The sequence below is a fragment of the Hemicordylus capensis genome, chromosome 14 (genome assembly GCF_027244095.1).
Source record: "Hemicordylus capensis ecotype Gifberg chromosome 14, rHemCap1.1.pri, whole genome shotgun sequence".
Lineage (NCBI taxonomy): Eukaryota > Metazoa > Chordata > Lepidosauria > Squamata > Cordylidae > Hemicordylus > Hemicordylus capensis.
In genome coordinates, this window is record NC_069670.1 from 16,409,174 (window position 1) to 16,468,910 (window position 59,737).

Below are 59,737 nucleotides of genomic sequence, written 5' to 3' on the forward strand. Positions count from 1 at the left end.
CCAAGAAGTGCATTAACAGCAGTCCCATGGCCACCGCCACCGTTCCGCTTCCTCCCTGCGAGCCACGACAAGAACAACAAGGCACAGGCGGGGAGAGGGCTGTGTCCGCCTGTCCATCCCTCCAGCTTCTCCCTTCCAGGCAGACCGAGCTTGCAGAAGCCACACGACTCCGCTGCAAGGAGGGCGGAAGGAAGGGCCGCCCTTTCAGGAGGCAAGGGGAGGCGGCCGCCTCAGGTGGCGGGTTAGGGGGCCAGCAGGCCGGTTTGTGGCCCCCTGGGCAAAGTTTGACTTGGGTCCCCCCACCCCCGGCCTAGAAGGGTGTGGCCCCAGCTTCGACTCCAGCCACGAAAGCTGCCTATCCGCCCGGCTGGTTGACCAGCAAACAACTAGACCACGCTGGTTTGGAAAGAGAGTGGGAGAGCGAAAGAGGTGAAGAGCTCAGAGTAGAGGAGTGAAGACCTGGGGTGTGGCGGAACAGTCCGGCGGGGGAAGGGGGGAAAGTTTGTTTTTTCTCCAGTTTTTTTTCTAGCTCGGAGCCCGCCCCAAACCCACCCTCCCTCAATTGCCGCTGCCTCCCTGCCCGCAGCCGAGTAGGCCCTGTGACCCTCAGGGGCCAACCAAGCTCTTGGTCTCCCTGAGAGGCAGCAGCTTTTACCCCTGTAAAGCAGAGCAAAGAGGCGCCTTTTAAAAGTGGTGGTTCTCTTTGTTTAGCAGGGGGAGAGCAACTGGCCCTCTCCATCCCCAGCACCGGCATCCCTCCAGTGGCTGTTGCTGGTGTCTATCTTATGTTTCTTTTCTTTTTTTTAGATTGTGAGCCCTTTGGGAACAGGGAGCCAGTAAAGTAAAGAGAAAGTAAACATAAAGTAAAAGCGAAAGCGAAAGCGAAGGCGGAAGTGAAAGTGAAAGTATAGTCTATGTCTATGTCTTGTTTGGGAACTTTTGTTGAAAAGCGGTATATAAATATTTGTCACATTTAACAGCATTGCAAGAAGCGTCCCTCCACAACTAACTAGGCCCGAGCACAGCCAGGCCAACTGTGGCATGCAGCACCTCCTTCCCATTTGGGGTCTGGGCGCTCGGGAAGCCAGGATGGAGGTGCCCACCAGAGCAGCCGTAACAGAGAGGAAGGAGGCAGGGAGGGGTGGGGAACAGAGTGTGCTGAGAGGTGAGGAGGAGGGAAGCAGGCCAGGGTCGATTGAGGAGGTGGGCCTTGGCCACTCTGCTTCCACCCAGGGTGCGGCCATGCCTCTCAAGAATTGGTCCCCTTGGCCAGAGGCTCCCAATCTGTGATACTCCAGAGGCTGCCCAACTACAACTCCCATCATCCCCAGCCTGGGGATGATGGGAGTTGTAGTTCAGGGCCAGGTTGGGAGGCCTAGGTTTGCTTAGTGGACTGCCCTGGCGGCAAAATGTCCACCCCACCATCGCCATGGGAACAGCTCTTTGGGTCCAAGAGGACTCCCAGAAACTTTGCAACGAGAGCGCCTCTCCTCATACTCCTGACAAGAAGCATGAGGAGAGGAGAGGAGAGGAGGTCACTGGCAACCTTCCTTCCTCCCTGCCCCTCAAAACTTGCAAAGGATAGTTTTGAAAGGGGGCTGCCCCCACCCTGGGAGTTGGGACAAGGCAGCATTTGGCCGGAAGGCATCGTGGGAAAGGAAAACAGCGGTCTGAGTGATGCCCGAGTGGAAAGCCCTCTGAAATGGAAACAGCCGTGATCTCCTCGGGCCCGCCTGCCCCCTTCTGGAATGTCTATTGACTCCTCTGACATAACAATCAATAATGTTCCCCCACCCGTCGTATTGGGAGGCATTAATAATTTCATCCCTCGGCCTCCACACTGAGCCCATTAGCCTTGTCCGCAGGGCACGGCCAGGGGGTGGGGAGCGGACGAGAGAGCAGCCACAGATATGGGACATAGGCAGGGGGATTAACCGTTGCAAGGGGGAGGGACAGTCAGACATCCATCCCACAGAAAGGGTAGGAAGGCCAGGCCGGATGCAAGGAGGGGTCACCCGATACGGGGTTACGGTTCTGCGGGGCTACGATTCGTCCCAAATTCATGCACACACTCAACCTTCAAGGGATAGGTAGGCCCTCAGGATGCAAAAGTAGCAAGTTTTCCAATTGGGTCGGATTTCTCTCACGCGATGTGGTTGCGTTGGTTTTTAGAGGCAGATGAATGCAGAGGCTGTGAATCTGGGAATGGCCCAACATCCTGGCCATTTGCAAATGGGCAAACCTTTTATCAGGAGGCGAGCTGGTCTTGTGGTCGCAAGCAGGACTTGCCCCTTTAGCTAAGCAGGGTCCACCCTGGTTGCATATGAAAGGGAGACTAGAAGTGTGAGCACTGCAAGAGATTCCCCTCGGGGGATGGAGCCGCTCTGGGAAGAGCATCTAGGTCCCAAGTCCCCTCCCTGGCAGCATCTCCAAGATAGGGCTGAGAGAGATTCAGGTGCTGCGATGCTCTGCGTGTGGGACCCCAAAGCATAGCCAAGAAATGGTTATTTCAGGGCCGGGCTGCACAACGTCAGCCCTCCAGCTGTCATTGGACTACAATTCCCATCATCCAAAGCCACAGTGGCCAGCACTCGGGAATGATGGGGCGTGTAGACTAGCAAAACAGCAGGAAGGCTGAAGTTTCGCAACCCTGTTGTAGGGGAACAAAGACCAGAGGACAGGCCATAATTCTGTTCCTCAGGTACCCCCTACTACACAGGACTGCAATGATGGAGAGACCTGAAGCAGTCGGCACTGGGCCGAAGGCAGGTAGAGCATTTCTCTCGCCAGCACCGGGGCGAATCCCCGAGATCTCCCCATCACAGCCTCCTTTCAGCCAATGGCGAAGAACCCACCTCTTTGGGCCGAAAAAGCCTTTCCCTAGCTGAGAGAGAGAGAGAGAGAGAATTGGCCACTGTCTCCATTAATAAAAGCACCTAATCAAAGCAGGTACTTCTTCGAAGTAAGCAAGGCTGTTTCCATCGGGGTGGGGGCTGCCCGAACATATTAAAGGCGCCTCTGAAGTAGGAATGTTTATGGCCGGGATGAATATTGCATGAATTGCAAACAAGGCCTTTATTTATGACTCGACGGCTGCCAGGAGGAGATGGGGAGGAGAGCCATTCCTCCTCGATTATGCTCAGCACTCCTAGAAGCTCTTCGGTCTGGAATGGGGGCAGGGTGGGGGGGGCAATGCCAACTCTGATTGCTAAGAGAGATCGAGAGATGGGGACATTGGGTTTAATTTAAAGAAGAGAGATGGAAGGATTGCCCTCCTGCTCACTTAGAACACAGGACTGGGTTGGCCCGATTCCTGACACCAGCGTAGTTGTGGAAGAACCGACAATCGACGGGGGGCAAAGGAGTCAGGGTGGGGTTGGGAAAGGGTGCACTTTTGGGCAGGGCTGCCAGCGCAATTACTTTGAGAAGGAAAAGGAAGAGCGGCCACGTCTCAGCATGCGTTACCCCCGGAGATGCTGGCTTTCGAAGAAAGAGGAGATATTCCGTATCCAGACAGATTAGCATAGGGAGCTGCTTTATATGGAGTCCATCGGACTCAGCCTTGTTTACACCGACTGGCAGTGGCTTCTCCGAGGCTACAGGCAGCCCGCTGAGGGGATGGGGCCACTTTGGGAAGAGTCCCTGCCTGCTTGCGTGCAGAAGGCCCCAAGTTCCCTCCCTGGTGGCATCTCCCAGAGAGGGCTGAGAAAGATTCCTGCCTGCAGCCTTGGAGAAGCCGCTGCCAGTCTGTGTCGGCAATACTGAGCGAGATAGACCAAGGGTCTGACTCAGTATATGACCAAGTTTGACTTGGGTCTCATCCCGTTCCGTATGACCGGCAAAAGTCTTTCTTTGTGGGCCCAAATTGCTAGCCACGTCCATTTCTTTCCAGGGGTGTGCCAGGCTGGACTTGTGTCTCGCAACGTGAAGGCCTGGGCATGCTAAAACTCCTCTGCGGCCTTCTCATCCTTCTCCCTAGCTCCGTGGGGCTCATAGGCCACAGCGGCTGCTGGCCACGATGGCCATGCTCCTGCCATAGCAGTCCCCGAGATGAGCATGGCTGCAGAACATGAATTGTTAACCAGCCGAGTCCCACTTAGAGCCGGGATGACAGAGGGCGAAATGGTGTCAGAAAGGAACTCCCACTGTTCAGTAAAAAAGACCCCCCTCCCTCGTCCGCTCGGGGATGGCTCAACTTAATGGCCTACCCGAGGTTTTGCTTGCAAAGAGGACTGGGATAGATGGGAAAACAGGAGGGGGCAGCAACCAGAAGAGAAGCAGCCTCTTTTTCAAGACTGCCTAGACCCTTCAACCCGCCCACCAGCCTATCCCATGGATCCCAGAGCAGCCTTAGCCGACCGATTGACCGACCCACCGACCCACCCATGTCCCAATGGCAGCCAGCCTCTCCGCAAGAACCTTTTTGTACTATTGTACTTGATCTCCACTGTCGCCCCTTTTATTCCTGCCAGGAAGTTTTTCACATCCGGCTTCTACGTCGTCCACATCTCCTCCGGATCGGAGGGGTTGCGTTCACAGATCGGCCAAATTTACCCCAAAGTCCCTGCGAGCTCTCGGGGAGCACTTCACACACAATTTGGGTTTTTCATTGTGTGTTAATTGTGTAGCCCAGTTTGTATCCAGGGTTAAAAACAATCCACTTTTTGCATCGGGTTTTTGGGGGGACAACTTTGAACTCGCAGTCGAGTCACTCAGTACACGCAGTAAAGCTTGCTGTCTGGGAAAGCGCCTGGGCTTTTAAAAATATGCACCCAGACACAAAAAGTACTTCTTTTTTAAGTGCCGTTCTAAAGGAACAGTTACGCCGTTCAGAAATTCAAGTCATTGCCAAAGTTGTCTTATGTGGACGTAAAAAGTGACCAGGAATGATAAGAAAAGGAAAGTGAATAGTCTAGGTTCCTCTAGAAGCCCCACCATGATCAAAATCCCTGTTTCTCTTCCCACCGCTGCTTTCCAGATTAACGCTTACCACTGTGTCACTATGGACCTACAAGGTGTCTTTCTGTATTGCCTATGTATCAACACTGCAGTCTCTGAGCTGTCAGCAAGGTGCCGTACACATTTCCGATGCCTTCTTTCGGGTTTCATTGCTCCATTACAGTCCTACAACGTTGTAAAAAAAAAAAAAAAAAAGCTGTATTTTTCCATTTTAGGGAGTTTCGGGCAAACTAGGAAAGACTGCTCCCCCTGCTGGTGGATTTGCTCAATGCCCTTTATTTACGTTGTCAATTCGATCCCGCCAAGCCGAAGCATTTTACAGTGGTTGTAGCTGTAATCTGGAAAGCGCCCCGACAAAGATGTTTCCCGCAAACTCCACTGCTACTCCCCGCAGAGTCTTCACCGAGGCAAAAACACTCTTCTGCGATTGTGCGGCCAAGTTTCTAGCCCTGAGAATTTGCTCCCATTCTGTGTAGGTTTTTGAATGTCATGAAATGTGACTCTAGGCAGCAAAGGATGTGTGCACAGACAAGAAATGTGTCCAAGAGGATGGAGAAAGCTTTCTAAAGAGCTATATCTGCATTTCTAAAGAGAGTACCCTTCTTATCATGCTAATGATTCTATAGTCATGCCTTTCCCTCTTTGCTCTGGCGTTTTCAGAAAAAGTAGCTTAAAAACCATCATTTTAAAAACCCGGAAATACACCAAGATAAGCTAGGATTTGTTATGGGTCATTGACCATAATAAAGATCTATTCATTCATTCATTCATTCAGGCTAGGATTTGCAAGACAAAGCCCAACTCGTGTGTGGAGTGGGCCCAAGGATCTCGAAGGGACTTCAGGGTAAATCTGGCTGGTGTGTGAACGCACACACTCTCTTCCGGAGGAGATTCGGGGTAACAGCCCTGTCTGTAAAGCCTCCAGCACTACAAGGACGTTCAAGAGGCATGACCCTTCCTGTTCCTGACACGGGTTCAGTTCTGATGTTTCAGTGAGCAGTGTGCTTCTCCCATGTTTCCTAGGGCTATTCGATTCATTGCTAGCCCTTGGCTCAAGAATCTGTAGCCCTGGAGGCCACTCGGAAGTAATACACAGCTGTTAAACAAGCAGCTTTGCTCCACCCCAGAGGCGGCTGCCCCACACTGGCCAGTGAAAGGCTTTCCTCCCACCTGCAGTGCACAGCCCTCCCTTGAGACCGGTGATCTAGTGGGAGACAGTTACTCTGAGCATGATGGTTCTTGCTGGCTCAGGGTGGGGTGGGAAGGCCTTGGCGCTGAGCCCAAATCGCTGAGCCGAAGCCCGATGGTACCGCACCGCTTCCGAATCTATACGCCGAGGCCATACCGATTCGGCTGCCGTGTGCCAGCCTCCCGTTTCTACTCGGAGTGCTTGCAAATGTCCTTTCCGATCAATATCCACAAATTGTGGCATTGCCTTCCCCAACCCCGCCCCTGTCCTTCGATATCAGCTGCTCTTATGTCTGAAGGAATGCGGGGGTTTGGGCGGGGGTGTCTAATTTTTATTTCCATTTGATCCCTTTTGGCAGGATCAGGCGTATCCTCTGCTACCCCATCCGCCCCTGAGGTTTTCGGGTCATCTATCAATATCACGGCCGTGAAGGGAGGCTCTTGGAAACCGAAACGCACCCCCAGCCTCACTCTCTTGCCTGTTTTCCACATAAATTATGGGATGGGGGGGGCCAGGGAGGGAGTCATAGAGAAAAGATTAATTTCGGTTCTGCCTGCCTGTGGTGGAGAAGTTGGAGAGCCGAAGACGCGGCGTGTTCCCCAGAGGTGAATCAAGTTTCATGGATATTTCAGTCTGCCGGCTGTATATGCTCGTGTCAGGAAAAGCGGCAGCAGCATCTTAGCAGGAGGGGCGAAGCAAAAGTCTCCTCTCCTATGGACACACACACACACACACAAGATTCCACGGGTTTTTGTGGGGAACACACAGGGACCGAGGAAGCAGCCGTGGCCCTATCCCTAAAATGGAAGAATGGGTACAGGGATGATGATAATGATGATTTACATTTTATATCCTGCTCTTCCTCCAAGGAGCTCAGAGTGGTGTACGACATACTTCTGTTTCTCCTCACAACAACCCTGTGAGGTAGGCTAGGTGAGAGAAAAGTGACTGGCCCAGAGTCACCCAGCAAGTCTCATGGCTGAAGGGGGATTTGAACTCGGGTCTCCTCGGTCCTAGTCCAGCACTCTAACCACTACACCACGCTGGCTCCCTATAAAGCTGTTAGCCCAGGGCTGCTCAACCTTGGCCCTCCTGCAGATGTTGGCCTACAATTCCCATACTCCCTGGCTATTGGCCACCTGCTGGGGAGTGTGGGGGTTGTAGTTCAAAAACAGCTGGGGGGCTACGTCGAGTAGGCCTGAGTTAGACCATTGGTCCATCTAGCTCGGTATTGTCCACCCTACACTGACTGGCAGCGGCTCTCCAGGATTTCAGGCTGGGGTCTTTCCCAGCTCTAGCCGGAGATGCTGCCAGAGGGATTAAAGCTGGACATCCACATTGGTCCACGTCAGGTTGCCCGCAGGGCCAGCTCTCCTGGGAAATTCTCACGCGGCCAAAAGGTGCCCGTTTGGGGTCAACACTAATCAGTAGCAGCATTGAAACTCAAAATGGCAGGCAGAGCCAAGCAGTGAAGCAGGTCTCCCCGCACGGTCTTTCCTTCTCTACCCCCCAGTCGATGATCAATCTGCCCACTCAGAATTTGTCGTCGGGATGAAATGGCTGCCAGTCAGGGATTTGGGAAATGAATTATGCAGCTCAGGAGTGAAGGATAAAGTGAAGGCCCACCACACGTGGCCATAGATCACCTTCCTCCTTTTCATCCGGCCCAGAAGAGTTAGGTAAAAAGGAATGGGGCCATTGACTTTGGGGTACAGCAGCATCTAAATGGTATTATATAGTGTCAAATGGCGCAGCGGGGAAATGACTTCACTAGCAAGCCAGAGGTTGCCGGTTCGAATCCCTGCTGGTATGTTTCCCAGACTATGGGAAACGCCTCTATCGGGCAGCAGCGATACAGGAAGATGCTGAGAGGCATCATCTCAGACTGTGCGGGAGGAGGCAATGGTAAACCCCTCCTGTTGAGCTCAGACGGATCAGGTCCGAGACAGAGGCCCAGGCTGGCCTTCCTCTCCTCTCCTCTCCTCTCCTCTCGAGTAAGCCCATTAAAAGGGAGTCTTCAAGCAGTCAAGCAAGCACTTTGCCTCCGGTGCTGGAATTTCAGCCCTAGTTTGGCGTCACCTCTGCTCCTAGGGCCCTAAGGGCAATCAAGGGGGTTCTGGGGGGTGGGACAGGATCCCTGCTGTGGGGCCTTGAATCCGATGTCATGTGCCAGCAAAAATCAAGGCAGGAGGTCAGGGAAGTGACCACGTGCTTGCCACAATCTGGGTAGGTCAGCAGCAACCAACCGACATTGTTTACCCAGCATCGTATCAAGGATGGTAGGGAAGCATGCCTCGTGTCGCCCGACCCGATCCGCGGCTAGCCCACGATCACTTCCCCCATCCTCCTTCCTTGGTATTTGCTGACACAACGCTGGTTCTCAAAAGTGTGTACAGGACCGGGATGCTGGCCGGATGCCCCTCCGAGCGCGCTTTTAATCGTGTCAGTAGGCTCCCCGTCTCTGCCAGTGGAAGTGGGGAACAGGAGGGATGCCTGGCTTTTCTCCGAGACCAAAGGCCGTCATCCACCCCAGGCTCTCCTGCATTTTGTCCCCTCACGTTATCTTTGGGCGCTGGCAGCAACCGGACCACGACTCCTTCATTACCCCGATGAAATCAATTCTGCTCCATTACAGCCCAGGCCAGGGCCTGACATTAGCCAAGCCCTGTGATAGCGTCCCGTCCCCCCCCCCCCCAATTACCCTGCAGATGTGATTACGGGGGATTCGATAAGCCTTTTGATTAGATGAAGGTGCGTGAGTGGCTTTTTCTTTTCTCTTTTTAATGCTTTCTGTGCCTCTCGGGATCGGCTGTTGATCACTCGTCCCTGTCATCCTGGATGAGCTCTTACCGGCGAAGATGAGAGCCCGTGTTCTGATGGGGCTTTGAAATGCAGTTGAAGGGCTCGGGCAAAGTGATGATGATGCGCCTCCGAACTGTTTGCGCAAGGAGGTTGCGAGTAATGCTATTAAGGGGCCGTGAGGCAAAAGAGCTTTTATTGAAACTGATGGGATGCCATCTAGCCCGGAACGAGGCCCGATGGAGACGCCCAAATGATCCGGCGTGCACAGAGAACCTTGGGAAGGCCTAGAGAAGGCCCTACTTCAAAAGCGGAGTCTCATTACACGTATTTTGGCCCCATGCTCCAGAGCCCTCCCCTCACCGTCCAATGGGCTGCATGATGGGCGGCCCTTTCATGAGGCAAGCTTAAGCCTTCGCCTCGGGTGGCAGATTCTTGGAGCACCGCCTGGGTGGCAAAATCTCTCCCGCAGCCAGCATTGGAGTCGTTCTTCAGAACGGATTTGACCCATGCAAGCACACCTCTCCACATACTCCTTGCAAAGCTTGTGGGGTGGGAGGGGAGGGGAGAGGGGTCTGCTAGCGACTTTTCCTCCCCCCTCCCCCCCATGCCATTTTCGGAGCTTGCAAAGGTTGATTCTGAAAGGGAACTGGCCCCCACAGAGGTTGTAGGGCATGGCAGCATTGGGCATTTCACCTCAGGCTGCCCCAATGAATGCCACATCATTGCCAAGGGCATCTCTTGTGTTGGCCCCCCCCCCACCGGTGCTATAATGAGTGATGAGCAATTCAGCTTCCCCGCTCTAGGCCTCTGCAATACCGGGAATTTATTTTTCTATTTAATCACATTGTGTGTGTTCGGGTTCACTTCTCATGCCGTGTGTGTGTGATTTTTGTTTGTTTGTTTTAAAGAGCTGGGCAGTAGAGAGACTCCCTTGCAGTACTGCGGACCTGTTGTACTTTGGACATTACATTCTCCCGCAACTGTGAGCTTTGGTCTCGGCATACTCCGATCCCAGGGTCTGTTTGAACCAGCCATCAGACCGCCCACTCACAGCAACATGTGAGGCCTTGAAATAGCACCCTATTCGAACCGGATGTGTCATGCTTTTGATTGTTAGCAGGGGCCACACAGCACCCAGTGTTAATGGGGGTCTCCCATCCAAGTACTAACCAGGCCCGACCCTGCTTAACTACTGAGATCAGTTGGGATCGGGTGCTTTCAGGGTGCTGTGGCTATTGGCGATGGCAGGGGTCTCAATGGGTCACCTCTCCTTCTGCTTGCAACATGCCCACAGAGTGACACATCCAAACAGTAGCCCATGGTGTTTAGAAAGCTTGAAGGACCTGCCCTCCACAAATCAGTCCAAAATCTTCTGGCTAGAAAAGAAAAAGATCGTCTGTTTTGCATAGAGATGCTCCCAGGTGACTCCTTGGCAGCATCTCCAGGTAAGGCTGGGAGAGACTCCTACCTAAAACCTTGAGGAGCTGCTGCCAGTCTGTGCCGACAATACTGAGCTAGATGGGCTAAGGGTGTGACTCAGTACAAAGCAGCTTCCTGTGTCTCCTGCTGCAGAACAAGTGTCGGGAGAAGAGAGGAGAGCTGGTCTTGGGGTAGCAAGCCTGACTTGTCTCTTTAGCTAAGCAGGGTCTGCCCTGGATGCATATGAAAGGGAGACTGGAAGTGTGAGCACTATAAGATATTCTCCTTCTTAGGGGATGGGGCTGCTCTGGGAAGAGCAGAAAGTTTCAAGTTCCCTCCCTGGCTTCTCCGAGATATGGCGGAGAGAGATTCCTGCCTGCAATCCATCTGCTGCCAGTCTGTGTAGATGGTTCTAAGCGAGATGGACCAATGGTCTGACTCAGTATATTGCAGCTTCCTATGTTCCTATGCAAGAGGAGATGTTCGGCTGGGTGGGGCTTTTGCATAACAACTGCTGAAACAGCCGATGGTGGGTAACTCCGTTTCTACTCTCTTGACTACAGCATAGAACTAGGATTTGGGTTTGACTTCATGATCGGATGAGCCGGTCATGCAAGGAGGTGACTTGGCTTTCCTGGAGAAGGCAACTGGCCAACAGAGGATGCGAGCGAGTTAAAATAATTAAACACTGCCAACCCTGCAGATACATCCGTCTCCACCGATCCAAAGCGAATCTGACAGCCGAGTTTGTTTTATTATTGAGCACGGTCTCTTTTCAGCACTGGCATCCAAAGGGCAGACAGACAGTTTTCTGCTGCCAGGAGTTCCAGCGTGGGCACACGCCTCGCCCAGAGCTTCGCATTTCTCCTGACAGATGGGTTTACATGGCACAAATTGGGGAAGGCTCTGAACCGGGAGCCCACACACTCACGCGCTTGCACACAGCGTCTAATATAATCTCGACACAAACCCAGTAAGTGCTTAGACACGAAAGGTGAACAGTATATCATCAACCCCCCGAGAGGCCCCAGATCCAAAGTTTTGGCTTGCGGCCGGAGTCCCGAAGCAAACATCGCCTCCTCCGAGTCCAGATTCCCGCCTAAGGCGTTGGAAGATAAACTGATCCAAAAATGTTTGGTGGGGTGAATGATTGTCTTGGCATTTCGCATCAGGGATGGGAGGCGGCAGCCTCAGCGTTTTCCACACCCGTCTTTTCATTCGCATCTCCTCCGGAATGGAGGGGGTGCGTTCACATATTGGCCAAATTTACCCCGAAGTCCCTGCGAGCGATCAGGAGGCACTTCACACACAACTTCGAGTTTTTCATCCCGCGTTAGCCTGATTTATATCCGGAGTTTAAAAATCCACTTTTGGCATCGGGTTTTGGGGCCAACTTCGAACTCACAGGAAAGCCTCGCAGAAAACCGACGGTAAAGCCTGATTTCTGGCAAAGCTCCCGGTGCTAGGGGCCTTGCTCACACTACTCTGTCGGGATGAGGCCTTGTGTCACTCAGGGCAGCTTTTCCAGTAGGAAATCAGCTCCCCAGAGGCTGGTGGGTGGGCATCTGGAATGACAGGGCTACTACAGCACTCCCCTGCCTTGAGCAGGGGTTGGACCAGAAGAGCTTAAGGGTCCCTTCTAACTCTAACCTTCCGTGGTTCCACCGTCAGCAGAGTGACTCCCTGTGAGAGGGAAGTCCTGCCTCAGGGTCTCTGAGTCAACAGAGACAAAACAACTGACCCTGCTCCTGCTGTCCTGAAAACTCTTTGTATGGTTCTGGGGCGGTCTCTCCATGAGGCGAGGTGAGGCGGGCACTTGGAGCAGCAGGTTATTTGGGGTGCAAGCAAGGCAGCAAGATGCCCTCCTGCCCCACCTCCCCCACTTTTTAAGACAGGGAAAGAGGAAGAGGAGAGCAAGTGCGAGGGGGAAGCAACATTTGACCCCCCTGCCTCAGTCACACAGAGATGCTGAGCCACCACTGGTTCAAGGGCCTTAAGCTCTTTCTTTCAGCTCCGCTTGAGGCCTGCGTCTCGCAGGATCCCTGCCTCTGAGGCAGAAAGGGGAGATGGGGCTCTTCTCTGGACCAGGATGGTGGTTCTCCCTTTGAGGTGACTTCTCCTGGCTTCAGCCTACATTAAACACACTTCCGGATTAATTAGGAAGCGACATTTATCCAGAAGGACTCAAGGAGAGCTTCGGCTTTGGTCAGACCAGTCCATCTTTCTCAGTACCTGGGAAGCCAGCCCTATTCTCTAGAGCTTTCTCAACACACACCTTTCCCTAGCCCAACCTCAGCTTTCGACTGGAAAGACACACCACGGCGTGAAAGCCTGCTGAACCCCACGGCTCAGCTTCGGCACACGCCGGGAAGAAGCAATTGGTACAATAATGAAAGATTTACAGTGTAGAACAATAAATAATTATTTCTCAGCAGCAGCACGGCATTCCCTCCCCCCCACCCCACAACCTCACCCCACAACCCCACCCCACCCACAGTGACAGGAATCTTTTCCCCCCCAGCGTGTAAACCGTCCCCTTCACCTCCCAAAGCAGCAAGACAGAGAGGAGCTGTGGCTCGGAGGACAGCAAGTGGCCATTCTGCCGGGAAGCGAAAGACGCCTTTCATGCGCCGTTTCCACACCTCAGTCCATCTCCCAGGGCAAAAGGGAGCGAAATGGAGACAGCTCACCAGCTTCCCTTTCTTCTGCACGTGTGTCAGGGTCGCTTCAGGCAGACGGAGCTTTTTTTTCTTGGACAAGACCGAGGAGGTGCCATCTTTCCCCACTGCCCAGATTCAAACCAGGGGGGAAGGTTGCGTGGAGGGGCACCAGCTTTGTCCTTACCCCAGTAGGATCGCTGGTGTTCACAGAACAGGGAGAGTGTTTTCGGACTGGGGAGGCAGATCCTGGCTGGATGGAGAAGCCGGCCGGCCTCTCGCTCTCTTCCTCCTGCTTTAGCTGAGGATATCCAGGTAGACAGGAGGAGCTTTGACCAGGGTCTGCAGCCTGCTGTGGATGCCCTTCATGTTCTGCCTCTGCTGGGGCTCTCTCTGCCAGCAGCTCTGCATGATGTCGTAGACCTCAGACGGGCAGGTCCGGGGCCTCTCCAGCTCTCGGCCCTGGGTGATGCACTCAATCGCCTGCAGGGAGGGAGAGACAGAAGCAGGAGGCAGTTCAAGCCCCTTTAAGGCCTCCAATCTCTAGGCAGGGAAGGGTAGCTGGAGCTCATGGTCAGGGTATTTAAGAGAGCGCCTTCTTCTTCACAAACCCCACCACCTATTAAGATCACCAGGGCGGGTGTGTGTGTGTGTGTGTGTGTTCATGTTGCAGTGAGTACCAGCTCGTTTGGTGGCGACCCAAAGCTGAGCCTTCTCTAGGGTTGCCGTGGGGCTCTGGAATGAGCCCCCTAATGAAATCAGAGCCTCCCCATCTCGGGCTGTTTTAAAGCAGCTCTTGAAAATGCATCTGTATTGTCAGACTTGTTAGCTTATATTCGTTGGCACAGTCATTCTAATTTGTTTCCTACCAATTTAAGGTTTTCATTGTCATTGCGTTTTAATGTTGGAATAGGCTCCCTGTTGTAATAAGAGCACCCCCTTCTCTGCTTGTTTCCAGGAAAATCCTCAAGACGTACCGGCCTTCTCAGGCTTTTAGCTGAAGGTTTTTTTTACATTTAATATGTTTTTATCTGAGATCTTGTTTTCTAAGTTTTGTGAATTTTAACTGTTTTAGACTGTTTTAATATTTGTGGTGTTTTTAATCTGCACACTACCTAGAGATGTCTATAGAGAGACATGGAAATTAGATACATAGATAGATAGATAGATAGATAGATAGATAGATAGATAGATAGATAGACAGATAGATAGACAGATGATAACTAGGTTAACCTGTACAGAGCATCTGCATCTCCCCTCACCCCCTGCCACAGCCCCCCTCTGAGAGATCGCAGAGATCTCTCCACCCTCACCTGAGCCGCACTCCTGCTACTCCTCCTCCATCCGGTTGCTTCCATCCCCCTCACCCCTCTTGGTCACTCCTCCATCCCTTTACTCCATCACCCCTCTTGGCCACGGCTGCAATGTTGCTGGCACCTCTAGGTCAAGCTGCAGCCCCCTATCCCCAGAGACCTCCCCTCAGGCCGCTGACAGGCTCAGGCCCGTCCTTCTTTCTCTCTTCCTCTCCCTCCTTTTTCTCTCTCCTCCACTCGCTCTACCCCTCTGTCTGTCTTCTCCAATCATCTTCCGACCAGTAACCATTGCATTCCAACTGACCTTAACCATCACAGGCTCCTCCTCCCTATCTGCATGTGGAATCCCCAGTGCCCAATCACCACAGTGCCACAGGCTCCTCCTCCTTATCAGCATATGGAATCCCCACTGCCCAATCATCACGGTGCTTTTATTCTCACAGGCTCCTCCTCCCTATCTGCATATGGAATCCCACTTCCCGATCAGGTGCTTCTGCTCACAAACTCTTGCAAGAGCTGCCACACACGGGATTAGCCACGGGTATGCCTTAGAGAATTATATATATAGATGATGATGACAACAACAACAACAGCAGCTCAGTCTCGCGCCTACTGCAGTGGGAGGAAAGTGTCCTACAGAGCTGTCCATGGTACTGAAATGGCCTTGCCTTCTTTCAGAGCACATGGGCTCTTGTTTCCAGGATGGGATGGGAAAGGGGTCAGGGAAGAAGTGGAATTTGGCTCAAGGACAAGGCTTTGCCTGGGCTGGAATGCTGATGACCATAAGAATCCAGACTGCGGAATTAAGGCAGAGGCACCACTCGGCTTGAGTCAAAGAAAAGCCAGCGGGCTCAGATGCTGGCACTCTTCTGCCATAGGAAGGCCCCGTTGATGAAGCCTTAGTAGAAAGCAAGCTGATCTAGCTCACCGTTGCTGTTTCTTGTTTTCTTAGCGTAGCACCCAGCCTAAGTGAGTCATGACTGTGAACCTTTGAAACCAATGAGACAAGTTACCAGTAACTTTTAGACCTGTGCATCTCAATGGGGCTTAGTCATGACTTATTTAGTCTAGATGCTACCCTAAAACACCTGCTTTCCTAATGAAATATAATATCACCGGGTGGATCTAAAACCAGCTGTACATTTATTTGTTTGTTTGTTTGTTTGTTTGCATTTCTATCCCGCTTTTCCTCCAAGGAGCCCAGAGGGGTGTCCATGGTTTCTGTTTATCTTCGCAACAACCCTGCAAGGTAGGTTTAAGGCTGAGGGATAAGTGGCTGGCCCAGAGTCACCCAGTGAGTTTCATGGCTGAGCGGGGATTTGAACTCAGGTCTCCTCGGTCCTAGTCCAACACGCTAACCACTACACCATGGCCCAAGGTTTCTAGTACTACCCCTTGCTTGGACTTCCCCAAGGCTGAAAGGGAATGGCTTGGGGAAGTCCAAGCTCTGAGAACAGGCCCTGCCCATGAGACCCGGGTCTCCTCGACGCCACCCCATACCTCCGTGTTGGAGAGCTGGTACCAGGGCTGCTTGCCATAGGTGAAAATCTCCCAGAGCACCACTCCGAAGCTCCAGATGTCGCTCTCCGTGGTGAACTTCCGGTAGAGGATGCTCTCTGGGGGCATCCAGCGGATGGGGAGCATGGTCCGACCCCCAACCTGCAGGGAGAGGGGAAGACAGTGAGGGGTGAGCAGGGGGTGGTGGAAGGAGGCCATTTCTGTCCGGATAGCACCCGTGACAACAATCCATTGGCAGCCACACACCATTCATGTTTCGAAAAACCCACCACATCACTCCTACTATGCCGTACGTAGGAACGTAGGAAGCTGCCATATACTGAGTCAGACCATCGGTCTCTCTAACTCAGGATTGTCTTCACAGACTGGCAAGAAAGAAGAAAGAAACTGGAAGACTGGAAAGAAAGGAGAGGGATGAAATGGAGTTGAAAGGAGTCTTCATAAATCTCCCAGTTAAGCCACCTGATGGCACAGCGGGGAAAGGACGACTAGCAAGCCAGAGGTTCCCGGTTCAAATCTCCGCTGGTATGTTCCCCAGACTATGGGGAACAGCTATATCGGGCAGCAGCGATATAGGAAGATGCCAAAAGGCATCATCTCATACTGTGCGGGAGGAGGCCATGGTCAACCCCTCCTGTATTCTACTCAAGACAACCCCAGGGCTCTGTGCTCGCCACGAGTCGACCCCGACTTGACGGCACACTTGACCTTTAAACCTTCATAAGGTTCATTGTGTTTACAAGGGAAGCAGATATAAGACAATCTGCTTTGCATGCAGAAGGTTACAGCTTCAGTCCCTCCCCGGCAGCGTCTCCGGGTAGGGCTGGGAAAGACCCCCTGCCCGAAACCTCGGCGTGCTGCTGCCAGTCAGTGTAGACACTACTGAGCTAGATGGACCAAGGGTCTGACTCAGTATATGGCGGCTTCCTCTGCTGCTCAGCAGCAGCCTTACTCAGAGATCCCCTTCTGGGTTGGAAATGGGCTCCTGTGCTTAGAAACTGCAGCGGCCGCTCTGGACGGCACCACTATGCTTCCCGGTGACCGAAGAAGCAGTGGACGCCTCTCTTTGAGCCAGGCATTCGGAATGGGCATCTTTGGGAGTCCCCCGGTCCACTAGCCAGCCCTCATCCTGACTTCAGGAGAGTTACTGTAAGTGCACTTAAGAGAAAGAGACAGCACGTCCGTACTCCAGACTGCTCTTTGTTGGGAAAGGGGGAACTTTCCAGCCTCCTTCTCCAACTTCCCTACTGCTCTCTCTCTCTCTCGCTCTCAATCTCCCCCTTTTAATTAACCATTTAATGGCAGCTCCCCAGCCTGCCTGCCTGCCTCCCGGCCGCCCGTCCTCCTGTGTTTCCACTGACTAAGTGCTTGTAGGTTTTTCCACCGCAGGCCCCGTTAAATATGCATGAGAGGCCAGGGCAGGAGCTAAAAGGGAAAAAGATCATCAGGAGTGGCCCCCTTGGACTCCCTGCCTGTCAGGGAGGTGAATCCCTTCAGAGCCCCCGAGGGAGAAGAGGGCGCGCTCGGGTCGGAAGCATCGGGGGGGCCGAGGAGCGGCCGAGGGTGGCCGTCGTTGCCCGCTCGTGCAGCCCCACGGGGGCACCCCGGTTCCAGCCCCTTCGCAACCGGAGGCGGCAACCAGAGCTCTTGGGTGAGGGTCGCGTGGCGCCCAGAAAGAGGCACCGGAAGACCAGGAAAGAGCTTTGCTGCAGGCGCGGCCCTCTCACGAGGCGAGGCGAAGCAGGTCGCTTCAGGTGGCAGGTCATTGGGGAACCAGCAGGGCGGAAGACGCCTGCACACCCACCCACCCCTGACCTCTTCGGACGGCTCTTGGGGACCGATCTGACCCGATGCAGCTTTGAAAGGGGGCTGGCCCCACCAGGGATGTGGGGCAAGGCAGCATTGGGAGAGGAGAGCTGGCCGGGTGAGCCAGCATGAATTGGCCCCCTCTGCTAAGCAGGGTCTGCCTTGGTTTGCATTTGAATGGGAGACTACATGTGTGAGCAGCACTGGAAGATCTTCCCCTTAGGGGATGGGGCCGCTCTGGGAAGAGCTCGCATGCAGAAGGTTCCAGGTTCCTTCCCCGGCATCTCCAGATAGGGCGGAGAGAAACCCCTGCCTGCCACCTTGGAGAAGCCGCTGCCAGTCAGAGTAGACAACACTGAGCTAGATGGACCAAGGATCTGACTCAGCGGACGGCAGTTTCCTATGTTCTCCCTTTAGTAACATCTTGGGCCACCCCAGTGAGCAGCTGAAGCTCTCTCCACCACAACTCCTTTTCTGTAGGTCAGGCTGCTTGGAAAGCTACAAGAGGACAGCCCCGGAGGGTGGGGGAGAGATGGCTGCTTTCCCCGGAGCCAGTTCCTAAAACGCCAAGTGATGCGGCTGAAGCACTGACTGGCTGGAAGCCCTTCCCTGGTCCCCAGAGGCAGGCTGCAGGGGGGGAAATGCACTTTGTACATGCTCAGGGGCCCTCTTCCTCGTTTGATATGTCTCAAGCCGGAGTAGACGCCGACGTCTGAAGCTGAGACGCAGAGCTGGGGAAGCGGGTCCCAATCAAGACCTGCACTGACCAAGTTCTGGAAACAGGACAGAGCTACTCTAAGCATCTGTGCTAACGTATTTCCACAGAGCCCAAATGTGGCTCCATATTGCAGATGGGGATATCGGAGGCAGATCAGCTAGAGCAAGGGTGGCCCGCCCAAGACTCTCCACCAGCTGTGGTGGGACTACAACTCCCATCCTCGCCAGCCACCATGGATGATGGGAGTTGTAGTCCAACATCTCTGGGGACCCAGCCTTCAGAACCCCTGAACTACAGAACACACACATCGGTTCCAGGGCAGGTCCTCCAGTTTCCTTACCCGGTAGTAATCCGTGCTGTAGATGTCCCGGGACATCCCGAAGTCCCCGATCTTCACCACCAGGTTGTGCCCCACGAGGCAGTTCCGGGTGGCCAGGTCCCGGTGGACGAAGTGCAGGGAGGCGAGGTAGACCATCCCGGAGGCGATCTGCGTGGCAATCTGCAGCATTTGGCTGAGGGTCAGCTGGCCAAAGGACTGCCCGTTCCTGTTATCCAGGATCTTGGCGTCTGGTCCGTGGGACCTGTAGGGAGACATCGAATCAGTCTCAATTGGGTCGAAGAGCAACCTGGAGTGGGGAGGAGCCAGAAACAATGCCCACAGTTCCTCACTCTGGCCTAAGTCGGTTTCTCTCTTCTGGACCCCTTTGGGGCACCCTTCCCCGGTCTCATCAAAGCCCCCCTAGCGTGGAATCTCCATGCTTCCCCGCCACCCAATTCCCATTTGTTTCATTAGCAGCCAAGCTGGTCCTAAACCCTGGGCAGAAAGCAAGGGTCCCTCTGTCACCCAATCCACAGAGAGAGAGAGAATTTTATTCGGTCATTAAAATCCAGTGTGTTTAATAGTGCCCTGGCCATCCCGTACAGGTGTGGCACAGTTTTCAAAGAAAGCACGAGCATCTACACCTGTACTGTTGTTATCGATCACAATAATATTCGGTCCTTATTTATTTTATATTTATATTTTATTTTTACATTTCTATCCTGCCCTTCCTCCAAGGAACAGAGCGGCATAAATGCTTATCTTTATCCTCCACACCCTGTGAGGTAGATTAGTCTGAGAGAGACATAATTGGCCCAGAGTCACCCAGTGAGTTTCATGGTTTGATGGGGAGTCGAACTCGGGTCTTCCCGGTCCTAGTCCAACACTCTAACCACTACGCTAGGGCCTAGGTTCAGTCCCTGGCAGCATCTCCAGGTAGGGCCAGGAGAGACGCCTGCCTGGAACCTTGGAGAAGCCGCTGCCAGTCAGTGTTGGGCAATCTTGAGCTAGACAGACCAACGGTCTGGTTCAACACAAGGCCACTTTCTTTGGTCCCCAAAGGAGTTTGCTCCCAGGCTTCCTCATAGGGACATAGGAATCTGCCACATATACTGAGTCAGACCATTGGTCCATCTAGCTCAGTATTGTCTACACTGACCGGCAGCAGCTTCTCCAAGGTTGCAGGCAGGAATCTCTCTCAGCCCTCTCTTGGAGATGCTGCCAGGGAGGGAACTTGGAACTTTCTTCTGCTCTTCCCAGAGTGGCTCCATCCCCTCAGGGGAAGATCTTCCAGTGCTCACACTTCCAGTCTCCCATTGATATGCAACCAGGGCGGACCCTGCTTAGCTAAGGGGACAAGTCCTGCTTGCTCCCACCAGACCAGCCTCCTTCTCCAAGACCTTTCTTCCCAAGGTGGCCTCCCTTCTCCTCCCTTGACGCAAAGCCCGGCTGACAGTGGTGGATGAGGAGGTTTCGGAGAGGAGCCCAGCTCTCCGGTAAAGCACAGCCATTAATGCCAAGTCTGATCACAATAACCATCAACAGCATGTCTCGGAGGTCGTCCCGGGGATGCTAAGCAGGGCCCTCGGCAGCTCCTGTCTATTGGCAATACCTGGGGGGCCAATCGAAAGAGCCTCTGCTTATTCCAGCTGATGGCCAATCTCCCTCAATTTGAGCCTCTCAGACAGCTAATCTAATCAATATTGCAGGGGAAGATTGCATTAGCAGGGGAGGGGGGGGAGGGCTGTCTAAGCGGCTGCAGTAATGGAGCAGGAGAAGGAAAGAGGCGGTGGGGCAGGGCAGGGTGGGGGGAGAAGAGGACCGAGTCGGGACAATTCGGCATCACAGCCCACGAGACATTGCAGGGTGCTGGGAGGCACGGAGGACCCTGCCGTGGCTGTGACCGGAGTGATGACACGTCTTCGGGTGGCCGCGTGGTTGTGTGTCCATGTGCACTCACCACTCTGCATGTGCTTTTAGGTGTTTATTTGTTTACTGCTTTGACGTATTTGTATACCGCCCAAAACGTGCATCACTGGGCGGTAGACAATCCGAACAAAAGATGGTACGGACAAAAGACGATACGGACAAAACAAAAGGAAAAGGTTCAAAACGATGCAAGGGTTTTAAACAATGTTAAAAACGATTACAGCAGTGTCTAATTAAAAGCCTAGGTCTTGACGGACTTCTTAAAAGTTGCCAGAGACGGGGAAGCTCTTATTTCAGCAAGGAGCGCACACCAGAGTCTCGGGGCGGCCACGGAGAAGGGCCCCCCCCCCCAAGTAGCCGCCAGACAAGCTGCCGGCAACTGCAGGCGGACCTCAGCAGGTGATCTAAATGGGCGGTGGGGCTCATGGCAAAGAAGGTGTTCTCTTTTGCCGCGGCTTGGGTATCTGTCAACGCACATGCACGCTAGGGCAAGCCACATGGTCAGAAACTGGGTCGGACACTTGTGCTCCCCAGTGCCGAGAGCTGAATGTACTCTGGAACTTCGACCATGAGCCAGCAAACAGCTTAGTAGAAAGATGGGAAGGGATCTGGAGCTGATCTTGTGGTGGCAAGGCATCTGGTAGGCCACTGTGTGAAACAGGATGCTGGACTAGATAGGCTTTGGGTCCGATCCAGCTGGGCTGTTCTTATGTTCTTATGAACTGTCCCCAATGCTAAGCAGGGTCCACCCTGGTTTGCATTTTAATGGGAGACTGCATGCATGAGCACTGGAAGATCTTCCCCTGAGGGGATGGGGCCATAACTCAGTGGAAGAGCATCTTCATGCTTGCATGCAGAAGGCTCCAAGTTCCCTCCCTGGCGGCCTCTCCAAGATAGGGCTGAGAGAGATTCCCGCCTGCAACCTTGGAGAAGCCGCTGCCAGTCTGGGTAGACCATCCTGAGCTCGATGGACCAAGGGTCTGACTCCGTAGAAGGCAGCTTCCTATGTTCCTATGGGGCAGTGATCATGTGTGAGCGAGGAGCTGGTGGGCAGGATGGCTTTTCTTCCGACCTTGTTAAAATACTGGGCACAGGAGCTGGATTGCTCCTCCCTCATACATGAGCGTTTCTCCCTCCTCCAAATAGGTTTTCGCTCACACACAACTTGTCCGACCCAGTTTCCAAGTGTGATGGCCATGGTCAACCCCTCCTGTATTCTACCACAGGCAACCCCAGGGCTCTGGGGTCGCCAGGAGTCGACACCGACTCCACGGCACAACTTTACTTTACCAACCCTACAGATGATTGCCATTTTCTTTTAAGTTGGTGTGAAGTTAATTAGACCTTTAACACTTTGCCTGTTAATGAGGTAATTATGTCAATTATGTAACTATTCTGTTAGTTATGATGTGACTGCCCAGGGATGATGTAAACCACGCAGAGAGGCATATTTTGGGCGGTATGGAAATACACAGGATAATTACGGTTCAGTTACAGTTCAAGTTTATGCGCTGTTTTGCCACTCTATACATAGAGTGGATGGTATGGAAACATGCATGTGTAGGTGTGTGTTTGAGCTTGCAGGGGGACAGGAGCATGGACTTGAGTGTGTATGTGCTTTAAAAGGTCCACTCTGGGAACCACAAATTGTGCTTGCTGTCAAGTCTATTTCAACTCCTGGTGCCCACAGAGCCCTGTGGTTGTCTTTGGTAGAATACAGGAGGGGTTGACCATTGCTTCCTCCCACCCAGTATGAGCTGATGCCTTTCAGCATCTTCCTGTATCGCTGCTGCCCGATATAGTCCCAGTAGGGATTCGAACCGGCAACCTTCTGCTTGTTAGTCAAGCATTTCCCCGCTGCGCCACTTAAGGTGGCACTGGGAACTGTACACGTTATGAAAGAGCAGGACTAGAATATGGAAGAAAATGTGACTGCGTTAGTCAAGAATTAAACAGAGGCTACGGTTCTGTGTCACATTAGAAGGATTCCACTCAATGCATTTTTAACCCCTGTCCCTTTCAGAATCTTAACGTTTCCACGCTTTGTTCTCAACGGACGGTTGTACTGTGTTTCTGCAGCATCTGACAAAGTGGGTGGTCACCGACAAAAGCTTATGCAGAATTAAACCATCGCATGAGCTTTTCCGTTAGTCTCTGAGTGCTGCCTCTTCCACCACAAGGACATCAGAAAAAGTCCGAAACGGCCACAGCCAGGTGCCGTGTTTAAAATGCATCGTGTTACCCAGCCGTAGCGATTCTGGCTATCTCACGCACATCTGTGTGCCAATGTGGCATCGTGGTTGGAGTGTCGGACTAGGACTGGGGAGGGATGGAAGGAGACCCGAATTCAAATCCTCATTCATCCACAAAACTCACTGGGTGACTCTGAGCCAGTCCCCTTCCCTCTCAGCCTAGCCTACCTCACAGGGCTGTTGTGAGGAAAGACATCACCATGTACTCGGGGCTCCTTGGAGGGAGAGAGGAATATGAATGTACAAAAAAATTAAAAACAGATACAGTCATCCCTTCACCAATCGGGGGTTTTGAGTATCCCAAACTGGGAAATTGTGGCAGGTCTCGCCAACCGTGACCTGCGTATCTGTGGTTTGGCGAGGTGTTTTTTTTTTTTGTTTTTTTGTTTTTTGGGGGGTTTTTTTTGGCAAAGTTGAGAGGCTTTTCATGATTTTTGGAGGTCAGGGGGTCATTGGGGGGTCAGGGTCATTGGGGGGTCAGGGTCATTGGGGGGGTCAGGGTCATTTGCAGGGTCCTCTTCACTCCTCTTACTGACTCCTGGTGAATTGGGGGGATTTTGAGGGATCCCCCCCTAATTTTTACTGTATTTTACGGTCCTTTCGCAACCCTGATTCCTCTAACCTTCCAATTGCCATTGATTTCAATGGCCCTCCAACTGTGAATTCGCCAACCCTGAGGTTACCCGGAACGGAACCCTCACGATTGGCGAAGGGATGACTGTAGACAGAGAGATATAGCGATACAGACAAAAACCTGCCGAGGGACTTCTCTCCCTCCTAGCTGGAGACTCTATTGCCTGCCCCCCCCGGAAGAGAGGGACGCAGTCCCTGAAAAACAACTGCAAGCCGGTAGCCGACCAGGCCTGAGCACACACAGCAGTGCAGACGAGCACCAGGTGGTGGGCCTGCCGAGTGCGCTCATGTGTCACCCCGGCATTTTCTCCTCCTCCTCCCCCTGCTTTTCCAGGCGCGGGCAGAGCAAGCGCCAGCCTACCCACCGGAGGAAGCGGTTGAGGTCTCCGTGCTTCATGTACTCGAAGAGCATGATGAGGGGCTCGCCGTCTGTGCAGACCCCGTAGAACTTCACGATATGCTCGTGCTGCAGCACCGTCAGCAGCTCCGCCTCGCGCTGGAAATCCAGCCGGGCGTTCTCCGTCGCTTCTTTCAGGGTCTGGACGAGGAGGAGGAGGAAGAGGAAAGGAGCGCATTCTGGTCAACGAGAGCAGTGGCGACCAAGCAGGACACCACCACCCCCAGAGTGAGAGAGCTGGGCTTGTGGCAGCAAGCGTGAGTTGCCCCCCCTTTGCTAAGCAGTGCCCAACCTGGTTTGCATTTGGATGGGAGACTGCTAAACGAGCAAAGAGGCACCTTTTAAAGTGGCGATCTTCTGTTTAGCAGGGGGAGAGCAACTGGCCCCTTCCATCCCCAGCACAGCATCCCTCCAGTGGCCTATACCTATACTTCGCCTATAGAGGAAAGTCCACGTGCTCAGTGCTGCATGCAGAGCACTTCAGGGTGTCATGCGCACACACACACAGTTCTGCAGCCCAAAGCGATGCCCAACGCCTCTCACCTTGACAGCCACCAACATCTTCTCCTGGGTGGGGCTCAGGCTGTAGCACTCTGCCAGGAAGACCTTGCCAAAGGCCCCCTCTCCCAGCTCCCACTTCAGCATGATGTCCCTGCGCTTGATGTGGTGGACACCTGCGAGGAGGAAGAGGACTCTGTCTTCACCCAAGCAGGTAACCTCCTGCCACCTGGAGGCTCCTTTGGGCTGGGCGTGGAGGAGCCAATAGAGAGTATCCAGGGCCAGGCCCCAGGGCTGGACTGAAGCACACTCTGATTGGGCGACAGCAGGGCTTCTCAACCTGTGGTCTTCCAGATTTTGATGCACTACAACTCCCATCATCCCCCGCCACACTAAATTGTAGCTGGGGGTGATGGGAGTTGTAGTGCAGCCACATCTGGAGGGCCACAGGTTGGGGAGCCCTGAGCTACAGCTTCGGGCCTCAAATTATGAGGGGCCTCTGACAGAAACCAAAAAGGAAAAGAAAGAAAGAAAGTTGTACAGAATGCATTGCCCTTTAAAAGTACCCCTATGCAAATAGGCTTATTGCAAGATCACGGCTTTTGTTAGATTGTTAGCGTTTCCTTGAGTCTTCGCCGAGTAAAAATGAAGCTTTCTTTTTCTATATTCATTGTACTTTTTGAGAATTTTTTTAGATAGATAGATATCTTTCTGTATCGCTAACCCGATATAGCCCCAGCGGGGATTCGAACCGGCAACCTTCTGCTTGTTAGTCAAGCATTTCCCCGAGGGGAACAACAAATTTCTCTCTGTCCACTCCCTCTGTCTACTCCATGCATAAGTCCGGTCCTTCATTCCTTTTGTGTTGGCTCTTGATTTCCACGCATCTCTTTCCATGCGGTGATTTGTGTTTGTGATGTTGAACCCCTTCCCCACCCTGCAGCAGGACTCACACGTGTTGCAGAAGTACTGCGGGTTCTCGATGAAGTTGGTCTTCAGGGCGTCCAGCTTGCTCTCCGCCGAGGAAAGGGGACTACTGCCCAGGTTCATGAACTGCAGGGACATGGCCAGGTCGTCCTCTTGGGCCAGCACAGCGGACCCTGTGGGAGAAAGCCGAGAAACAAACAGCGACGCTCTGGCAAACCCCTCCAGTGGCGGAGACGAGCCAAGGGAGGCCTGTTGGATAGAACAGGCCACACAGGCAGAGGCGCTCTGACCACTGGACTTGGGGGCCGACGTCCAGAGCATCCACAGCCCCCTAAAGGAAAAGGTCAAGTGTGCCGTCAAGTCGATTTCGACTCCTGGCACCCACAGAGCCCTGTGGTGGTCTTGGGTAGAATACAGGAGGGGTTTCCCATTGCCTCCTCCCACGCAGTCTGAGATGATGCCTTTCAGCACCTTCCTATATTGCTGCTGCCCGATAGAGGTGTTTCTCATAGACTCGGAAGCATACCAGCGGGGATTCGAACCGGCAACCTTCTGCTTGTTAGTCAAGCATTTCCCCATTGTGCCACTTATGTAAATCGCCACAGCCCCCTAGGGCTCCCCCAAATCCTTTTTCGTCTGTCCTAGGTGGTGTAGTCACCCGGCTGAGCATCATCATCATCATCCATCATCATCATCATCATTATTTTACACAGTCAGACAGGTGTTATTGACTGGTTTGTTTTATCCAGACATCGAGTCTTGGCTTACACTCTGGCACGCCCAGGGTGCTTTCCAGATCAGACCCCGCAACGGGGTCACAGCGTATCTCCGAAGCGTGCTTCCACACTTCCTGTAATGTGACACCGCAGTCCCGACGCGGACAGCAAGGTGCCGTTCACATCTCCGATGCCTTGTTTCTGATTTAATCGCTGCGATTTATTGCTATAAGAGTAAAAAGGTTGCTGTGTTTTCTGGTTGTTCGTTTTTGCGGGACGGCTCCCCCTGCTGGGCGCTTTGCTATTTATGTTTTGAATGCGATTTGCCCGTAACCGAAGCATTGTGCCGCTGTTGAGCGGGTAATCTGGAAAGCACCCAGGTCAGACTGGCTAGTGTCAGAGCCATCTGCTCTGGTCTTGGCTCTCTTGCCCAAGTCGTCTTCGGCAAGACACCAGCTCTCGCTCCTTGCTGCTGAGCCAGGCTGGCTTGCATAAAGCGACCTGTGGGGGTGGGGAGGGGGCTTGCTGGATAGACGGCCCTGTGACCCCTTGATTCCTTTCAGTGGGTCCATGGGACGAACAACTTTCTTTGTCCCTTGGTGGAGAGTGTTGGATCTCCAGCGCAATTCCCTCCTTCCCTCCCCGGTGATGAGCAGGAGGGCATTGGCAAGGGAGCAGTAAGGAGAACATTTAAGCCTCCAGTAATTACCGCGAGAGGGTCCATAACCAGCAAGCCTTTCACCCCATGCATCTTCATCAACGTCACAGCAAGCCTGCCTGACTGCAGCAGCCTGTGGCGGGTGAAGATAATTACTCCAAATCCATAAAGCTTGGTGTGGTGCGGGGGGCGGGCAAGGGGTGCAAAGGGGCAAGAGAGCTCAGCACAGAAGGGGCTGGAAACCTCACATTTCCCACCCTAAATCCACAATGAGCAAGCAAAAAAATAAAAATAAAAAATGCAACCAGCACGGCACTACAGGCTGAGAAGGAGGAGATCGCTTCCCCTCTTCAGGGGTATGGGGAGCGATTTTCTTGAATCAAATCCATGGAGGAGCCACCATTGAGCAAGGAGGGGAGGACCAATGTCCGTGGGCCATGGGGGGGTGTGGGGGGTGCCAGAGTGCCCCCTTGACTCCCCCCCCCCCGTGGATGCAACGCCTGCCCTCCTCCGCCACTGGGCCTGCTTCCCTGCACTGGCCACTCCTCTTCCCACCTGCCCCTCCCACCCACACAGGAGGCATTGCTGGCATCAGGCGTGGATGCCCACCCACTGGAGAGGCCACGCCTCCGCTCCTGGCCCTGCCCCTGCCCCCTGCATTTGGCATGCAGACGCAGGCAGAAGTGGGGTCCCCAGTGCAGAGTAGTGCACCTGACGGCAGTGAGGGTGCACTAACTATGCACCCCCGCCCCAGGAGCATAGGAAGCTGGTGTATACTGAGTCAGGCCCACGGTCCGTCTAGCTCAGTATTGTCTGCACTGACTGGCAGCGGCCTCTCCAAGGTTGCAGGCAGGAGTCGTTCCTACTTCGACCTGAAGAACTTGGGATCTTCTGCAGGCAAAGCAAGTGAAGACCTTTCTGTCCACTCATGCTTTTAAAAATTGATTTTTTTAAAAAAGAATGTTTTGTATCGAATTTTGTCTCCCCCCCCCGTGTTGTCTTGTAATTTCTTTGGCATGTTTTATGTGATTTCATTGGATTTTTTTAAAATGTTGTGCTGTGCGGAGAATAATTTGTTATGGGGCAGCTAACAATTAAAGTTTATTTATATTATCTTAAAAATATTATTCAATATTAATAACATTAATAACTTGATGATGGAGATGACGACGGCGCTATTTATACACAGTCTATCAGATATTATTGACTGGATTTTGTACTTTAATATTTGGGCCCTTTCCAAGGGTCTAGGATAACTAAAGAAAAATTAAAGATACCGTCGTAGTATTCATATTGTTGTTGTTGTTGTTATGCTCTGCCACTGAGTTATGACCTCATTCCCAAAAATGGATAGCATAGGTACATGATAGGAAGCTGCCATATACTGAGTCAGACCCTTGGTCCATCTAGCTCATTATCACCTACACTGACTGGCAGCGGCGTCTCCAAGGTTGCAGGCAGGAGTCTCTCCCAGCCCTACCTGGAGATGCTGCCAGGGAGGGAAACTGGGAGTACATGCAGAGTAGATGCATGCCCCATAGGGGGCCCCATCCCCTACGCCCCCGCTTAGAGCAAACCCAGAATGGAAGCATCTTGCTTACAGGTGCTTCTGGCCAGCTCACCCACACAGAAGCCGGCGTCACCCCAGTGGTTTTTATTTTTGAGAGGCCTGCCTTGTAGTGAAAGGGCTAGTTGTTGTTTTTCCCCCCTCCACCCAGCACTGGGGGTCCAGTGACTGCCTATACACCGAAATCCCTCCACGCACACATACTCCAAGGCTGGCTTTTTAGATCTGCGGGCTGAGGCTGGCAGCAGGAGCCCCCGGGGTGGACCTGCTGCGACTGCTCTGGGCATCTGGCTTCAGCAGCAGCATGAGGCTGCTACAAGTGGCTGCTTCTCTCCCCCAGCCCCAGGGGGGTGATCCAGGCAGATCAAACCCATTTACAGCCTGAATCAATTCCAGCAGTGAATTAGCAGCTGATGCCCGACTTAAAGGGGGAGGAGGAGAAACGCTAATGAAATGGCGGGGGGTGGGGGGGGAGAGAGAAGGGAGCCGGCTGCTTCCCTCCCTCCCATAGCAACTGGTTTCATCTTCCACTCTCAGGGTGGGGGTGCTTCCTTGCTTCCCCCTCCCACACACACACACACCGGTGGGCAGGTAGAGGTGAATGCGGCCATCTCTGTGCACCGAAAAGTCGTGCAGGACGAGGGAAATGTGGTGCCCAGCCCTGGAACTGCGAGGAAGCCAAATTCTGGGTGGGAATCTGTTTCCCATTTTTTAAAAAACCAAACAAAGGACGGTGGCACACACCCACTTATCAACCAGGCGGAGTTTTCCTCTTCCCCCTTCTGGAGATCAGGAACTGCCATAATTTGGGACGGGGCAGATGGGGTTGACTTGGATGGCTGAAAGGATCGACTTTTGAATAGCTGAACAAAGAGGGTGTGGGATCAGAACACAGAGAGCTGCCTCTGACTGAGTCTGACCATTGGTCCATCTAGCTCAGGATTGTCTACCCAGACTGGCAGCGGCTTCTCCAAGGTGGCAGGCAGGAGTCTCTCTCGGCCCTGCCTTGGAGATGCTGCCAGGGAGGGGACTTGGGACCTTCTGCAGGCAAGCAGGCAAGTGCTCTTCCCAGAGCGGCCTTGTCACTTAAGTGCTCACACACATGTGGCCTCCCATCCAAATGCAAGCCATGGTTCCAGGCAGGGGTCTCTCTCAGCCCTACCTGGAGAGGCTGCCAGGGATTGAACCTGGGATCTCAGATGCTCTTCCACTGAGCTGCGGACCCACCCCCTAAGGGGAATATCTTACCTCGCTCACATGTGGTCACCCATCCAAATGCAAACCAAGGCAGGCCCTGCTTAGCAAAGAGGACAATTGATGCTCACTACCACAAGACCAGCTCTCCTGCACCTGATGAGGCTGACACAGAGGGCTCTTCTGTGGCCATGTGGGGCTCTGACGGCCTGCTAGACTCTCCCTTACGAAGAGTAATGGCTGCCCCTTTCAGCTCTCATCATCATCAGCCAGTTACACAAGAGAAGGAGAACTTCCTCATGTCACTTGGTCACAAAGGACAGCTTCCTTATCTTCATCTTATCCTTAAATTTGTATCCTGCTCTTCCACCAAGGGGCCCAGAGTGATGTGCATGGTTATGTTTATCTTCACAACAACCCCGTGAGGTAGGCCAGGCTGAGGGAGCAGCAACTGGCCCAGAAGTCACCCCGTGGCCTGGTTCACACAATGAGTCAAATCTAGATGCAATGTGGGCTACCAACATTAGTGTGGTTGTGTGAACCCATGTCACACAATCTCAGCTTCATCTCGGGCCATAATCCATCTTGGCATGGGTTCACACAATCACGCGAATGTAGGTAACCCACATGAAACATAGATTCACATGAGAATATGAACCGGGCCAGTGAGATTCATGGCTGAAGGGGGATTTTAACTAAGGGCTTTCCAGTCCTACTCCAGCACTCTAACCACTATACTACACTGGCTTCCCCTTCCACTGAATGAGTAGTTTGTTTGGGTGCTGACCAAGATCTCATCCCCCATTAGCACTTGACAGATGTCAGCTGCCTACTACTGAGTCAGACCTTTTTGTGCCTTAATATTGTCTACACTGACTGGCAGCAGCTAAGGTTTTGAATAGGGATGTGCATGAATCGAATTTTCAGATTTGATTCAAATTCAAATAGAAACTGGTCGATTCGATTCAAATCCAAATCCAGTTGGGCCGAAACAGGCCAATTCTATTCTACTTTTAATCGTCAAATCGATTCAAATCAAATTTGAATTGAATTACCCTTTATAGCAGCGATTCAATTGGAATTTGAATCGTTGGAATCAGCCAGATTCGAGTCAAATCTATTCGCACTTGAATCGATTTGAACATCCCTGGTTTTGAACAGGAGTTTTCTCCAGCCCTAACCTGGAGATGCTGCCAGGGATTGAACCTGGGACCCTTTGCATGCAAAGCAGATGCATTGCCACTGAGCAACAACCCCGACCCCATCCCGAGTCCGAGTAAGGCTTACGGTTAATTCCAAACTTGGAATGCTGGCCACACTTGTTGAGGACGATCAGCATGACGGACAAGAAGATGCAAGCACAGACAGCCAGTACTACAGCCACGGTGATCTGGAGGAAGGACAAGAAAGAGAGGCTGAACTTGTCAATGCTGGAAGAAGGCCTGTCCTTGCTACTGACTTTGGGAAGACGGCATCCTCAAGGAAGCCATGACAGAGCAAGAACTTTAAGGTCAAAGAAATCTGTGGGATTTCCTCCTAAGTCTGAGAATTCCACCAGCTAACTGGGCCAACAGGCACCTCTAAAGCAATTGCGCCCTTATATTGAGCAGGAGGAGAGCAACTGCCTGTAGGAACCTCAGAAGCTGCCTTATACTGAGTCAGACCATTAGCCCACCTAACTCAGGGTTGTCTACTCTGACCAGCAGCAGCTCTCCGGGGTTTCAAGCAGGAGTCTCTCCAGCCCTATATGGAGATGGTGCCAGGGATTGAACCTGGGACCTTCTGCATGCCAAGCAGATGCTCTGCCTCTGAGCTATAACCCCATCCCTTAAAGGGAAGATCTTACGGCACTCACATGCAGTCTGCTGAGCAGAGTTGTGAGCAGAAAGCACTTGGCACATGCTCAGAGCACTCTTTTCTGAACCTCACTCCATGTGCTCTGTTTGGAGCCCGGATGTGAAAGCAGGTTTCAGGCTGCGGCATCCAGCCGAGGTGAAACCCAGAATGTGAGATTCACTCGCAACATGTGACACGTCATCCCACCACATTGCTTCTCCGCCCCACAAGGCAGCCCGTGAATGGCACCAACTTCGGCCAACCCATTTCCCAGGACTTACCCCGAAAGTGTGTTCTTCCGGAGTCTCCACCGGTCCTTCTGAAGTGCTGTTCTTGTCACCTGGGTGGGGAGGGAGCCCAGAAGGTCACCGCATGTGCTCACGCAGGCGGGTTTCAAGCTGTGGCAAGCACAGCATTTCATTCTCAGCTGAGCAACTCCCCCCACCCACTCACCCCCGAATCTACCGGACAGGGTTTCCTCGGATTCGACTTGGACTCTGATTCGGACTCGATTCGGACAACATGCCCACCTTGGCCACGGCCTGTGTTCTAATGCAACGGCCAGAATGTGCCCAGTCGCATTTTGTTTATTTATTTACAGCCGTGTAAACCGCTTTGGGGACTTTTTTTGACAAGCGGTATATCAATATTCGTCGCATCCATATCCGTATCCGTATATCCAGTGGCAGCACCAGAAAAGAAACTGAGGGTGGGCACCGAAGGGGCAAAAGTGCCTTTATAGGTGGGTCAGCAGCGTCCCATATATTATTTATTGATATGTATATGCCGCCCTTTGTCCTAAGACCCCAGATATTAGACTTCTGAAACAGAAATGGGGGCCAAGTGGGGAGGGGGTGAACTACTCATCCAAGGGGATGCTTGCCTGCCCAGCCCCCTCTGGAGTCACCCTGAATCACAGAGCCCAGAAATGAAATGCCCGTCCACTGCTTGTTTTTCATGCATCTACAGTTCCCCAACCCACTTCAGGGATCTGAAGTTCCCCAACCCACTTCAGTTGGGTCTGGCCCAGCTCTGCCCTGATGGCCTCCCCCCCACCCTCCGTCAGGGTGCAAAGGGAGGCTGGAAATGTCGAAATACTCACTGATCGGCGGCAGCGAGACTGATGCAGCAGGTGGCGAGGGAGAGAAGAAAAGAAAGAGAAAGAACCGTGAGCCTTCAAGGTTCAGATTCCACACTCAGCCACAATGGCCCCGTAAAGCTGAATTGCAACGTCGTTTATGAACCGCCATATCATGTGATTTATGCACATGCACGCACACTTACACACACCCCAGCTGCCGCCACCCCAACCCAATCCAGGACCCAGTGAACCACAAAAACTGTCGGGCGCTTGTCAAAGTCAGTACTACATTCCTCTACATCAGTCTTTCGAGTCAAGCAGGAGGGACAGCCAAAGTTGCCACACTTCTTGAACACGTGTGAGTTCGGGGCATCACGGATACTTTGACGCAAAAAGTGGATTTTTTTAAACCCCAGACATAAATCAGGCTAGGTTCCAAAAAGGAGGGAGAAGCCCGAATCGTGTGTGAAGTGCTCTCTGAAATATTGCACGGACTTCCAGGTAAATCTGGCCAATATCGGAACACACACACCCTCCCAGAGTAAAGTCGTGGTAAAGTAGCTATCTGAAAGAGCTTCTGGTGTGCCAGTCCGCCTCCCCGCCAAATCATGCACCTCATCACTGTTCATGCCCCTTCACCCATTCCCTTCTTCTCCATCTTCTACCATCCAGTTCCTGAAATAGATAAATATATAAAAGGAGGGCTTCTTCGTGGGAAAATATTCTCATCCTAAACATGGATGAGAATATTCCTAAACCACTTTTTAATATCTGTCTGTCTGTCTGTCTATCTATCTTCTTTGCTTGGAGGACAGAATGCTTACACGAATGTATCTCCTCCCATTTACAATTTCTCATTCTCGAATTTTCACACACAGGAATAATTTGCATATCTATAGATGACTCTTTGGGGGCATAGCTAACAGAGGAAGCAGACCTCCAGAATATCTGAAGGAGCGTGCTCAGCGGGGGGTGGGGTGAACCAAGAGTTCTGGGGGGGGGGGTTAAAGGCTGCACAAGCAGCTAATAGAATCTATTTTATCACCAAATGCATGAACAAAAATCTCCCTTTTCCCCTTCAAATCAGTGTTTAAGTGCTTGGAAGAACACTTTGGAAATGCACATTTTGTGTCTCTAGACCACAGAAAGTAGCATTTGTCCAGACAACAAGGGACTTTGTTTCAATGATCTTGGAAAGAACATGGTTTTGTTCATCTGCTTGGTGATAAAATTAAATTGCTTCTATCAGCCACAACTTGTGGAGAGATTCTCTTTCCCTTGTACACACAGCAAGCCGCAATCCAAGCACTCTCCTTTCTTTCTGCCCTCTCTCAATGGTGGTTGTCTGTTATTGGTTTTCTTCTTCATTTCCCCCCCAGAATGAGGATCATTCTGGAGGAGAAAAGACAATTCTGGAAAGCCAGCTACAATGCTGAGGAAAACAACCTCATTAAAAAATCTGGAGGAAATTCAAGAGTAGAAATTCATCAGCATTTCTACCTCTTATATTCTCCCCCTGAGAAATGTTGGATAATATCTGGGGGTATATGATCCCCAAGTCCAGGAAAAAACCTTCCAATTTACGAACTAGAAACCCTCCATACTTTGCAACTGGGCCACACTGCTAGCAGTGGTCTTGGAGACCTGAATCCAAGTACAGTGGTCCCTCTACTTACGAAATTAATCCGTTCCGAATGCACATTTGTAAGTCGAAAAATTCGTAAGTCGAAAAGCGGTTTCCCATAGGAATGCATTGGGAACGGATTAATGCGTTCCGGAGCCTAGAAAAAAGACCCAGACCCCCAGTAAGGCTTGCAAACTGCACAGGAACATTTCTTTTCAAGAATAAACAGGCAGGCAAGTCAAGGAAACCGCATGTAAAATTCGTAAGTCAAGGAAACCCCATCTAAAAATTTGTAAGTCGAGGAAACCCCATCTAAAAATTTGTAAGTCGAAAAAACCACATCTAAAACCGGATCTAAAACTGCCGTTTGTAACTCGAAAAATACTTATGTCAAGTAGTTTGTAAGTCGAGGGACCACTGTACTGTAAAGCTACCCTTTCCCTGCTTCCCTGGCCTCTCAAGTTTTAAGAAACTTTGCTGCAGGTGCTCAGCATTCACAACAGAGTCCAGTACCAGGAACGGGCTCCTCGGGGATGAAACTGTCAGGGACGTCCATGAAGTGTTGGTAGACGGTTTCCGAATCGGAACCCAGCGAGTTTTTCACGAGCAGAGTGTAGTTCCCGTTGGAGACATGGGTGGGCTTGTTGAGGTTCAGGCAGCCGTGCACCTTAGTGGAATTGTGATACTTCTCGGGGAAGATATAGGTCTGGATGTACTCGGACTCAACTAAGTCCCGGCCGTTGATCTTCCATCGGATGCTCGGGGTGGGGTTACCATCCACCGTAAAGGGTACGCACGTAAGGTGATGACTGACAGCTTCTGCCAGCTCAGAGACGACAGCTGGAACTGTGGGTGGGGAGAACATCAAAGTATCTTAGGGCATTTTGAAGCGGCAGGGACTGGCTAAGCAAGGTCTGCCCTGGTTTGCATTTGAATGGGAGGCCACATCTGAGATATTCCCCTTAGGGCATGCCTGCTCAACTTTGCCCCCTCCCCAGCTGTTTTTGGACTACAGCTCCCATAATCCCCAGCCACAGTGGCCAATAGCCAGGGGTTATGGGAGCTGTAGGCCAACATCTGCAGGAGGATCGAAGTTGAGCAGCCCTGCCTTAGGGGATGGAGCCACTCTGGGAAGAGAAACTGCCAACTTGCATGCAGAACGTTCCAAGTTCCCTCCCTGGCATCTCCAGATAGGGTTGACAGCTCCACCACTGAACTATGGGCCCACCCCTTAAATACAACAATTACATAGGAAGGTGTTTTGCACGCAGACGGTCCCCGGTTCAACCCCTGGCAGCATCTCCAGGTAGGGCTGGGGGAAACCCCTGTCTAAAACCTGAAGGTTGCCTTTGTGATCCTTTCCTGAGCTCCTGGTCCCAGTCCTGCTGTGTCCTCAGATCCAGCTTAGTCACGTCAAGGCTGGATTACTGTAATGCGCTCTACGTGGGGCTGCCCTTGAAGAACATCCAGAAACTGCAGCTAGTGCAAAATGCAGCAGCTAGGGTTTTATCCGGAGCTGCCCGGTGGGAGCACATCACACCCATTTTGAAAGAGCTGCACTGGCTACCAGTTTGTTTCCGGGTCCAATTCAAGGTGCTGGTTTTGACCTTTAAAGCCCTAAACGGTTTGGGCCTGGGATACCTGAGGGACCGCCTGCTCCCAAGGGTTGCTGCCCGCTTGACAAGGTCATCGGAGGGGGCTCTGCTCCGGGTGCCGACAATGAAGGAGGCTCGGTTGTCGTGCACACGGGACAGGGCCTTCTCTGTTGCTGCCCCCAGACTCTGGAATGCTCTCCTTGGTCTCCATCACAGCTTTTAGAAAAAGTGTCAAATCTTGGCTTTTTGCCCAGGCATTTATTTGATTCTCTGCTGCTGCTCTTTATAATCTTTATTGCTTTTATGCTTTTGTTTTAAATTTTTAAATCAGATTTGTTTAATTCTTCCCCCACCCCACCCCCACCCCCACTTAATATTTTAATTGTGTCTTTTTTACCATCTTGTGTTAAAAAATTTTTTGCTGTAAACCGCCTTGGGATTGCTTTAATGAAAGGGGGTATATAAATTTAACAATAAATACATAAGTAAATAAACAGCCTCTCGCCTCTTACACGTCACATTCAGCTGGGCCACAACCTTGCCGAGTCCAGCTTCATTCTCTGCTTGGCAAGTGATGTTCTGGAGGTTGAAGTGAGAAGAGACGTTCTGGATCGTCAGCATGATTTCGGACTTCGGGTTCTGCACGGGGAGAGAGCGGAAGTTTGGCCAGTCACCGAACCAATCCCGTTATTCACTGACTGATGGGCCCTCAGTTGAGCCCCACTTCAAAACCTTGACACTTGGAATAACTAACTTCAGAGACTTGGGGATGCCGGAAAAGGGAACTAAAATTTCATCATTTTGCCGTGACAGCAAAAATGAATTGCTTTGGTGAGGGTTAGAGAAGGAAGACGGAAATGCCATGGTTTTATTGGAAACTGGAGATGTTCTATTGAATATTGGCAGAACAAAGCCTGTGGGCTTCTCACAGGCATCTAGTGGGCCACTGTGGGAAACTGTGGGCTGGACTAGATGGGCCTTCTTGGGCCTGATCCAGCCGGGCTGTTCTTACATTCTTAAGGTATTTGTTCCAGTGGACATAAGCATATGTCCAAATTATTATGATTTAAATAAATGTGTGCTGTCAAGTCGATTTCAACTCCTGGCCCCCACAGAGCCCTGTGGTTGTCTTTGGTAGAATACAGGAGGGGTGGACCATTGCCTCCTCCTGCACAGCATGAAATGATGCCTTTCAGCACCTTCCTATATCGCTGCTGCCCGACATAGCTGTTTCCCGTAGTCTGGGAAACATACCAGCGGGGATTCGAACCGGCAACCTTCTGCTTGTTAGTCAAGCATCTCCCCGCTGCGCCACTTTATGATTTACACCCTACTATATGGATCCATTCTTTTGTCTTTGTATTGATTTGCCTTCAGATCTTATTTGAAAATACTGTTGATATTAATCCAGCCATCCATTTCTTAGATTTCTGATAGGGGTTTTTTTTAATCGTTTCAGTTGTTAATATGTCCGTTTAATAAAAATCATTCTTTCAAAAGAGGAAATGGGAACTGTGCATTGAAAAACCAGCCTACCCAGTAGGAAAATCCCCCCAAGTTTACATTTCATTCCCCCAAATAAATGACATTTATTTCTATTTCCTCCTCTCTCTCTTTGCCCCAGAGGGGTGCAGGGTGGGTTTAAGGGACAGACCCATTTTCTTTTATCCTCCCAAACGCATAGCAGACCCCACCCCATAAGTGGTCAGAGTGGGGCTAGCCCTCTCATCCGGTGGCTTGCCTTAGAGATGATGGGAGGATAAAGCCCAACGTCTGGCACATCCCACCACACATCTGGCCAGGGCTCTCCTGTGAAGCGGCACATCAGGGTGACGGTCTCGCCTTCTCTCACGGGAGTGCTGTTGTATTCCAGCCGGACCGTGGGGAAGTCTGTCAAAGAGAAGGGGCACAGCTGGATGAGGAAACGTGACACCAGAGTCAGGCCACGAAGAGGAGGAGAAGCACACCTTGTCCTGAGACCCCCTCCCTGAGACCTGAGGACCCCATCCCCCCTGGAACCCACAGATCCTGAAAACTAGCTGCCTCTCCTATAGCCCACCATGGTGGGATTTTGAGGATCCAGAGGCCCACGGCAGGAATCCTGACCCATCCCCCAGGACCCCCTTCATCGCCCCGGGGGCCCCAGGAGCAGAAGCGACGCCAAACTAGGGTCGGATTCCAGCACCAGAGGCAAAGTGCTTGCCTGGCTGCTCCAAGACTCCCTCTTCATGGGCTTACTCGGGAGGAGAGGAAGGCCGGCCCCGGCACCTGCCTCGGAACTGATCCAGCTGAGTGCCACTCAAAGCCTTGCCTTCATCCCTATAGGAACACGGGAAGCTGCTGCCTAATGAGTCAGACCCTTGGTCCGTCCAGCTCAGGATTGTCAACACTGACTGGCAGCAGCTCTCCGAGGTTTCAGGCAGGAGTCTCTCCCTGCCCTACCCGGAGATGCTGCCAGGGAGTGAACCTGGGACCTCCTGAAGGCAAGGCCGAAGCTCCACCACTGAAGTGCAGCCCCATCCCCAAGGGAGCCATTGGAGGTGTGGACAGGAAACTCCAGAACATTCAGGGTGGGTAGCAAGGTCACACACCGGCCAGGGAACCTGGGAGCTTTCAGTGGGGCAGAGGAGCAGGGGGCCCTCTATGGCTGCACAAGGGCCACTCACCACAGCCCGCTATGCTCATGTTGGCCACGGGGATCGTCTTCCCATCTTCCTCCACACAGCTCAAGGACTGGTTGCCCGACTCGGGCTGCCTGGTTTCCTGCCACACCTGCAGCCATCGCAGTCCACACGCGCACTGGAGCGGGTTTCCCGTGAGGACCCTGCGGAAGAACATAGGGACATAGGAAGCATACGACACAGCCGTAGACGGAGTCTGACCCTGGGTCCCTCTCGCTCAGGATTGTCTACCCAGACTGGCAGCGGCTTCGCCAAGTTTGCAGGCCGGTGTCTCTCTCGGCCCTCTCTTGGAGATGCTGCCAGGGAGGGAACTTGGAACCTAGATGCTCTTCCCAGAGCGGCTCCATCCCCTGAGGGGAATCTCTTCCAGTGCTCACACTTCTAGTCTCCCATTCAAATGCAAACCAGGGCAGACCCTGCTTAGCTAAGGGGACACGTCTTCCTTCAGGGGCGTAACTACTATTAGGCAAGGGGAGGCAGCTGCCTGGGGGGCCCCACGCCTCGAGGGGCCCCCCATAGGCAAGCCACATGTGAAGTGTGTGTGTGTGTGTGTGTGTGTGTGTGTGTGTGTGTGTGTGTGTGTGTGTGTGTATCAGCGAGGGGCCCATTTTAAAATTTTGTCTCTGGGCCCACTCCAGCCTTGTTATGCCCCTCTCTTCCTTGCTTTCACAAGACCAACTCTCCTCTCCAGAGAGGGAAGCAGCAGTGTGTCTGCAATCCCACATGCCCTGGTAGGTAGAATTCAGACATCCAGAGAACATCACCCACCCACCTTCCTTCCTTCCTAAAATCAAGCTATTGATTCATCAGAAAAGCTCTCTCTATATCTATATCTATATCTATATCTATATCTATCTGTGTGTGTGTGTACACACACACACACACATATACATATACATAGGGAGAGGGAGAGGGAGAGGGAGAGAGAGATGCAAGAGAGAGATGCAATATCTGGTGATGTTACCAACAATATCTGCTGATGTTACCAACACTATTTTGTTTTCCAAACAGTGGTTGAGAGAAGAAACTTTAAGAACCAACAAATAACATGTAACATTCCTTTGAGGGTACAGAATGGGGATGGTGTTGGTTGCTTTGAATTCAACTATATCAGAATTCGGAGCAGGGAGAGGAAGTCGCGCATGTCGCATCCCGCCCCCCCCCCCCGCCAGCCCTCTCCTCTGCCGGTTTGCAGATTCAACCAGTTCCATCCCAGGGAGAAACGCCACGCTACTTTTAGATCGGGGTGGCCATCCTGAGCCTCCCCGGCTATTGTTGGACTACAACTCCCATCATCCCCAGCCACCATGGCACAACAAGAAATAAACCCCACTCCGTTCAATGGGGCTTACTCCCGAGTCAGCGTGCAGGGGATCGCAGCCTGCGGAGAGCTCTGAGCAGAGGGCCCACCGAGAACGTTGATGAGGCAGAAACGCAGCCGGATGGCATTGCGGGTGGCGTACAGGTGTGCACACACCTGGGCAGGCATGGGCGTGGCCCTTGAGCTGCATGGCACCCCTCACGGGACTCTTCTCCCTGGCCACAACCCAGAGGGGATGAGAGGGGAGAGAGAGACTCACAGCTCCTGGAGACGGAGACGGTAGAAGAGCTTCCAATGGAGGGACCGCAGCTGGTTGTAGGCGAGGTTCCTGCAGTGGGGAGAGAAGGGAGAGAAGCCTCCGGGTTCATCTCAGGGCCTGAGGCTGCGCGCCGAGTCCCCTTCTTCCTGCCTCCTGGGCTGCCAGCTCCCATCCAGCTGTGTGGCAGGCAGGAGTTCAGCAGGCACAGCTTCTCCGCGAGGCAGGCGGGCACGGAAGCCTCAGCCCAGAGAGAGTATCCGCCTCCAGATGGGGCGGGGGGCTTAGCATCATATCCCCCTTTGCGACCGGCAGAGGTGCGCCTCGGTCATTTTGGAGCCTGGTCCTCAAGGCCTTTGGAGGGGCCCCCTCCCCTGCAAATCAAGCATCGTCATTCTCCGCCAGGCGACCACACCGCCCGGGACAGACTAAAGAGGATTTGGGGGTGGGGGGGACAGAGGCTGTGGAGGCCCTGGAGGCCCTGTGGAGGCCCTGTGGAGGCCCCAAAGTCCAGGGGTAAGAGCACCTCTGGCTACAAGCAGCAAAACGTCTTTGGCTGCCCACCAGACGCTGATCTTCAGCCGAGTGCCTCTCTCTGCCAGAAGCAACAACATACGTGTGTGTAAGGCCCCAGGTTCAATCCCTGGCAGCCTCTCCAGGCCGGGCTGGGAGAGACTTGCGCGCGAGACCTCGGAGAGCTGCTGCCAGTCAGTGCAAGCAATCCTGAGCTCGATGGACCGAGGGCCTGACTCAGTCGGCGGCCGCTTCTCGCGTTCCGGAAGCAGTTTGCTGGTTAGAAATCAGAGGCCACCCAACCCTGGAGACCTCAGCAAACCTTTTGATTCCTCTTAGGAGCCTCTGCCTGCCTGCCTGCCTGCCTGGCCTCCTCTTCATAGGGGACTCCTTGCTATCTACAGCTGGGAATCCTTTCTGTGCCGGACTGAACGGCCTCCCTGGTTCCTTCCTGCCATTTCTCTCCTGGATCATCGCGTCCCCAAGAGGAACCAGCACACTTCCTTTTGCACTCTGCTTGTGCCGAGCCCCGACAGAATCCGGCTGGGCAGTGGCCCGCCCCATGCATTTGGGGCGGGGGGGTGCGGGGGGGGGACCGCAAGGCCAACAGCCTAATACCCAGGAACAAATCAATAACTCTGTGTCATTCACAGGGCCATTAACACTAACCATGATTAACTACATCCCAGCCTGGGGCTTTAAAGACCAGGGGAGGACATCCGGGTGGGGCGGGCGGGGGGGGCATGGGGTTCTCATGGGGGGGGGGCGAAGGAAGGGGGTGTGCAGGAGGAAAGGCTGACCCAGTGCAGAGAGACACATCTATTTGTTTTGTGTTTGTTTTGCTACGCGTGCATCACGGAGGGCGGGGGGGTGGCTGCCGGGCGGAGGGGGTGAAAGGGGGACTGGGCACCTCGAGCAGCAGCAGCAGCAGCGCCAGCCACTCAGCGTCCCGCTAGGGTAGCATCGACTGTGAGCTGCCTGCTGTCGCCCTGCAGGGGAAGGCCCAGTGTCCACCCAGCAGAAAGGCTGGGCTCCAGAGCAGCCGGGGGGGGGGGCGGATCTCTGCTGCCCACCTCCATTTCCACAGCAAGGGACAGCTGTTCCCAATCAATGCCTCCTCCAAGCTGCACGGAGTCATCAGCCGGCAAGCACTCCGGGCAAAGCCTCCGGAACCGTTGGCTTCGTTCCCAGGCACAGAAAGCGAAAGAGCAGGAAGAAGCGAGAGGAGAGCAGCTTCTCTTCTCTTCTCTTCTCTTCTCTTCTCTTCTCTTCTCTTCTCTTCTCTTCTCTTCTCTTCTCTTCTGGCATACCGAGTCAGACCCTTGGTCCACCTTGCTCAGGATTGTCAGCACTGGCTGGCAGCGGCTCTCCAAGGTTTCAGGCAGGCGTCTCTCCCAGGCCTCCCTGGAGATGCTGCCAGGGATTGAACCTCTGGGACCTTCTGCATGCAAGGCAGATGCTCTACCACTGAGTTAAGGCCCCATCCCTAACAGAGGAAGCGGCCTTCTACCAAGCCGGTCCAGCTAGCTCACTATTGTCTACACTGACAGGCAGCCTCTCTCTGAGGTTTCAGGCAGGAGTCTGTCCCAGCCGTACTGGGTGATGCTGCCAGGGATTGAACCTGGGAGACCTTCCATAGGAACATAGGAAGCTGCCGTATACTGAGTCAGACCCTTGGTCCACCTAGCCCAGTGTTGTCATCACAGACTGGCAGCGGCTTCTCCAAGGTTGCAGGCAGGAGTCTCTCTCAGCCCTAGCTTGGCGATGCTGCCAAAGAGGTGTGGGAAAATATCGAAAATGTGCTTAAGCAGCGAAAAGAAGTAGTCTGAATAAGCAGCAAGCTAGCTGAGATAGGTGGCGCTTTTCATATCTGCTACCTTCTGTTCCTTGCCTGGAAGGTGCTTGATTATGTCTGTGTGGGTGAGAGAAGTCACACTTGAAATCATTTGAGACCTTTCGAGTTAAAAGGGGATGTATTGGCCTATACAAAATGTGCAAGTGTGGGATGCACTGTCATCTCAAAAAAGAGAGAGGGAGAAGTAGAACCTGTGGGAAGTCGCGGCCACACCCAAGAAGCCTTGATCGCTGGCACAAACTTTCATAAAGCTCTGTTTGAAAATGTGGTACAGGTGCCTGGTGTCAATTACCCAGCCAAGGAACGAACGCGGGGAGAATCCCTGACTCCCAGCAGAGGGTACTTGGAACCTTCCACTCTTCCCTTCGGCATGCAAGGCAGATTCTCTGCGGCTGACCTATAGCCCCGTCCCCTAAGGGGAAAGACGGTGCTTACACGTCGTCACCCTTCAAATGCAGATCAGGGCAGGCCCAGCTGAGCAAAGGGGGCCGTTCATACTCACTGCCACAAGACCGGCTCTCCTCCCCAAATGTCCCAACACTCCGCGGCAATTTCCACTCTCTGCATCCCCCGACGGATTAGATGATCAGCCCCACCCTTGTACAGCCAAGGCACGGAGGCTAGGATCAGTTTCATAGCCAGGGGAGGCCCGCCTCTGGCCTGACCCTCGGGCACGAGCCAGTGAGAAATGGGAGGAGGTCAAGGGAGCTACTCACACGTGCGTCAGGCTTGGGTTGGCTCGGAAAGCGTCCGGCGAAATGAACTGCAGCTGCGTCTTCGAGATGGTCCTGCCGGAACCAAGCAAAAACCAGCGCCCGCCATGAAAGCAGCACGCCAGGAAATCGGGAGATCTCCCCCTCCCGACACACTAAGCCCCTCTCTGTCTCCTCTGCCCCACAAGTGGATCTGCCCAGCTACTCACAGGTTCTTCAGCTCCCGAGGGCTCTTCATGTCGTCCAGTGTCAGGTTGGTCAGTCCGGCTTGGTTCTCGATGACTCTGTAAGGAAGGGACGCCTGCCCGATCAGATGCATACCCCGCAATATTGAAACGCACCGGCCACATTTAAACATGCACAGGACATGTGTGGACTACCAAAGCTTACCTGACTGTCCTACACACCTGGCTCTCTGCTCAGTCTGGGGTTGTTGCCCTTAGGAACATAGGAAGCTGCCATATACTGAGTCAGACCATTGGTCTATCAAGCACCGTATTGTCTTCACAGACTGGCAGCGGCTTCTCCAAGGTTGCAGGCAGGAGTCTCTCTCAGCCCTCTCTTGGAGATGCTGCCAGGGAGGGAACTTGGAACCTTCTGCTCTTCCCAGAGCGGCTCCATCCCCTGAGGGGAATATCTTGCGGTGCTCACACATCAAGTCTCCCATTCACATGCAACCAGGGCAGACCCTGCTTAGCTATGGGGACAAGTCATGCTTGCTACCACAAGGCCAACTCTCCTCTCCTCTTCTCAGGAGAGAAGAGGCTCTTCTGAACAACAGCCCTGTGGGGTCTATCTAGCCCAGGGCTGCACAACTCCGGCCTTCCAGCTATTGTTGGACCACAACTCCCATCATCCCTGACTATTGAATGTGGTAGCTAGGGATGATAGGGGTTGTAGTTTGACAGCAGCTGCCGTGGGGTGGGGTGATGACGTTGTGCAGCCCTGATCTAACCTGACATCCTGGCTCTCACCACTCCTGCCGAAACCTCAGACAGCTGCTGCCAGTCAGTGTAAGCACTACTGAGCAAGATGGACGGCGGGTCTGACTCAGTATACAGCAACTTCCCATGCTTGCGACAGCAGATGCAAAGGCAGTTTCACAAATGCTTTTTAAAAAAAAACCCCAAGTCATGGCGTTTCTGCTGGCCGAAAAGTTGCCGGGTTTGACTGCCTCATCGTTGGCTTGAAATCAACACAGATCTCCTTCGGAGTCCTCTTGCTGCTGCTGCAGACACGTGGTTGAGCCGAAGGGCCTGTTTCCCGCCAGGTTCCCGGGGGCACCGTCGCCACCCCTGCCCCCAGCCCGCCCTGCACAGCCCCCTGACATTCTTTCTTGCCCCCTTGCCAGCCGCCTTAAGAACCTCTTCCCCCTCTCTGGGCTGCCAATACGAGCCGATCTTCATCGCTGTCAACCGGAACAGCCTGCTCGGACGTGAAGGGAGCCATCACGGCGGAGGCACTCCGAACCCTGAGATGCTAATGCAGGGAGAAAGCGGGCTGGATGTCAGGAGGAAACCTTGGACGGCACTGACAGGCCGGCTCAAGGCCAGAGGGTGCCCTCTGTGCCCCTCCTCTGGTGTAAAAATACAAGCCCGTTCAGACCGGAGGCCTGCGTCTTTTCAGACCTTCGATCAGGGCTGCGCAGCTTGAGCTGCCATTGGACTACAATTCCCAGCATCCACAGCCACAGTGGGCAGTAGTCAGGGGTGATGGGAGTTGTAGTCCAAGAGCTGGGCCTGCCTTGGGCAGAATCAGACGGCCCCTCTGACGCCGAACCTCTGAACGGAGCCGACAAGAATGTTCTTTGCTGAAGGCGGGAACTGACCGCCGTTTCACAGGCACAGGGGAAGTGGCCATCGACTGAGTCAGACCTTTGGTCCGTCTAGCTCAGTATTGTCAACACAGACTGGCAGCGGCCCTCCAGGGCGTTTTTCACACAGCAGGTTTTCCTGCGAGTTCAAAGGTTGCCAAAAAATAAAGACCCAAACAGGAGACCCTTTGTCTTTTTTTTTTTTACCCCGGATATAAATCGGGCTACACTGTAACACGCAACAAAAACCCTGAAGTGTGTGTGAAGTGCTGCCCGAGAGCTCGCAGGGACTTGGGGGGGTAAATCTGGCCACTATGTGAACTCAACCCCTCGATTCCGGAGGAGAGGCGAGCGAAAAGCCCTGTGTGGGAAACGCCCAGGGCTCCAGGCCTGGATATTCCCCAGCCCTACATGGAGAACCCAGGAATTGGACTCTGCCATCCAGTGAGCTGTGTGACCCCATTCCCCAACACCCCCCACCCCCCGATTCTTCTTACAAGAGAAGCCAGCCAAGGCCTGGCGTCATCCAAGGTTAGGAACTTCTTCCATAGAGGACGAGAGCGGAAGTGAGAGCAAGCATGAATTGCTCCCCTTTGCTAAACAGGGTCTGCCCTGGTTTGCATTTGAATGGGAGACTACATGGGTGAGCACTGGAAGATAATCCCCGTAGGGGAGGGGGCCACTCTGGGGAAAGCGTCTAAGCTTCCTGGCAGTATCTCCATGATCGGGCTGAGAGATACTCCTGCCTGCAACCTTGGAGAAGCCGCTGCCAGTCTGGGTAGACCATCCTGAGCTCGATGGACCAGGGGTCTGACTCAGTAGATGGCAGCGTCCGATCTCCTTCCTAGCTTCTTCTTTCAATAAGTGACTGCTCAAAAGTTGCCTCGTTTAATTCATGGGCTTATGCCTGCCGGCTACAACTAGCCTGTCTGCAAAAGAGCATCTCCCACGCTTGCCAGCAGCACCCACCCTGCAGGCTGCAGGGCCCCTGTCTGTCTTCCTGGAACCTCTCTCCCTACCCCCCACCCCCTGGGATAATTGATGGACCCCTGTTGTGCGGCAGAGAAAACCATAATGGCCCATAATCAGCTACTCTGCATTTATAGCTGGGAGACGGAGAAGAAGAGCTATTAGCAGAAAGACCGGCAAGGGAGCCAGAGGCTCAGGTGCTGAGCAACACAGGACGACCACCCCCCACCCACCCCCAAAGGAGTCACAGGAGCCGGCAGATCACACACAGGGACCCCCCCCAAAAAAAACCAGACCAGCCTCTCTAGAAAGCACTCTCCTGAACTGCCGTATTTACCCCAATAGAAGGCGACTCTGGATTTAAGATGCCTCCCTTAAAAACACAGGTTAAAATTGCAGGTTATACTAGTATTTACCCAGAAGAAGATCACACACACACACACACAATTTATAACATCAAAGAAAAGCTTTTGGGGGAGAAACCGAGTCTTGGATTCAGGTAAATATTTATCAACGGCTTTTTAACAGGGGGAAAAGTCCGGAAAGCACTTTATAAAGCAAGAGAAACAAAATCATGGTTCTCTGCCCCAAAGGGGATCAGACGGAAAATTAAAAAAGACACACCAACAACTCTCAGCGGAAGACAACACACACACACACACACACGTGTGCCAGGTTTTGGGAGGGGAGACAAATTCAGAAGGATACAGTCTGAATTTCTAGATGTGTGGACAAGCGAGTAATATTGATCCATATGTCATCACCCTGTCTATGCCGAAGCTCTCCATATCAATTTTAGTTTTTGTTTTTTATGTATTTATACAGGGAGAGGGCTATGGAAGGGATGCTTGTGGATTCATACATGAAGTCCAGAAAGTGTTTTGGTAGTGTTTCTTTTTATTTTGCTGTTATGCATCAAAATCATAATATTATAATAATATTATAATAATATAATAAAGAAATAATAGAGCCACCATAAATAGAGAAAGGTGCTTCGTTACCCAGTTAGCAGGGGTTACATGTGGCTTATATTACGCTAATGTAATTACGAGGAAGGGGCCCAGTGTTAGAATGCTCGCTTTGCATGGAGAAGGTCACAGGTTGAGTTCCTGGCAGCATCTCCAGGTCAGGCTGGGAGAGACGCTTGCCTGAAACCTTGGAGAAGCTGCTGCCAGTCAGAGTAGACAGCACTGAGCTCAATGGACCAAGGGTTGACTCCGCATAAGGCAGTTTCTTATCCTATGCTCCTAAACCAACATTAGGTCCATTTGGGCATATCTCCGCCTTCATTTCAAAACAAAATGCATGCAGAGAAAGGCCCCAAACGGGTTGCAGACCAGCCCGTGCCGTCATTTGGGAGGCAGTAATGAGCTCTCTCCTCCCCCATCCCATCACTCAGCTGCATTTTTTTAAAAGGTAAAAGGAGGAACTTCCCCCCTTCTCTGCCACCGCCCCCCCAAAGAGGGATAGCAAAATTTGCCACCCCTCAAATTTTGCCACCATAGGCAAGTGCCTACTTTGCCTATCCATTAATCCGCTCCTGCCTGCCAAATGGATTTCGGTCAACAGCAGGGCCGCGAATGGAGCTTGAGACGCCCAACCAAGGGCCTTGGCAGATTCACATAAGTGGGTGTGGTCAGATACCCTGACCCTAAGCTGTGTAGGGCTTTAAAGGTCATAGCCAGCATGTTGAATCCAGCCCAGAAGCAAACTGGTAACCAGTGCAGCTACTGAGGGTATAATACCATACAGGCATGGCATAAATATTATACATCCTTATTGTGCCTTCCCTTCATTATCTTTTCTCTAAACTAAAATGTCCCAAATGCTGACACTTTTCTTCAAAGGCAAGGTGCTCCAAGGCTCCTGATCATTTTGGCTGTCCCTTTCCCAGTTTGACAATAACCTTTTTAATAGGGGTGTTCTAAAGGAAAATTCAGAACTGCACAATGGTACGCACGGCGAGTGTCATTTATGCACGCGGCCTCCTCTGCATTTTCTGTCTTTGTGCACACATCCTTTGTTGCCTAGAGTCACGTTCTGTGACATTTGCTAAGCAGGGCCCACCCTGGTTTGCATTTGGATGAGAGACGACATGTGTGAGCACTGGGAGAGATTCCCCGTAGGGGAGGGGGCCGGTCTGGGAAGAGAACCTGCATGCTTGCATGCAGATTCCCTCCCCGGCATTCCCAGGATAGGGTGGAGAAGACTCCTGCCTGTAACCTTGGAGAAGCCACTGCCAATCTGTGCAGACAATCCTGAGCTAGAGGGACCCAGAATCAGACTCAGGAGAAGACAGCTTCCTAGGTTCCTATGGGAGCAAATCCTCAGAACTGGGAATCTAACAGCACTTTTGCAGATGAGCGTTTTAGCCTTGGGGAAGGCTCTGTGGGGAGTTGCAGTGGATTCTGCGGGAAGAGAAATGGAGACCCTGGATCCGGGTCTGGGTTAGAGAAGAGCCTGTCCACACTTTTCCTTTTTTCGTGGCTATCCGTCACTTTTTACATCATCCAACTCATACAACTTTTGCAGAGACTTAAATGCTTGGTCTGCACGAGTGATATTTTAGAACGGCACTCGCTTTTCAGCTTTTTCATTCACAACTTTTAATTTGAAACATTTTCTTTTTCAAAAAATGTCATTTTCACTGCGGTTTCAACCTGGCCTTTTAACTCATTTAACTTCATCGATCTTTTGATTTTTACACTGTATCTCTTTTATTCACATTGTGAGCTGCCCTGAGGAGTCGTGTACTGGAGGGGTGGGGTATAAATACCTGAATCGATGAATTAATGGATCCATTAAACTGCGCACAATATTCACCGAGCACCCTGGATTTACAGGAAGGCATTCCAATACACATGGTTTCAATTTCCAGCCCTGGACCTAGAAATCCCTGACATGGAATTTACCCTTTTCGGTGTGCCAGCAGCCAGTCCAGGCTCACACTGCTTTCCCAATGTCAGTTTCAAAACAGTTTCCCAGAAACTGGTGTTTGGATGCGAGTTGGGGTAAGAGGACTGGGAGCCAAGGGAAATGAAGAGCTTCCCCAGCTCCCGCCTGGACCCCTTTCCCTGGAATGATAGGATCACTTCCCCCTTGGCTCTCCTGCCTCCCGTTAAAGCATCTCCCAGGCCTGGTTTTTCTAGGAAATAGGCCGCCTTCCAGCTCAACAGGAGGCTGACACACAGCTCCCGTACTGGCAAAGGAAGGCGGTGGATTACGCCACTCCGGGGAGCGAGGTGTGTGTGTACACATGCTGAGCAAATGTGCCAGTTCCTGGAGATGAACCCGCATCCAGAAAGGTGATGCTAGAAAAACAGGGGATCTTGCAGCCAGGACATTCTAGGAGCTGGCTTCATTCAGGGGCCCAGGCAGGGATCATTTTGGCCTGGGGATCCAATGGGGGGAAGCAGTATAAGCCATTTAATCAAAGAATGTTATTGATTCCGAGTGAAGACGAGATCACGTGGCCTTTGGCCACGGACACTCCTCTGCTACGCTGAAACATAGGAACATAGGAGGAACATAGGAAGCTGCCATATACTGAGTCAGACCCTTGGTCTATCTAGCTCAGTACTGTCTTCACAGACTGGCAGCGGCTTCTCCGAGGCTGCAGGCAGGAGTCTCTCTCAGCCCTATCTTGGAGATGCTGCCAGGGAGGGAACTTGAAGCCTAGATGCTCTTCCCAGAGCGCCTCCATCCCCTGAGGGGAATCTCTGACAGTGCTCACACTTCTAGTCTCCCATTCATATGCAACCAGGGTGGACCCTGCTTAGCTAAGGAGACAAGTCATGCTTGCTACCCCAAGAACAGCATACCCACGGGCAGTTCACATCCTCAACACGAGAGCAGGAGACGCCTCCTACTATAATCCGGGTGCTGTGCACAGTCCTGTGTGCAAATAGTGTGCCAGTTAAAAACAAAGCCGGATGCTGAAAGCTTCATTGCGAGCTAATCTGCTGGGTAGGATGGTTATGCCCTGCCCAGATTCCGTCCGCAACTTTGGCACGAGGGAGGAAGAAAAATCCTCTTCCCCAGCTGGGGCTTCGCTCAAGGTCAAGATCCCCGCCTCCGGCGTTGTTTTTAACTGGCCCACAACGGAAAATTGGGAGGGTGCCCAGCTCTCAATTTAAGGTGCGAGGCTTCACCTAGCCTAATGCCGACCGCATGAATCGCCCTCCAGCGGGCAGACATGTTTGGGTGGTGTTATGGCCGTGCTCTGCAGATTTGGTCAACTCAAATTTTCTTCTGTGTCTCGATAATGATTAAAAACAAAACAAAAAAACAGCTCCACACGTGACTAGACATGCTCTCCGGGCGGCTCTATCATGGGGCAAGGTGAGGCAGTTGCCTCAGGTGGCAGGACGCTGGAGCATCAGCAAGGTGATACCACCACCCCCTCACCCGGCCACTGGAGCAGTTCTTTGGGACCAATCCGGCCTTTGCAATTTGTGTCCAGAATTGCGTGCGGGGTTTGTTTCTCAAACTCTCTGAACTTGGGTCCCCGTTTTGAATGCCTTCCGGGGCGGCTCTTTCATGGGGCAAGGTGAGCAGTGGCTTCAGATGGCAGGTTATTGGGGCGGCAACTGAGCAGAAAAACATGATCTTTGTGTTTGAGGGCCTGATCTTTGTGTTTGAGGGACTTTGCATCAGGGAGAGAAATGGTGCACGGGAAAGCGAGTGTGAGGCGGGGGCGGAACGACCCTTGCCCTTCGCAACGGTGCCCTCTTCTTGTTGCCAAAGAGCAGCCAGGAAAGAAAGAGGTTTCTGACTTTGTCAAGAAGCGGCATCATCCCCTGTTGCAGAGGGCAGGGAGCATCCCCTCACGCATTCTCTCTCCCCAGCCCACCAATTCCCTCCCCAAGGCGACTTCAGTTTTGCTGCCGTATGGGACACAGCATGGGATGCCTGCAGGCACGACAGTGACACATGCACGGACTGAGTGGACATTATGCCTGTGGGGTGACAGTGACCCATGGGATTCCTGCTCTTTCGGGCAGGAGTGCTTTCCAGGTAGGAGAAGCCGAGACGTGAGCAGGAAGGAGCAGGCGATCACTGGTTCTGGCCAAGCCTCTTTCCCAGGGAGAGTGGGAAAGGATAGGGGAAGCGAGCAACTTGGGTGTGGGTGGGTGTTTGTGCGTGCAAACCAGAGAGGCGAAGGGGAAAGTGAGGGGGGAGAATCTGATTGCATCACTTTGTCCGTAGAGGTGCTGAACCCTCCCGAATCGCATTTGAAAGCAACGCTTTTCCCATCAGAAGTCCTTTCTCTGGGCTTAAGAGGAAGAGCAGACTTCCATGCACTTGCAGAACTTCTTTGACACTGGATTCATGCTCATTCATATGCTACACCAGTCTCTTTCTTTCAGGCAAGAAGGAACCAGCTCTCTTTTCACCTGGGGAGTCTCACAAGGAAAACACCCTGCCCTGGCAAACCCGGGAGGAGGGGTCACCACTAGCGGGCCTGGGAACGACTGCTTGGAGGACTGAGGAAGCTGCCATATACCCTTGATCCATCTAGCTCAGTATTGTCTACCCAGACTGGCAGCGGCTTCTCCAAGGCAGGCGTCTCAGCCCTATCTGGGAGATGCTGCCAGAGAGGGAACTTGGAACCTTAGATGCTCTTCCCAGAGCAACCCCATCCCTTAAGGGGGAAGATCTTACAGAGCTCACACATGGCGTCTCCCATCCAAATGCAAACCAGGGCAGACCCTGCTTAGCAAAAGGGACCATTCATGCTCGCTCCCACAAGACCAGCTCTCCTCCCATTGCACGTTCCCATCGCATCCTCTAACTGCGGTTCAGTACAGGGGATGGGTCTATCCCGTCCCGCCTCGGTGCCCTGACTGCCGTGGGTCCGGAGGCAGGCAGCAAGAGGCCCCTCCAAAAGCCTGCCTCCAATCTCCCCTGGGCTCAACATCTCCCATCTTTCTCGGCAGGTCAACTCAGTGGCCAGATTGGCCCCTTCCTCCTTTTGCTGAGACCCCCGGGAGTTTCTGCCCCTTTGCCTCACTGGACCCAACCCCAAATGCCACGGGGCCCACCTTCTGTGCTTCCTTCCCATCGCCGGGACGTTCGCCAGGGCTCCCTCCGTCCCGCCCTGCCTCCGCGTAGCCCAGCACCCCGGGTACCCAAGCCTCCCCGGCGTAATTACTCACATTTCGGTGAAATTCTCCAGGCCCCGCAGCTGCGCCAGGTTCTGGAGGCTGTTGGGCTCCTGGCAGAACAAGGCGTTCAGGTAACATTTGCACTGCTCCAGGCAGGGGGATGCCGTGCCGGTTGACAGGAACAGCAGCCACAAGAGGCAGACGCCCGGGCGGGCCAGGGAGTGGAGCATCCTGCCTGCCTGGGGCTTCAGCCTGTGGTCAGAGAAGCCCTCTCCCCATCCACTCCCTCCCTGCTCTGGCTGGCTGCACACCTCTTGCCCTCCTGATCAGTCAGGGAACATGGACAAGCAAACATCTGCTCAGTTTAAAGGGCAGGGTGGTGGGCGGGGGGGGAGAGAGAAGACAGCAATCAGCCTCCAAGGGGCGGGGTTTGCTGCTCTCCCTCCTCCCCGGACACACCTACCCGCCCTCCCCCTTTCCAGAAGAGTGCCTCACTGGAGGCTGTTGCTGAGCTGCTGTCCATATGCACGGCCTTCTCTGCAGGTGGAGACGGGGCACGGGAGAGGGCACGCCCCCTGCTGCCACACTGATCCACTGATCCGGGCCAAGAGCCCAAAGAGGCAGAAGCCGCAGCGACCCGAGACTGAACTGGCTCCGACACAGCCAGGACTGGACTGGGTTGAGAACAGAGAAGCCTGCCTCCCGATCAGCCTTCCGTCCAAATCAGCCGGGAGGTGTGGAATAAGTCTCGCTTCGCATGCCCCGAGCAGAGATGCGGAGTTTGGGGCAATATTTGAATCGGACATTTTCGGGAAACTTTCCGGGGAATTCTCTCCAGGCAAATGTTTCTCATTTTGTATCGGTTTTTTCTTCGGAAACGTTGACGACGCAAACGTGCTGGATGCCCTAACTAGATTATGATCACTTTCATTTGATCTTTTGTAAAAACAAAAACAAAAAAACCCCTATATTACCCCACTGTTTACAAAAAAATCTATATATGTTCTCCCACACACTTCCTAGGAATGATCGTCTGGTAAATAATCATTACAACCTTGAAACTGACAAGCTTGCCAAGAGATGTGACGGCCGGGGGTGTGCGGGAAGGAAAAAAAACCTAAAAATTAAAAATGGGGGGGGTGTTTTTTTTCCTGGGAAAACATGGGGGTTTCCTCCCAGTTTGTTTTTTCCAGGCGTTCACACCTCTAAGCTTGCCTCAAAATATATTGGCATCCACTGAGCGTTGTGGATGGATTTTATGAAACAATGGATTTTTAGAAATTGAAAATTATCCACGGGAATAATAAAGAATGGAATTTTTTTTTTCCCCTGGAAAATTTTCTGTGAAAAACATTCAGCCCCACATCTATGGCCCAGGGGGACCCTCTTCTTTCTTAATGGCAACAGGACTTTTAGGGTGGTCACGGGGAAAGGTGGAACAGAACACAAGGAAAACAGCTTGGGCCCTGCGTATTTAAGAGAATGACTTCTTTGCTACGAACCAGACCGCCCATTAAGATCACAAGGAGAGGTCCGTCTGCAGTTGCCACCGGCTCCTCTGGTGGCTCCTCGGGGACATGCCTTCTCCGTTGCTGCCCTGAGGCTTGGGAACACACTCCCTGCTGAAAGAAGAGCCTCCCCATCTCTGACAACTTTTTAAAAGGCAGTCAAGACACATTTGTTCACCCAGGCTTTTAATTAGACACTGAGGCTATTCTCACGACAAGCCAAAATGGGGCTAAGGGTGCCCAGGCCGGTTTCGGCTGGTCGTGTGCTGCAACGGGAGCCATGCGACTCCCGATGGCAAGCTGATTCAAACACCACCCCCGCCTTGAACAAGGTGAGCAGAGCGTCCGCTAACCCTGGCTCTCTGATCGTGGGTCACCACACTGCAGCGGCTCACAGGTCGCCCCCGGATTGGGAGGCGACAACAAACCTCCCAGCATTGGGGGCTCCCCAGACGTCAATGAAGACAGTGGATCTTTCCAGATGGCAATAAATGGTGGGATGTTCCAAGCTTTTGCGCAAGGTACAAGCATAATCCTACTCCCTGTACTCACACTGCTGCAAGCTTCCACACAACTTCCTAACAACGTGATTCTACCCTCTGTACCCATGCAGAGCAGGGATCTTGAGCAATTTTCACTGTGGCCCCTGCTGGCCAGCTCTTGCATTATGAGAAGAACCCATCCTTTCCCTCAGTTGCCGCAAAAGTAGTAACAACAAAAAGGAGGTTCTTTTCGGAACAGCCAGCAGGTGGAGCTGTGGAAATGGCACAATGCCCTGGCTTGTAATGTCTACAGAGGGTAAGATCTCACTAGGAAGTGGCACAGAAGTTTGCCACAGTGTGTGTATGAGGAGTAAGACTCCTGCAAACAATGTATTGCTATTAGGAAAGAACCAATGAGGGGCCAAGAGGAGAGGGACATCCCTCCAAAGGAAGAAGTTGGGGGAGAAAATGGCTGTGCATTTGCTTCCTCCAGCGCAGAGATGGCATTTGGGAGGCTGAGCAGAAGAGGGCCTAGGAGATGGAGGATGCTGGTGATATTTCCTTTCACATGGCCTGTATGGACTCATCCCACACAGCACCATATTTCCAGGGCTACCCGTCATTAAAGCTGCCCTTTGGGGCGGCCTGGCTGGGGTGGGGGGGAGGGAACTGGCAGAAAGTGTCATGGGAGATACTCAGACATGCTCCGCGTCAGCTTGAGCTTCCTCTGCGACACCCTCCCTGGCCCTGAGGGCTGCCAACAGATTAGCAGATCAATTGATTAACTACCCTGCTTCTAACTAACTGATTAATCAATGCACCAGCCGGCTAAATTTGAATGCAACTGCATACTGCCGACGCACGCACACATATAAAGGCACCGGGCCTGCGAGACCTTCGGAGGAATAGCCACGCCCCAACTTCTCCGCCTGAGGAAAGGAGCTCTGCAGGCTTCAGTCCAGTGCTTCATTCAGAACATAGGAAGCTGCCATAAACTGAGTCAGACCCTTGGTCCATCTAGCTCAGTATTGTCTACCCAGGCTGGCAGCGTCTTCTCCAAGGTTACAGGCAGGAGTCTCTCTCAGCCCTATCTTGGAGATGCCGCCAGGGAGGGAATTTGGGATCTTTTGCATGCAAGCACGCAGATGCTCTTGCACGGAGCAAAGCCCCCATGTCCTAAAGGGAATATCTTAAAGTGCTCACATGTAGCCTCCCATTCAAATGCAAGCCAGGGTGGACCCTGCTTAGCAAAGCAGACCATCCCTGTTCGCTCCTACAAGCACAGCTCCCTTTTGTCATTCTGGCATGAATGACACAGGGAGAGATGGCAGTGCCCCTGAGGACGTGCAGAGTGCATTTTTCTCGCCGGGGAAAGAAGAAAAGAACAACCTCACCCAGAAATCCGGTTCAGAGGACTGTGCTTCATTTCCAGACTTGGGCCACTGAATCTCCTTTTCTAGAAGAGAAGGTGGCGGGAGAGGAAATCGCCCTCGTAAATGCCATCTCAAGTGAGTACATCGTGCAGCTTGTCTCTCTGGCCAGACCTGGCTGCCACTTCTTTCCCTCCCCGCAATTTCATTTAAACTGGCAACTTGGCCTGCTTGCTCTTCAGCTCCCTGGGGCTCAGAGAGAGCCAAGGAGGAGGCCTCAAAGGGCTAGTGACAGCATTAGGAGGCCCCAGGGAACCCTTGGCCTCCGAGTAAGAGAGGCCTTTTATTTTCTGTGATGATGGTTCTCCTGAAAGCGGGGACAGATGGGGAGGGTGGTGCGGGAGAGAAGGCATGCCTTCCTTGCGCCCCGTGATGGCCCAGAAAGACCAGCAGCTGCTTTTAAAAGGCTAGCTCAATCCACTCTCTAGCTCAGCTCCCAAATATCTCTGGATCCCATGGAGCTCGGATTCCCCGACGTTTTTGGACTACGACTCTCATCATCCCCTCACAACAGTCTTCGTTTTAAAAGGCAATATTTATTAGATAGATAGATAGATAGATAGAAAGATAGATAGATAGATAGATAGATAGATAGATAGATAGATAGATAGATAGATAGATAGATCATTAAAATTTGAAAAGGGGGAAGGAAGGTGCAGATAGATAGATAGATAGATAGATAGATAGATAGATAGATAGATAGATAGATAGATAGATAATTACTGTTGTTTGTGGTCATTTGAAAAACGAAACACACATTTCAAAGTGTGTCATAACAAGCTCGTCCTTGAACAATGGCCCTGCGCCTGCCTCATTCAGGTTTAAAATGTAAAAATAGTGACTGAGCTCTTGAAGGAAATGCCCCAAAGCACTCCTGTGGAAATTAAAAGGATATGTTAAGAAACCCTCAAAGAACTGCTACTTGGAGTCATTCTTAAGAATGGCTCAAAGTCGTCCCGTCGAAATGAAAAGGAGAAGTTAAGAAATCCCCTGCTAACTGAGCAAAGGGGCACCTTTCGAAGTAGTGACTCTCTTACCTTTAGCATGGGGAGAGCAACGGACCCTATCCAGCCCGAGCACAGCATCCCTCCCAGTGACTGTTCCTGATGCCCACCTACTCTTCCTTTTTAAATTGTGAGCACAACAGGAAGCTATCTTCTCATTCCTTTTGCTATATAAACTGCTTTGGGTTTTTTTTAATTTTTTATTCCCTTAATGGCTTAGGGCCAAGATACCTAAAGGGCCACCAACTCCCATATAGGTCTGCCCAGCCCATGAGACCATGCAGAGAGAATTCCCAAGAGTCCCACCACCTTCTAGAGTACAAATGTTGGTGATGCACAGGTGAGCCTTCTCAGTGGTGGCCCCAGCTCTCTGGAACTCCCTGCCCCTTGACCTTAGCCTCGCCCCATTCCAGCAGGCCTGCCTCTAACTTTATACATATGTCTTGTTGACTGCCCTGTTTTAATGATTGCCTTTTATCCTGCATTTTTATTATTTTAGAGGCCATTGTGTGTTATTGTGCTTTTTAAATTGTGCTTTAAGATGCCATGAATGCTTCTAGGAAGAACCTGGGGGGGTGGGGGCAGATACATTTTTTAAAATCAAATAATACTAGAACCCTTGATTTAGGGACAAGGCCTGTAGCCTTCTTTCACTGGCCAGTAGAAGGCAGACTGGAACGCCAATTTTTTCTCCCCGCACAGCTGTGCACCAGCTGTACAGAAGTGCACAAAGTGTGCAGAGGGAATAATTAGGGCCCCATCTTTCGTACAGATGGCTCGGAGAGCACTCAACGGCAAGCAATTCCCTTCCATTACAACTTCAACGGAGGCAAATGTAAAACCTATCCAAGGAAGTACATGCATTTGCAGCCCCTGGGATAGCGATGGTTCCACACACGGGCTTCCTAGATAGAAGGAAAGCGGCCTTGATCTCAGAGGCAGGAAACAGGGGACATTTGCTTTAAAAAGAGGAAAGACCTTGGAGGAAAGAGCCACAGCCTTCAAGACAGGTTCCAGCAAGGTGGCAGGAAGTGGTCGGCCTCACGCCCTTGAAGGAACTGGCGGAAACTGGCAGTCTACCACAAAAACAGAAAATACTGTATTGCCCGAATAGAAGACTCTGAATTTAAGACAATCCCATTAAAAACAGCAGTCAAATTGAGGCTATACCTGTATTTTACCCCAAGATGAGAGGATTCTGAATTTAAGATGACCCCATTAAAAAACAGAGGTTAAATGTAGGTTAGACCTGTATTTTACCCCAAAGGAAGAGAGGACTCTGAATTTAAGACAACCCCATTGAAAACAGAGGATTTTTTTAGGTTAGACCTGTATTTTACTCCAAATGATTATAGGACTCCGAATTTAAGATGACCCTGGTTTCTAACATCAAATAACTATGGGTGGGTGGGAGAGAAACTAGTCTTGGATTCAGGTAAATACAGTATTCTCAGTGGGGTTTCCTGGGATCTGCAGATAGGGCCTGAAAAGACCTATAAGGGAGGAGAGCTGGTCTTGCGGTCGCAAGCATGACTCATCCTATTTGCTAAGCAGGGTCTGCCCTGCTTTGCATTTGAATGGAAGGCTTCATGTGAGCACTTTAGGATATTCCCCTCAGGGGACGGAGCCGCTCTGGGAAGAGCAGAAGGTTTCAAGTTCCCCTCCCTGGCAGCATCTCCAGGATAGAGCTGAGAGAGACTCCTGCCTGCAACCTTGGAGAAGCCGCTGCCAGTCAGTGTGGACAATACTGAGCTAGAGGGACCAATGGTCTGACTCAGTATATGGCAACTTTCTATGTTCTTCACCAAAGGCTGTGTGTATGAGTTTCGAGCTCAAAGACTGCAATATTACTCCAATCTTTGGGCCAGGGTTTCTCAAACTGGGGTCCCCAGGGGGTGTTGGACTACAGCTCCCATCAGCCCCCAGCCACAATGGCCAGAGCTTAGCCTTGCTGTGAAGTGAGCACCTGCATAGAAAGGGCTGCCATATCGTCTTAGACTGACCTTTTCAAAGGCTCTCTCTGACCACTGCTACAACACCGTTAAGTTAGAAGCTGCAGTTCACTCAAAATTGTATATCTGCTGCCCCCTGGTGGACACAAGATCGCCATTGCAGGGCCATGCCCATCTTTACTCTCTGCTGCCATCTGGTGTGCAGGTTGTGGAGTAGCAGCAACCCATAGTCCCTATATGCTGTCAGATTTTCCATACCTCAAAGGAATCCAGACGCGTCTAACATCTAGGTACCCCTAAAGGCTGTCCAGACCCTCCCCCAAGACTTTTTCATTCACGTAGGGCAGTACATGATATTCAGCAAGGTTGAAAGGTTTGTGCTTGGGACCTGGGTATATCCAAGCCTAAATTGCAGATACAGGCCGTCGCAAGAGGTCACTCTTTTAAAAAAAATTTAAATATCCCATAATCGCTACTGCAATATTAAATAATGCCAGGATAAACAGGAAATCTTCTCTCTGCTTTTTTTTAAACAAGAGGGATGTGTGCCTTTTTGTGCAAATGGATGCAAGAGCCACTCTGGAGGGAGGGTTACACTGTTCCCTTCACAGGAACATAGGAAGCTGCCTAATATAGAGTCAGGCCCTTGGTCAATCTAGCTTGGTAATGTCCACACTGACTGGCAGCAGCTCTCCAAGGTTTCAGGCAGGAGCCTCTCCCAGCCCTACCGGGAGATGCTGCCAGGGAGTGAACCTAGGATCTTCTGCATGCAAGCAGGCAGATGTTCTTCCACTGATCTATGGCCTCATCCCAAAAGAGGAATATCTTACAGGGCTCACATGTAGTCACCCATCCAAATGCAAACCAAGGCAGGGCCTGCTTAGCAAAGCATTTATGCTCGCTACCACAAGACCAGCTCACCTCCCCAAGAGGAGATGGAGACCAGATCTCCTACTCCTTTGCGTACAGACTCCAGCCCCCCCACTAACAATCTGGGACCCTGATTTGCAATACAGTGGCTGACATGAAGGAAATCCCTTCCAAGTAGTCCCAATAGAATTAAAAGGACAAGTTAGGCCATGCCAACTTACTCATTTAATTCCAATGGGGCTACTTTGAGGAACTGCCCTCGTGCCATCAGCCATGGAACTTAATACAATGGATAAACTACACAGCAAGAAACGGAAATACTGGCTTCTTTGTCAAACACAAATGGCATCCCACAAGCCGGGCTCTTTTAAAAATGTGCAACCAGACATAGGGACATAGGAAGCTGCCATATACTGAGTCAGACCCTTAGCCCATCTAGCTCAGTATTGTCTTCACAGACTGGCAGCGGCTTCTCCAAGGTTGCAGGCAAGAGTCTCTCTCTCAGCCCTCTCTTGGAGATGCTGCCTGGGAGGGGACTTGAAACCTAGATGCTCTTCCCAGAGCGGCTTCATCCCCTAAGGGGGAATCTCTTACAGTGCTCACACATGTGGTCTCCCATTCAAATTCAAACCAGAGCAGACCCTGCTTAGCTAAGG

General features: G+C 52.3%; 1 protein-coding gene and 1 pseudogene across 1 annotated transcript; both read right to left on the reverse strand.

Moving 5' to 3' along the window:
- Positions 1-10,072: 10,072 nt before the first annotated feature.
- LOC128337726 (uncharacterized) lies at positions 10,073-10,190 on the reverse strand (annotated as a pseudogene).
- Positions 10,191-12,861: 2,671 nt separating this feature from the next.
- Positions 12,862-52,134, reverse strand: NTRK1 (neurotrophic receptor tyrosine kinase 1). Its single transcript, XM_053279023.1, has 17 exons — positions 51,887-52,134; positions 43,156-43,230; positions 42,950-43,021; positions 39,869-39,937; positions 38,274-38,431; positions 37,349-37,497; positions 36,120-36,246; positions 34,526-34,858; positions 32,410-32,427; positions 31,589-31,647; positions 30,759-30,861; positions 25,363-25,509; positions 24,455-24,585; positions 23,880-24,052; positions 18,722-18,962; positions 15,840-15,998; positions 12,862-13,509 (listed from the first exon to the last, which is right to left on the reverse strand). The coding sequence occupies exons 1-17, from the start codon at positions 52,063-52,065 to the stop codon at positions 13,324-13,326; spliced, it is 2,379 nt and encodes a 792-aa protein (XP_053134998.1). The 5' UTR covers positions 52,066-52,134; the 3' UTR covers positions 12,862-13,323.
- Between the last annotated feature and the right edge of the window lie 7,603 nt (positions 52,135-59,737).

Excerpts from the sequence above, each read along its gene's own strand:
- NTRK1 (XM_053279023.1), bottom strand. The coding sequence starts at position 52,065 with ATGCTCCACTCCCTGGCCCGCCCGGGCGTCTGCCTCTTGTGGCTGCTG. Across the intron at positions 39,938-42,949 it reads AACCCAAGCCTGACGCACGT|GAACCTCGCCTACAACCAGC; the intron begins GTGAGTAGCTCC and ends TCCCCACTGCAG. Across the intron at positions 24,586-25,362 it reads GCAGTACTTCTGCAACACGT|GTGTCCACCACATCAAGCGC; the intron begins GTGAGTCCTGCT and ends TCCTCCTCGCAG.